Source organism: Thalassophryne amazonica, chromosome 15 (assembly GCF_902500255.1).
Source record: "Thalassophryne amazonica chromosome 15, fThaAma1.1, whole genome shotgun sequence".
NCBI lineage: Eukaryota > Metazoa > Chordata > Actinopteri > Batrachoidiformes > Batrachoididae > Thalassophryne > Thalassophryne amazonica.
The window spans coordinates 77,396,549-77,468,637 of record NC_047117.1 but is presented as its reverse complement, the minus strand read 5'-3'; the positions used below and the strand labels follow the sequence as shown (position 1 = coordinate 77,468,637).

At 42.1% G+C, this 72,089-nt stretch overlaps 2 protein-coding genes across 2 annotated transcripts; one reads left to right on the top strand and one right to left on the bottom strand.

Moving 5' to 3' along the window:
* Positions 1 to 20,896: 20,896 nt before the first annotated feature.
* zdhhc5a (zinc finger DHHC-type palmitoyltransferase 5a) lies at positions 20,897 to 57,950 on the top strand. The gene is made up of 12 exons (XM_034189189.1): positions 20,897 to 21,260; positions 25,025 to 27,450; positions 30,967 to 31,088; positions 32,478 to 32,635; positions 34,988 to 35,160; positions 36,283 to 36,385; positions 37,229 to 37,320; positions 41,203 to 41,329; positions 47,740 to 47,848; positions 47,932 to 48,041; positions 51,346 to 52,451; positions 53,154 to 57,950. Exons 2-12 carry the CDS (start codon positions 27,287 to 27,289, stop codon positions 53,386 to 53,388), a joined length of 2,499 nt encoding a protein of 832 aa, XP_034045080.1. The 5' UTR covers positions 20,897 to 21,260; positions 25,025 to 27,286; the 3' UTR covers positions 53,389 to 57,950.
* Positions 57,951 to 58,913: 963 nt separating this feature from the next.
* Positions 58,914 to 68,128, bottom strand: tmx2b (thioredoxin-related transmembrane protein 2b). Its single transcript, XM_034189191.1, has 8 exons — positions 67,940 to 68,128; positions 65,765 to 65,825; positions 64,242 to 64,355; positions 64,071 to 64,147; positions 63,875 to 63,981; positions 63,027 to 63,092; positions 61,958 to 62,087; positions 58,914 to 59,499 (listed from the first exon to the last, which is right to left on the bottom strand). Exons 1-8 carry the CDS (start codon positions 68,126 to 68,128, stop codon positions 59,317 to 59,319), a joined length of 927 nt encoding a protein of 308 aa, XP_034045082.1. The 3' UTR covers positions 58,914 to 59,316.
* Between the last annotated feature and the right edge of the window lie 3,961 nt (positions 68,129 to 72,089).

The following is a 72,089-nucleotide window of genomic DNA, read 5'->3' as shown; positions in this document are numbered from 1 at the left end:
GAATAAAGGTTTTTCTTTTATTTATACTGACCAATTGGAAATTGAGATTACAAATGATGTATTGATTTAAACAGCCAGGGGGTGCAGACTTTGCTCGGTTTTGCTATAGAATTTAACACCACATATCAGGATATACTTAATTTTTGATGTTCTTTCAATTTCATTCAGATAATTTTATATGCCCCCCCAGTTGCTCCTTGAAAAACATCAAAAGAATATTTTCATATCATATTGTTGTAAAGGACCACGCCCATTTATACTGGTTTGTTTCTTATTTCTTTATTAACAATCTCAAGCTGACATATGTTTTTCAAAGCCTCGCATCGTGATTTCGATTTTACATGTTAAATCTTGCTTGTTTTGAGTATCAAACAAATTTGAATACAAGCAAGTAAAGTAAACAAGTTAACACATGCTGAAATATTGGTATTATTAGTATTATTATCATTATTTATATATTTAGTTATACTATAGTTATATGCAGCAGTATATTATGGAAACATTCTCAGCTATGGTCAGGTCAGTGTTTTGTGGGAAGAGTCAAAAAGGACACATTATTATTATTATTATTGTTATTATTATTATTATTATTATTACTGACCATGGGTATGTTAGAAAATGGATGGATAGATGGATTATTATTATTATTATTATTATTATTATTATTATTACTTGTTTCACAAAGTTACTGAGAAACCTTTTATGCATGTAAACAATTACAAAGTTGGATCCTGGTGCAGTGGATTATGTTTTAGTTCTTGAATGAGCATGCTTATTGTGTCCACTGGATAACCAGAGTGGATTGTGTAGATAAAGCCTTATTTTTGTATGTTATTATAATTCCAATTGAAATATTGGTGGGTCACTGTAGAACACTAAATTTTAGTGAAATTGCACAGGTGGTCTAACAGCTGAAGGTGGAAAATGCTGCAGGATATATGTCGTATCGAGACTGAACTTCTTCAGGTGGGTAGATAGGCCGTTCACCTAGCACGCACTGCAAGGAAGGAAGAAAATTGTGACTGCCTGGATTGCAATGTTCTGTGGAAGGTACTTGCACGGTCATTCTTGGATTCAGTCTTGCAGCTATTTACTGCTCAGTGACCAGAGCGGTCTGGCTTCAAGCCCAAGAAGTCAAACATTGTCCACACCCTAACTTTGCAAGTAAGTCTATATATGAGTCGATGTCTGCAGGGCTTATTTGTGGTCTATGTTGGTTTTCTCAAAGCATATGACTTATTTGATCAGACACTGCAGAGAGGATTTTGAACATATCCAAAACCCAGCTGCATTCGCGATCAGTTGAGTGAATGTGGTGCACACACCTGTAACATTTTGTCGTGGTTGGGTGAATTGGTGTGTGTAAGAGTGTGAATGTTTTTGTCTATATGTGTCAGCCCTGTGATAGGTTGACAGCCTGTGAAGGTGGACCCTGCCTCTCGCCGACTGACTGCTGGGATAGACCCCTGTGACCCTTAATTAGAATAAGCAGGTTCAGAAAATGAATGAATATAACACCAAACGCAGCTGCTTTACATCTATGTTACTTTGAGAAAATAGTGTATTTGTTGGATAGTGTTCATACAACAATGTGAGGTTATTGATTAATGTGTAACTTAATGAAATGTAAAGTATATGAAATGTGTGTCTGTAAGTAAAATAATGCATGTTTTGAAAGGGCTTTGAGCTGACAAAGTGCAATCTCAGGATGTTTATGAATGCAGAAATAAAGAAATTTGTTTTGTCTACCATTCATATTGTTGTGTGGGCCGCTGAAGAGGAGGTACTGCTGGCCCACCACCACCAGATGGCGCCCTGCTTGGAGTGCAGGCTTCAAGCACGAGAGGGCGCCGGAGCCACTGGGAGTGACAGCTGTCACTCATCCTCAGCACCAGCTGTCACTCATTCATCTCATCACCCATCACCATAAAGGCCGGACTGCAACTCCACCTCCTCGCCGAGAAATCAGCTACCATTCAGGTATCTTTCTCTGCTGACTCAAAACATTGAGTATTAATCTGAACTTCTTTGCAGCCGTTTTCCTGGTGTGTCCTTATCTGTGGGATTGGCGTTTGGTGTGATCTGCGACGGCTTCGCCTCACACCCCAAACCAGATAAGTGGTGAAACAGGAGCTGCACGAGTGTGTGATTGGAGGTGGAGGTGCTCCCTCCTAACTAAACACTGACTGTGGGATTACTGAGTGGGATTACACTCATCAGGACTGTCTCTGTTTTCTGACAGCAGTACCGAGTCTGACTGCTGAAGACAGCGGCCACCTGGGGCACAGGGCTTGGCGGCTCCGGTGTTCTTCAGCTCCGTTGGTGGTGGAAGCTGTGTGGGGATCCGGCTCTTCTCTCGCCAGGCGTCTTCTATCGTCGAGCCTGCCCACACGTCACCTGGTGTATGATTGACAGTCACTATATTGTTATTGTCTGTACGTCGTCGTGCGATTCACAACATTAAATTGTTACTTTTGGCTTATCCATTGTCCGTTCATTAACGCCCCCTGTTGTGGGTCCGTGTCACGACACTTTCACAACAGGATTTCTCGGCCAGCGTCATGGATCCTGAGGGGCGTCAACCATCGCTTGAACAGCCAATGGAAGAGCGAGGTGCACAAGCGCCAGCAGGAGGCGTGTTGGGTGTGCTGCAGCACATCTTAACCACCTTTACCGCTCGGTTGGACTTAGTTACTGAGCAGAGCAGTGTTCTCAATCGTAGGATGGAGGCTCTCACCGCCCAGGTGGAAGCGCGTGCTCAGGGCGCTGCTGCAGCACCTCCTCCTGCTGACCGTGTGCCAGAAACAGACATTCCGCTGGTCGTTCAACGAACCCCCCCACCGTCCCCTGAAGCATACATAAGCCCTCCGGAGCCGTACGGAGGCTGTGTGGAGACATGCGCGGACTTCTTGATGCAGTGCTCGCTCGTCTTTTCACAGCGTCCCGTCATGTATGCAGCAGACGCCAGCCGGGTGGCTTATGTGATCAATTTGCTTCGAGGAGAGGCATGCGCCTGGGCTACGGCGCTTTGGGAGCAGAATTCACGGCTCCTAACGGTTTATACTGAGTTTGTGAGGGAGTTCCGACAGGTGTTCGACCACCCTCATAGAGGCGAGACCGCTTCAAGTGTGCTGCTGTCGATACGGCAGGGGCGTCGGAGCGCAGCGAAGTATGCAGTCGACTTCCACATCGCGGCAGCACGAGCCGGCTGGAATGCTGTTGCGCTCCGCGCCGCCTTTGTAAACGGACTGTCTCTGGTCCTTAAGGAGCACCTGGTGGCGAAGGACGAGCCGTGGGATTTAGATGGGCTTATCAACCTGGTTATACAGTTAGACAACCGATTAACGGAACACCGACGGCAGCGAGATGAGGGGCGTGGTCAGGTACAAGCCGTCCCTCTTCCTCCCGGGTCTGAAAGGAAGCCGACTTCCCCACGCTCCACTGCCAGGGCTCTCCACGTGACAACAGCTCCCCCTGCTGACGTTGCTATGGAAACGAGCAGGGCCAAAAAAACGATCAGATCAGAGACAAAGGAGGCTGATCTGTGGAGAGTGTTTTCTCTGCAGCTCTACCGAGCACACACAGAGAGAATGCCCCAAAGGTCAAAACAGCAGCACTCGTCCTTAGAGACTGGGCTAAGGGTGGGTCACAACACCCACGTTCGGAAACCCCGACGATCTGCACGAATCCCAGTCACGATCCTGAGTGGGGATCTAACCCTTCACGCCCCAGCACTGGTGGACACGGGGTCGGAGGGGAATCTGCTGGATAGCAGATGGGCAAAGGAGGTTGGGCTCCCTCTAGTGGCCTTACCGTCACCATTGTCGGTGCGGGCGCTAGATGGCACCCTTCTTCCACTAATCACACACCAGACACAGCCAGTGACGTTGGTGGTGTCTGGGAATCACAGGGAGGAGATTGTGTTTTATGGAACACCTTCTACCTCCCGAGTGATTTTGGGTTTTCCATGGGTGTTAAAACACAATCCCCGGATTGATTGGCCGTCTGGGGTTGTGGTTCAGTGGAGCGAAACCTGCCACCGGGAGTGTTTAGGATCCTCAGTTCCACCCGGTGTGACAGCTAAGGAGGAGGTTTTAGTCCCCCCCAATCTGGCGGCGGTGCCGGCCGAGTACCACGACCTTGCTGACGTCTTCAGCAAGGATCTGGCACTCACGCTGCCCCCGCACCGTCCGTACGATTGTGCCATTGATTTGATACCAGGCGCTGAGTACCCGTCCAGCAGGCTGTACAACCTCTCACGTCCGGAACGCGAATCAATGGAGACCTACATCCGGGACTCGTTAGCTGCCGGGTTGATCTGGAACTCCACCTCCCCGATGGGTGCTGGTTTCTTTTTTGTGGGCAAGAAGGACGGCCGACTCCGTCCATGCATTGATTACAGAGGGCTGAACGAGATCACGGTTCGCAACCGATACCCGTTACCTCTGTTGGATTCAGTGTTCACGCCCCTGCATGGAGCCCAAATTTTCACGAAATTGGATCTTAGGAATGCTTATCACCTGGTTCGGATCCGGGAGGGAGACAAGTGGAAGATGGCATTTAACACCCCGTTAGGTCACTTTGAGTACCTGGTCATGCCGTTCGGCCTCACCAATGCGCCCGCGACGTTCCAAGCATTGGTTAATGACGTCTTGCGGGACTTCCTGCATCGGTTTGTCTGCGTATATCTAGACGATATACTCATCTTTTCTCCGGATCCTGAGACCCATGTCAAGCATGTACGTCAGGTCCTACAGCAGTTGTTGGAGAACCGGCTGTTTGTGAAGGGCGAGAAGTGTGAGTTCCACCGCACTTCTTTGTCCTTCTTGGGGTTCATCATCTCCTCCAACTCCGTCGCCCCTGATCCGGCCAAGGTTGCGGCGGTGAGAGATTGGCCCCAACCAACGAACCGTAGGAAACTACAACAGTTCCTCGGTTTTGCAAATTTCTACCAGAGGTTCATCAAGGGCTACAGTCAGGTAGTTAGCCCCCTGACAGCCCTGACCTCCACAAAAGTCCCCTTCACCTGGTCGGATCGGTGCGAAGCTGCGTTTAGGGAGTTGAAACGCCGGTTCTCGACTGTACCGGTTCTGGTGCAGCCCGATCCCAAGCGCCAGTTTGTTGTTGAAGTGGATGCCTCTGACTCAGGGATAGGAGCCGTGCTGTCCCAGAGCGGGGAGTCTGACAAGGTTCTCCATCCATGTGCCTACTTTTCCCGCAGGTTGACCCCAGCTGAACAGAACTATGACGTCGGCAATCGGGAACTTCTTGCTGTGAAGGAGGCTCTTGAGGAGTGGAGACACCTGTTGGAGGGAGCATCGGTACCATTTACGGTTTTCACGGACCATCGGAACCTGGAGTACATCCGGACCGCGAAGCGTCTGAACCCCAGGCAAGCCCGCTGGTCGCTGTTCTTCGGGCGTTTTGACTTCCAGATCACCTACCGCCCCGGGACAAAGAACCAACGATCTGACGCCCTGTCCCGGGTGCATGAAGAGGAGGTCAAGACCGAGCTGTCAGACCCCCCTGAAACCATCATCCCCGAGTCCACTGTCGTGGCCACCCTTACCTGGGACGTGGAGAAGACCGTCCGGGAGGCCCTGACACGGAGCCCGGACCCGGGGACAGGTCCGAAGGACAAACTGTACGTCCCACCAGAGGCCAGGGCTGCGGTCCTTGACTTCTGTCACGGTTCCAAGCTCTCCTGTCACCCAGGGGTGCGAAGGACCGTGGCAGTGGTCCGGCAGCGCTTCTGGTGGGCGTCTATGGAAGCCGACGTCCGGGAGTATGTCCAGGCCTGCACCACCTGTGCCAGGGGCAAAGCCGACCATCACAAGGCCCAAGGCCTCCTCCAGCCTCTGCCTGTGCCTCGTCGCCCCTGGTCTCATATCGGCCTGGACTTTGTCACGGGCCTCCCGCCGTCCCAGGGCAACACCACCATCTTAACGATAGTGGACCGGTTCTCCAAGGCGGCCCACTTCGTGGCCCTCCCGAAGCTCCCGACGGCCCAGGAGACTGCAGACCTCCTGGTCCACCACGTCGTACGTCTGCATGGGATTCCAGCAGACATTGTCTCAGATCGTGGTCCTCAGTTCTCCTCCCAGGTCTGGAGGAGTTTCTGCAGGGAACTGGGGGCCACCGTCAGTCTCTCGTCTGGGTACCACCCCCAGACGAACGGGCAGGCAGAGCGGACGAACCAGGAACTGGAGCAGGCCCTCCGCTGCGTGACCTCCGCGCACCCGACGGCCTGGAGTGACCATCTGGCCTGGATCGAGTACGCTCATAATAGCCAAGTTTAATCTGCCACCAGCTTCTCCCCGTTTGAGGTGTGTTTGGGGTACCAGCCCCCATTGTTTCCGCTAGTGGAGGGAGAGGTCGGGGTGCCCTCGGTCCAGGCCCATCTGAGGAAGTGCCGTCGGGTGTGGCGTACCGCCCGCTCTGCCCTGCTCAGAGCCCGGACGAGGGCTAAGGCCCATGCAGACCGCCGGCGTTCCCCGGCCCCTGCATAAAAGGCCGGGCAGGCGGTTTGGTTATCCACAAAGGACATACCTCTGCAAACGGAATCCCAGAAGCTGAAGGACAGATTTATAGGACCCTTCACCATCGTGAAGGTCCTCAGTCCAGCCGCAGTGAAGCTGAAGCTGCCAGCTTCACTGCGGATACATCCAGTATTCCATGTCTCCAGACTCAAACCCTGCCACACCTCTCCCCTCTGTGCCCCCGGACCGGCGCCGCCGCCTGCCCGGATCATCGACGGGGAGCCGGCTTGGACTGTGCGCCGACTCCTGGACGTTCGTCAAAAGGGCTGGGGGTTCCAGTATTTGGTGGACTGGGAAGGCTATGGACCCGAAGAACGCTCCTGGGTGAAGAGGAGCTTCATCCTGGACCCGGCCCTCCTGGCCAAATTCTACGCCCGGCACCCGGACAAGCCTGGTCGGGCGCCAGGAGGCGCCCGTTGAGGGGGGGGTCCTGTTGTGTGGGCCGCTGAAGAGGAGGTACTGCTGGCCCACCACCACCAGATGGCGCCCTGCTTGGAGTGCGGGCTTCAAGCACAGAGGGCGCCGGAGCCACTGGGAGTGACAGCTGTCACTCATCCTCAGCACCAGCTGTCACTCATTCATCTCATCACCATCACCATAAAGGCCGGACTGCAACTCCACCTCCTCGCCGAGAAATCAGCTACCATTCAGGTAACTTTCTCTGCTGACTCAAAACATTGAGTATTAATCTGAACTTCTTTGCAGCCGTTTTCCTGTGGTGTGTCGTTATCTGTGGGATTGGCGTTTGGTGTGATCTGCGACGGCTTCGCCTCACACCCCAAACCAGATAAGTGGTGAAACAGGAGCTGCACGAGTGTGTGATTGGAGGTGGAGGTGCTCCCTCCTAACTAAACACTGACTGTGGGATTACTGAGTGTGCGAACTCACACTCATCAGGACTGTCTCTGTTTTCTGCCAGCAGTATCGGGTCTGACTGCTGAAGACAGCGGCCACCTGGGGCGCAGGGCTTGGCGGCTCCGGTGTTCTTCAGCTCCGTTGGTGGTGGAAGCTGTGTGGGGATCCGGCTCTTCTCTCGCCAGGCGTCTTCTATCGTCGAGCTTGCCCACACGTCACCTGGTGTATGATTGACAGTCACTATATTGTTATTGTCTGTACGTCGTTGTGCGATTCACAACATTAAATTGTTACTTTTGGCTTATCCATTGTCCGTTCATTAACGCCCCCTGTTGTGGGTCCGTGTCACGACACTTTCACAACACATATGTTCATTTGATGCCCACTTTACACTTTTAAATGGCAGCACTGATTATTGTAGACCTACACGGGTTAAAGGAAAAGTTTGTCATCAAGTTAAAGCTACAGCGTGTAGGATTTAGGAGTGTTTGTTGGGTATGAATGTATTTCATTTCTATCTGTTCATTGGTGTATAATTGGGCACCACATTCTCGTTTGAGGGTGGGCACTAAAGGGGTAAAATATGACGCATATGACGTAATTTCTCTACTTCCGGGGAAACAACAATGGCATTTTCAATGTATTTTTGGGAAAATTACACGCAAACAAAGTGAAAATGCAAAGAAAAGGTGACGATGCGGTGGGAAAGTGGTCATGTGTTGCGGTTTGTTTATGACCCAGAGCACAAACGCGTTGAGGCGGTTTTGCACGCGAAAGACTGCAGGTACTCTTGTTTGCTGTCTAGGCTAACACTTACTGACACGATGTCTCCCATCTGCCTCGTCTTTTCTTCTCCACTGGGAACCGGAAAAAAAAAATACACTGATCATCCTTGAGATGTTTCTACAGCTTAACTGAAGTCCACCTGGCGTAAATTCAGTTGATTGGACATGATTTGGAAAGGCACACACCTGTCTACATATAAGGTCCCACAGTTGAAAGTACATGTCAGGGCACCAACCAGGCATGTAGACCTCTAAGACAGAATTTTCTCGATGCACAAATCTGGAGAAGGGTACAGAAACATTTCTGCTGCTTTGAAGGTCCCAATGAGCACAGTGGCCTCCATCATCTGTAAATGGAAGAAGCTCAGATCCACAAGAAGTCTCCTTGGGGCTGGCCGCCCGTCTGAACTGAGCGATCAGGGAGCAGGGCCAGATGGTCACTCTGTCAGAGCTCCAGCATTCCTCTGTGGAGATAGATCCACCAATCAGGCCTGTATGGTAGAGTGGCCAGACAGAAGCCACTTCTTAGTAAAAGACACATTGCAGCCCACTTGGAGTTTACGAAAAGGCACCTGAAGGACTCTTAGGGCATGAGAAACAAAATTCTCTGCTTTTATGAGACAAAGATTGAACTCTTTGGACTGAATGCCAGACACCATGTTTGGAGGACATCGGGCACCATCTCTACAGTGAAGCATGGTGGTGGCAGCATCATGCTGTGGGGATGTTTTTCAGCAGCAGGAACTGGGAGACTAGTCAGGATTGAGGGAAAGATGAATGCAGCAATGTAGAGAGACATCCTGGATGAAAACCTGCTCCAGAGCACTCTTCCCCTCAGACTAGGGTGACTGTTCATCTTTCAGCAGGACAATGACCCTAAGTACACAGCCAAAATATCAAAGGAGTGGCTTCAGGTCAGCTCTGTGAATGTCCTTGAGTGGCCCAGCCAGAGCCCAGACCTGAGTCAGATTGAGCATATCTGGAGAGATCTGAAAATGGCTGTGCACCGACGCTCCCGATCCAACCTGATCGAGCTTGAGAGATGCTGCAAAGAGGAATGGGCAAAACTGCCCAAAGATAGGCGTACCAAGCTTGCAGGATCATATTCAAGAAGACTTGAAGCTGCAATTGCTGCCAAAGGTGCATCAACAAAGTACTGAGCAAAGGGTGTGAATACCTATGTACATGTGATTTCTTAGTTTTTTTTATTTTTAATTAATTTGCAAAAATGTAACTTTTTTTCATGTTGTCATTATGGGGTATTGTGTGAGGATTTTTGAGGGAAAAAGATGAATTTACTCCATTTTGGAATGAGGCCCTAAGTAAAAAAAAAAGTGGAAAAAGTGAAGTGCTATGAATACTTTCCAGATGCACTGTATTAGAAATTAACACTGGTTTAGTTTTCTCCTAGGTACAGTTTTGGGTTAGGGTTTGAATGTAAAAATGGAACACGTGTTTTGTCATTACTTAAATATGAACTATGTTGTGGTTTTGTGTGTGTGGGGGGGGGGGGGGGGGGGCTCTGTGCAGCATGTGAAACTGTGTAAATTAAGATGAGTTTTATTATATATATATTGAGTAAAATTGAGTGTAACACTGTGTATAAAATGTTCAACTTCTACCCAATTTATGATTTTACTATCTATATTATAATAGCCAGGTAGCCTCTGTGTGTGTGCATATGTGCGTGTGTGTGCGCATGGCTTTGATCACGCCCAAACCAGGGAGAGGTGACATTTGCCATTTGGTATGCTTATGTATTTTGGGCCAAGGAGGAACTCTGCAAAAACAGAAAGTTGATAGGACAAATGTTTTTTGAGAAATTAGTGATTTTAGCTAACCAGTAAAAAAATTAACATTGTGCTGCAATGCACCATGGGATTTGGGGTTTTAAATGTTATTGTGGTTCATGTTAGTTTAACAGTGTTGTTGATGTTATTGATTTATTGTGTTTTTGTAGTTTAATTAGTTTAGTCAGTTTAGTTAAGTGTTATGTTGCTGTTACCATGAGTGACGGTAACAGCATGACACTTATGTTATGCTCCCGGTACCATAAGTGAAAGTGTTGTGCTTTTAATGTCTTCCAGCACAGTTTCTGTTTCTCAAATTAAAAACACCTGCTTACAGCAGAATGCAGAAAAAACAAAAAGCTCTGCATGCATGCGTGCATGCAATTTTGGTCATGCACAAACTGTGGTGGGGTGAAATTTGTCATTTGGTATGCCAATTCACCCTATTGAGGTTTCAAATCCCGCAAAATCTCACAAAACTCCGGAGAAGTCGCCGCTCAGCGAAATGTCATTAACATTGAGAACTGCATTGATACGATCTGATCAAGCTGCACTTGAAGCGCTACACACGGACAACAGCATTAACCTCACAACATAAAACTCTTTGTATACTGTGCCTAAAACTCTTGTGAATATATGATTTGGGCTTATACGAGCTCTATTAGAAAAGTATCTGACCTTATTATTTTTTTCAAAAACCATATGGATTTGAATCACGTGTGATTGCGTCAGACAAGCTTGAACCCTCGTGCGCATGCGTGAGTTTTTCCATGCCTGTCGATTGCGTCATTCGCCTGTGAGCTTTGAGTGAGGAGTGGTCCAGCCCCCTCGGCGGATTTTCATTGTCAGGAAATGGCGGAATGATTTGGGCTTTTTTTCCATCAGAAGTTTTTCAGAAACTGTTAGAGACTGGCAGCTGGAAACCATTCGAAAAACTGGATCATTTCTAAACGAATGGCTCTGTGGATCAGAGACCGTCGTGTGCACTTTCTCTGGTTATCACAAGAGCTGGACATCAACAATTTTCCGGCAGATTTCACTTTTAACAAGAGATTTTGTCATGGAAAGCCAAGCGGAGGCTTCGCGCATCACGATGGATTCGTTACTGGAGTGAGACAAAGGAACACCTCCGTTCTGGTCTCACAGGACGGCTCTGAGATGGCGTTCAGACAGCTGTCGGTGGTTTTTCCATCGAGTGATTATCCGAGAAATTGTGGATGTGCCTGGACATGCCAGAACATGTCCCGTGAGGCTTCATCACGGTGCTGCTTTGCGCCATGCGGCACCGCCGCGACGCGCGAAGCCTCCGCTCCTCTTTCCATGATAAAAACTCCTGTAACAGTGGAATGTGCCATTCATTTCCAAACTGGACGCTGTGTTTTATCCGGGACGTCGTCTGACTAGCACAGGAATTGTGAAAAGATGTGGACATCAGCACTTTTTCGGCACATTGAGACAGACATGCGGAGGAATTCCGCATGTCGCGGTGGTGCCACATGGCACAAAGCAACGCCGTGATGAAGCCTCACAGGACATGTTCTGGCATGTCCAGGCACATCCACAATTTCTCGGATAATCACTCGATGGAAAAACCACCGACAGCTGTCTGAACGCCATCTCAGAGCTGTCCTGTGAGACCAAAACGGAGGTGTCCTTTGCCTCGCTCCATCAGCAAATTGGTCGTGACGCGCGAAGCCTCCGCTCGGCTTTCCATGACAAAATCTCTTGTTAAAAGTGAAATCTGCCGGAAAATTGTTGATGTCCAGCTATTGTGATAACCAGAAAAAGTGCACACGACAGTCTCGGAGCCACAGAGCCATCCGTTTAGAAATGATCCGGTGGTTTGTGGCTCTCGATGGCAGCACGGAGCGCGGCGCGCCGAGCGTCCTTAAAGCTGTAATAACAGTCCTTATTCTCTGTGAAGCCCGTAAAATTTTCACCAAAAGCCAGATAAATTTTTCGAATGGTTTCCAGCTGCCTGTCTCTAACAGTTTCTGAAAAAAAAAAAGCCCAAATCATTCCACCATTTCCTGACAATGAAAATCCGCTGAGAGAGTGGACCACTCCTCACTCAAAGCCTGCTCACAGGCGAATGACGCAACCGACAGGCGTGGAAAAACTCACGCATGCGCACGAGGGTTCAAGCTTGTCTGACGCAATCACACGTGATTCAAATCCATATGGTATTTGAAAAAAATAATAAGGTCGGATACTTTTCTAATAGACCTCGTAGATGTTATCATTGTGTTTCTTTTATGTAAACATGACAGAAGCTCAGGTTGTTTCTCCATTATTTTCAATGGGAGTTGCTGTGAGCTGCAATCGCTTCCTGTTCATGCCATTCTGGAGGAAAGTGAAGTTTGCTCTTTAACGCACTGCTTATTGTCCTTTACAACACTTTACAACAGCTTTTTGTCCTCTTTGTTCCAGAGTTATATATATATATGAGGTCTATTAGAAAAGTATCCAACCTTATTATTTTTTTCAAAAACCATATGGATTTGAATCACGTGTGATTACATCAGACATGCTTTAAACCTCGTGGGCATGCGAGAGTTTTTTCACGCCTGTCGGTTACGTCATTCGCCTGTGGGTAGTCTTTGAGTGAGGAGTCGCCCACCCTCTCGTCGATTTTTTCATTGTTTAGGAATGGCTCAGAGACTGCTGCCTTGTTTGATCAAAATTTTTTCAAAGCTGTAAGGCACAACTGAGTGGACACCATTCGATAAATTCAGCTGGTTTTCGTTGAAAATTTTAACGGCTGATGAGAGATTTTGGTCTGGTAGTGTTGCCGTAAGGACGGCCCACGGCGCCTGACAGTGATCTGCGCTCTGAGGCGGCATCATCTCGCTGTTTCAAGTTGAAAACTTTCACATTTCAGGCTCTGTTGACCCAGTAAGTCGTCAGAGAACAGAGAACTTTCAGACGAAGTCGGCATGACGAGTTTATGCGGACATTCCACTGTTAAAGGTCATTTTGTAATGAAAGAACGTGCGGGCAGAGTCGCATGTCGAGCCACACCCGACCGCGGGGGGTCGCGACAGGAAAAACAGCTCCATTGGAAAACTTAACGGGCAAGTTGGAACATGCCCAAGCTGTTAAACAATTTCTCAGTTACTCACTTGTTGAAAGCCATCAAAAGCCGCGTGAATTTTACAAATGGTTTTCAACACGGAGGTGTTTTTCCTGTCGCGGCGCACACAGATTTGTGGCGTCTTCACAGAAACGACTCGGCGAATTTGCGCGCACGTTCTTTCATTACAAAATGACCTTTAACAGTGGAATGTCCGCATAAACTCCTCATGCCGGCCTCTTCTGAATCTTCTCTGTTCTCTCACGATGTCCTGGGTCAACAGAGCCTTAAATTAGGATGATTTCAGCTCGAAACAGCCAGACAGCACCTGGAAGCGCTGCGCGACGTCCCGCTCCGTGGGAAGTCCTTAAAGCGACAGAAACACCCCATAATCTCTCATCAGCCGTTAAACTTTTCACCGAAAACTGTTATGTTGGGACGCAGGTTAGAGGAGCGAACCAACGTCTGACAAGGACCCAGCGCTAAAGAAACAGAGAGCAGTTCCAAAGAACATAACAGATTTATTTCAAGTGCAAATATAAACAAAAAGTGAATTAACAGCCTGGCAAGGTGGAGGACGACGCGCTCTTCCTAGCGCCCAAGGGATTGGAGCCCGACAGTTCTGGACCCAGAAATTCCCACCGGCACCCCCCAGGTGGTTAATGAATCGGACAGCGCCTGTTAAGGATGAGAGGCGAGATAAGTCAACACTGTTCACACAAATACTGTTTAGGGTTCACACCATCAGCAAACACATTCAGGTTCTAATTCAGACTCAAATTACAGAAACAGCTGTCACAGCCCGTGGAGGACCATCAATCCGCACGCCACGGCTGTGAAGAGTGAATTTACACAATTATCAGAGTAGCTCAAATATAGCTGCGTACAAAACGCCAAATTACTATTGTTAATTACTCAAAGTCATTCACAGCTTTAGTTACCTCTGAAGTGTGCTGATGGAGCATGTCCCTCACCCATCTCCTTAACAGGCACGGTGCGTCAAACCTGGAGCGATCCTCAGCGTCACAATGTTAGACAAACGATCGTCACACAGCAGCAACAAGGTTGAGTCCCCAGCACCTTACACAGAGCAGTCATGGCTTAAATGTAGTACATCATTAGGATATCTACTTCAGCTGGTAGTCCTTTAACTCTGTACGTGAACTGCTCATCAGGTGCATCCACTTCAGCTGGTAGTCCTTTAGCTCTACACGTGAACTGCTCATCAGGTACATCCTCTTCAGCTGGTAGTCCTCTAGATCTGCACATGAACTGCTCATCAGGTGCATGGGGTTGGCATGATGACAGTGGAGGGTGAGAGATGCTTCATCCATCATCACAGCCTCAGACACGCCCCCCACAAACCACCCGAAGTATACACAAAACACACAAACAGTATCTTGGCCAGCCAACCCCCCCCAATACACAACAGAAAACCAGCTGAATTTCTCAAATAGTGTCCACTCGGATATCCCTCACAGGTCCAGAAAAAAGTTTGATAAAGCAACGCGCGCCGTCTCGAGCAGCGTCTCAAACAAAGGAATTCAGCCGGGAGGGCTGGATCAGGGAAATGACGTCACCGACGCATGAAAAAACTCACGCATGCGCACGAGGGTTCAAGCATGATTGATGTAATCGCATGTCATTCAAATCCATATAGTTTTATTTTTTTTATAAAACTGCCGGTTAGTTTTATAAGATACCTCGTATGTGTGTATATATATCCAGGAGAAGTGCAGAGAACAGAACATGGCCCTTTATGCAGCCTTCATAGACCTAACCAAGGCTTTTGACATGGTCAGTCATGAGGGTTATGGAAGATTCTTGCACGCCTTAGCTGCCCTCCAAAGCTCCTCACCATCATCCGCCAGCTGCATGAAGGCCAGATGGGACAAGTGAAGCACAATGGGACTCTGTCCGGCAGCTTCCCCATCTCAAATGGCGTCAAACAAGGTTGCATCCTCGCGCCCACTCTGTTCTCCATCTTCTTCAGCATGATGCTTCGTGAGGCCAAAGAAGACTTGACAGACGGCATCTATATCCGCTTCAGAACCGACAGAAGTCTGTTTAACTTGCGGCGCCTTCTCTCCCACACTAAGATCACAGAACAGCTAATCATGGAGCTGTTCTTCGCAGATGACTGCGCCCTCGTTGCCCATACGGAGCAAGCCTTGCAGCACATTGTCAACTGTTTTGCTGAAGCAGCAAGAGCCTTCGGCCTCACCATCAGCCTAAGAAAGACAGAAGTGCTATATCAACCGGTCTCCCATACAGCATTTACCCCACCCCAAATCAACATCGAGGGTACCAGCCTGAATGCAGTAGAGCACTTCACGTATCTCGGTAGTGTTTTCTCAAACGACGCATCTGTTGCCAAGGACCTAGACAGTCGCCTTGCCAAGGCCAGCAGTTCTTTTGGTCGACTCTCAAAGAAAGTCTGGCAGAATCATGCACTGCACCTTTCCACAAAAGTGCAGGTCTACAGAGCCATTGTGGTCCCTACCCCCCTGTATGGAGCTGAAACCTGGGTTCTGTATCGCTAGCAGATCAGATTACTGGAATTATTATCAGATTACTGTCAGAAATTATGGCAATACATTGGAAAATCAAATATTTTCATATCCCATAAAATAGTTAACACTAAAACATGAATTGTGAGATGCAGTTCTTCTCCTACATGTATCATGCTCCTACAATACCTACATACTGGGGTAGCGAAGATTTTGTAACAATCAAACATTGCATTTTCATTTTATTGATGAAATACTGTTTCATTATTGATAAATTTAAATAAGTCTATGCTTTATATATTTCCACATATATTTTGATCTAGCTCCAAACAATAATATTCTTTATGCCTTGCAGTACTTAATATTCAAAAATGTATGAATCAGCACAAGAACCAATTATACAGCTGTGTAACATAAGAGAACATCCTTTACATGATAATGATATTTAAGTTGCTTGCATCATGACCAAGACTTGCTGCCGTTTCAGTCAGAATATAGGTGGCACTTCTGTCTGTTGTTTTGGTCCTATCCAATGCTGCTTCAAGTCCTGGTGTTACAACAGCTTTAATTTTACTGGCTTTTTGTGGCACTGGCCAAATTCTTCGTCTGGACTTTCTGTGTTCTCTTCACTCTGGCTGGAGACAGTGTCAGGTAGTGAGACATTAGATGGTCCAGGCTCCTCCAGTTTCTCTTTGTATTTTGCTTCTGCAGCTTTCCTTTTTTCTGCTCTTTGTTCTTTGGCAGTTTGTATTTTATCTATGCCTGTTATGCATCCTCTACCTTTCTCTCGCTGAGCAAGTAGGAACTGTCTGTCATCTTCAAACTTTATCATTGTTAGGACATCCTGATGTGCCATGTCAAACAAGTCCTCCAAAGATTCACAAAACACTGTTTCATCTTTCTTCTGCTTGTTTGTATTGCGATTCTTGGTCTTTTTCAATGTTTTCCATTTTCCGAACACCTTTTCTAACTTTGTGATCGGATGCTGCTTTGCCCTCAGTGGGATTCTAGCTCTCTCCCAAAAAGGAATTGCCATGTCTATAGAGGTCACAGCAGCATCATGGACAGTTTTCTTCAAATCAGTGTGTTTGAAGAAAAATACCTTGAGTATTTGCCCATTTGAGGGCAATTTGTTTCCCTTTATTTCAGTCGGTGGAACCAATAAGGTATACAAATGTTCTACTTCTAGTAGATGACATGTTTTACTGAAGTTTCCAGTTAATGGTTAAGCATATTAACTCAGCAAGTGTCTCTTTTTACATTTATCTCATGTTAGATTCACCATCACCAAAGATCTGAAAGAAAAGAAGCTGTGAATTGAAACAAAATTTTCAGCTTGTAGCCTAAAATAACATTTTTGAAAGTATGTTGTTTGTGAGAAATATTTAAACCCAGGTATAGTTTTAAATTGAATATAAAATTATACTTTAGTTACTCTCAGGTGGTTAACTTCTATCCTCTTTATAAGTGATGTGATTAGATACTGGATAATGGATAACCTATTGCACAGGCACTCGGGCAGCGATAATTGATATATTTACAACCTTCAGCTATGATGTGCTACCTCTAAATATTAATGTATGACAAAAATGTAATGAATTTCCAACTTTTATTTTTTTGAACCACCCTAATATATATATATATATATATATATATATATATATATATATATATATATATATGAGAGACATAATCTAAAAAAAAAAAAAAAAAAAATCTGGAAATCACAATGTATGATTTTTTTTTTTATAATTTATTTGTATGTTACTGCTGCAAATAAGTATTTGAACACCTACCAACCAGCAAGAATTCTGACTCACACAGACCTGTTAATTTTTCTTTAAGAAGCCCTCTGATTCTGCACTCTTTATCTGTATTAATTGCACCTGTTGAACTTGTTACCTGTATAAAAGACACCTGTTCACATACTCAATCAATCACACCCCAACCTGTGCACCATAGCCAAGACCAAAGAGCTGTCTAAGGACACCAGGGACAAAACTGTAGACCTGCACAAGGCTGGGATGGACTACAGGACAACAGGCAAGCAGCTTGGTAGAAGACAACAACTGTTATGGTTATTTATTAGAAAGTGGAAGAAACACAAGATGACTGTCAATCTCCCTCGGTCTGGGATTCCATGCAAGACCTCATGTTGCGGGGTAAGAATAATTCTGAGAAAGCTCAGAACTACACAGGAGGACCTGGTCAATGACCTGAAGAGAGCTGGGACCACAGTCACAAAGATTACATTAGTAACACATGATGCTGTCATGGTTTAAAATCCTGCAGGGCAGCAAGGTCCCCCTGCTCAAGCCAGCACATGTCCAGACCCATTTGAAGTTCACCATCTTCCATCTGGATGATCCAGAGGAGGCATGGGAGAAGGTCACGTGGTCAGATGAGACCAGAATAGAGCTTTTTGGAATCAACTCCACTTACCATGTTTAGAGGATGAGAACAACCCCAAGAAAACCATCCCAACCATGAAACATGGGGGTGGAAACATCATACTCTGGGGTGCTCTTCTGCAAAGGGGACAGGACGACTGCACTGTACTGGAGGGAGGATGGATGGGGTCATGTATTGCGAGATTCTGGCAAACAACCTCCTTCCCTCAGTAAGAGCATTGAAGATGGGTCATGGCTGGGTCTTCCAGCATGACAATGACCCCAAACACACAGCCAGGGCAACTAAGGAGGGGCTCCGTAACAAGCATTTCAAGGTCCTGGAGTGGCCTGGCCAGTCTCCAGACCTGAACTCAATAGAAAATCTTTGGAGGGAGCTGAAACTTAAAACCTGAAAGATCTGGAGAAGATCTGTATGGAGGAGTAGACAAAAATCCCTGCTGCAGTGTGTGCAAACCTGGTGAAAAACTACAGGAAACGTTTGACCTCTGTCATTTCAAACAAAGGCTACTGTACCAAATATTAACCTTGATTTTCACAGGTGTTCAAATACTTATTTGCAGCAGTAACATACAAATAAATTATTAAAAAATCATACGTTGTGATTTCCATATTTTTTTTTTTTTTAGATTGTGTCTCTCACAGTGGACATGCACCTAAGATGAAAATTTCAGACCCCTCCATGATTTCTAAGTGGGAGAACTTGCAAAATCACAGGGTGTTCAAATACTTATTTTCCTCACTGTAAGATGTCTGAAATTCAGTTTGCATTTATTAAATTCCACGCAGATTAAACCTAGCAGACACGGATTATTTGGAATATTTGTTTTAGCAAGTTTTCAAGGTCTCATGCATGCAGCCTCTTATTAACATGATGAAAAGCATGAAAAAGTACATTTTGGTAGTATAATGTTCATTTTCAGTTGTTGTCATGTGGATTCTTTATGTTGTTTAAACTGCAGCAACTCTCTGGTGTGCAAGGGATTATGGGATATCTCAATAAGGCGAATGTATTTTGGGTCAAAGATGAACTGCATCCAAAATGAATGTTGATGGGACTAATATTTTTAGAGAAGCTACTTACATTAGCTAACAACACTGAACAATGGACATTGATATTTACATTCTGGACTCACACGCCAATCCAGCAGGGGGTGATAAATCATCTATATATTAAAAGCATGAGTGAGTGAGTGCATGCGTGATTTTATTTAGTAAGTTCAATGTAAGTACATAATATAATTGTAAATACGTTAAAAATATGATAGTGAAAACACTTATTTCCATTGTGGTCCATTTAAAAATGAAATGACAAAATACAAATAATAATAATAATAATAATAATGATGATGATGATAATCATAATAATAATGCTAGTGTGTATATGACAACAAGAACCTAAACAGTTTATAAATACAAGATGGTAAATTAACATTAAAATATTACATAATCAACAGAAAATGACATTAAATATTTGTATAAAGGCCCTTAACTCTGATTAGCTACACTGTGAAGCCTCCAGACCAGCCTGTTGTGGTCACCGCCTCTTACTGAGGATAATGTGTTGGAATAACAGTTTTCTTTGTAGATCTGCTTATGGGAAATAGGTTATTGATTTTAATGTCATGATGGCCTGTTTGGTCTGTGGTCTTTACATGCTCACATGCCAACTGCCATTCAAATGCACATATAATCTCATTTTATGTTTCGTGTCCAGTGGCAGGGTTTTAGACACATTATTATTTTGGAAAATGTGTGTGTGGGTGTTAATGAGGAGCTGGGCTGTGTGGGTTTATCCTCATTGCCCCTGCTGTCATTTAATCTTCTGTTTGTGTGCGTGTGCATGCACATGTATTGTAAAGTTACCCCCACACACACTCGTAACTATACGGTTAATGTGTCAGTGTGTCACATGAGGAGATTAAAAGCTCATGTTGGAGACAGCTTATGTGCGAATCATAGTGACAGCAAAAATATCTGTTTTATAACTTGTCACAGGCCTGTGTTTTGCTTTTTGGGGAATTCATTTTATTGTTATTTTAAATTTTGTACTTTACAACACAAAATAAAATTTACATGTCATGTCAGGCACACAACACAATACAGAGAGCTGCTCAGCAACAACAAAAATGTCAAATACATACTGTGGAAAATAAATAAATGGCAGAATAACTCAATGTAATAAACTAGGTATTTATATATACAAAAGTTGAAAATTAAATTTAATGAAAAACATAAAATAGAAAACTTTGAATATCAAGACATATTGACACACACTGGGAAAATCAATTAATTTTAGTTCAGGGCGTTTAATCAATTTTATTTTATTTTATTTTTTTTTGCAATACTCGACAAACTTGTTGCTTTTTATTGTTTATAAGAGAGAATTGAGCAGCAATTTAAACTTAATCAAAATAAAAGGAAAACCTACGTTTATGAATAAATTATTTTCCAAATCATGGTTTAGGGGATGTTTTGCCATATTTACATGATAGCAAATGACATTTTAAGTGTAAAATAATAAGCCACATTTGTGAAACAAAACATGAGAATTTAAAATTTCACAGTTTCTTCGGTGAAACAATAAATACAGGTTTCAGCACTAAATCGACAAAAATAACAAAAACTGTTGACATCTACACAATGAGGATTATAGAATTTACAGGTTGTATTTTGGGTAAATGTTTGGAAGTTCTTGTGACCGACTCATACATGAGATTTTAGTGTTAAATTTGAAAAGTTTGGTGATTTTATTTATTCATTTGGGGAATAAATTTAATCCAGATTTTGTGCAATGACGACGTTCTCTGTGGGGAAGGACGTAATACATCAAGAAGCAATAGAATCCGTGAGCAGTTTGATTGACACCGCGCTTCTCCAATCAGCTCCAACTTTGTTTGCGACAATTCCGCTGTTGGACGCTGTGCTGCTGCTGCTCGCAGCGTCTGAGTTTTGTAGTTCTGTCAAGCATGTCGATTATTAGTCTTGCTATTTTTTGTAGATATTTGATGAAACACATGAACGTGTAAGGACTGTACTTATAACTTCCATGTTCGCGACGCGGTCACAGGCACTGACTTAATTAAGTTGCCAAGAAGCTTCCTTCTCCGTTTACGGCTAACGAGCGTTAGCTGAGCACCTATTTGTGAATTAGCTTGCCGCTGGAAGCGCTAGCGATCCTCGTATGGATAATATTTGCTCTTACAGTTTGCTGTAACGCCAAGAAAGATGGACTGGCTCAAGACTGGTACGCCGAATTCTTCAAGTTTTGGATTCAGAGCCACATTAAAACGTTTAAAGGTGAGGTGAATCGCATTAGCCTGCTGCTAGCCACTGCTAACCAATGAAGTGCCGATTAGCTTGATGCTGAATGATCCTGATGTGAAACATAAGCTTTTGTACTCCGCTTTACTGGCTATATTGGCTTACTCTAATTATACAGTAACTCTTCTATGTTTTGGTGTATCTGTGTGGACAAGCCTTTTCTTAATATCCACTTAGCCTAATTCGTTTAATTGTTAGAGCAAGGATTATCGTACCGCTACCGCTATCCCCACCCTGTTTCCATTTGGGAGACACTGACGAAACCAAAAGCTGTCGTAACGGCTGTTTGCAGAGAGATGTGACAGTGTTGCAGTCGATCAAACTGTATTGGTAAAACTTGGTTAATTTTGCTGTCGTTCCACATCCAAACGGTATCGCCCTCGCTGTTCCCACGTTGGCTTTCGTGGTGGCTCAGAAAGGATTGAACGTTATAGTTGTGCACAGAACAATTTGGCTGCCAGTTGCCACTGTCGTTGTAAGGTGTACGTATATTTAAAAAAAGGCAATTAGTGCATTGGTTTGGGAAATATAATTCACGACTATTTGAAGGCTAACTGCTGAATATCGAGGAATTTGTTTTCGAGCATCTCTGGTGGCTACAGTAAATTTAGGATTTTTATGTAGTTAGATGAAAAAGAAAACATATCGACCGAGCTGTCAGCCTCCGCTTGGCCATTTGACAGTCAGCTGGCACCAAGTTCAGCTAGACATCCTCTGTTTGCTGCAGCATAAGATCCATTCCATCCACACCATTAATCATGCTGAAAGAGCACTAAGGAAATTAACGTTATTTACCTACGTATGAGGAAGCCATCGTTTGGCAATCTGGTGCATATGGTTTTGTAATATCAATTGCGACTGGATGGTATGACCTACCATTTATATTATGGTATATTTTTAAAGCACACTTTTTTTTAAAGCATGGACACTCTTGATCAGGCCTCATCTATCTATCGATCGATCGATAGATATAATTGTCCCCTCAAAATACTACACACTATGCCCCATAAAAAATTAAGAAATCACAAATACATGCGTATTCTCAGTCTTTACCGTAAAGCTCAGAATTCAGGGGTCCAATTAGTACGTGCATGTGCTAGTTTGTGCACGTGTTATTCGAGCGGTGCACGTAATTTTATACTGCACATTGGTGCAAGTAACTTTATCCAAGTTTTATCAACTATAAGCATCAGTAAAATGAACCAATAAAGGAATAAATAAGCCAAAAAAAAAAACAAAAAACAATTTCCAGGGGGTTTGTCTTCGTCTTCCCTGCGTTTGATGACTCTCACACACGAAGCGAGTTGCTGTGCTCTATTTGTTGTGTTCGCGCGTGCACATGTAAACAAAGAAAAGAAAAAAAACTGGCTGGCTGCGGTTCCTCTCTCTCTTTCAGCCCTCAAACTCTGTCATCATTGTGTTATAAACCAGTCACCATTTGTTTTATTATACATCTGTGTAGTTAATAAAATTACCTTCACGGACGATTAGTTCACGCGCGCACGTGAAAACAAAACAAAACAAAACTGGCTGCCGCCGCGGTTCCTTTAACGGAACCCCCGGAGAGGTCACTTAAAGTGATTTTTTTTTTCTGGCCATGATAATTTGTGCGCATGTTTACCTTTAATTGAGCCCACGAATTAATAAAACGTGCTCTCAAATTAATAAAACGTGCACGTTTTCCTGGCCATGATAATTCGTGTGCACGTTTTCCTTTAATTGAGCCCTCGAATTAATAAAACGTGCGCACGTTTTCCTTTCATTCAAAATGAACTCCAGAATATGACCTAAATTGTCATCCTCACGACGGGGAGACGCTTCGGCCTCAGCATCCTTTTTAATGTGCTTAAACTCCAGATGATGCCATGCTGGGTAGCCAGAGTTCTCTGTATGTCCTTGTGTGCCCAAACCATGATGATATACCCTGACCAGATCCATTTCTAATGGGGAAATGTATTACACTGTCTCCTGGTTTGTTGGCTAATAGCCAACATTTATGTGTTAAGACAATATTAAATAAATGAGTGCCCGTTTTAAAAATTGTGGCCATGTTTAGACTGTGCCCTTGTTTCACTCAAACGATGCTTAAAACGTGCGCACAATATCATAAAACGTGCGCACGATATAATAAAACGAGCACGCACATTCTCTCCGCATGCAAAACATTTTACGATGACACTTCCAGGGCACCATAGTTAATCGCTCTCTCTCCCCTGAAACTGTCATAATTGTGTTTATAAACCAGTCACCATTTGTTTTTATTATACATCTGTGTAGTTAATAAATAAAATAATCTTCATGGACGATTTGTTCACACGTGCACGTGAAAAAAAAAAACTAACTGCTGCTGCTGCTCTCCCCTCAAACTCTCCCCAGAGAGGAAGAGTCTGACACATCAGAGGAGGAGTTTTAAGGTTGATATAAGACTGACTTTTGGTTGTGCAAGTACTGGTAACTTTTTTTTGTTACTAGCACCAGTGCAAGTAGGTTAAAAAATGTATTTTGATCCCTGCATGCGTTACCCTGTGACATGATAACTAAGCATGATACAGTAATTTGTTAATTTGTCAAGAGGCCTGGGGCTCCACAGTGGGCACCCCTGCTTAAACATGTTGCAGCAATAGAAAGACAGGAGGAAGAAGCTTGTGCTGTGATTTGTCTTGTTTGTAATTTAGAACATAAGTGATGCGAATCACAAGAACGTTTTATTTCTTTGATTTGCTGGTTTCAAGATGGGCGAACTCGCTATTCACACTGTTTAAATCATCCACACTCCATAATTGCACTTTTCTTTGACTCTCTCTGTAACCTTGGTAATCCTGTTTGTATTCATTTGGCCTTACAATAAACACCTCACGTTTCATTTAATTTTTTTTTTTTCATGGTTCTGTCGCAAAGAGTCACTCCTATTTCTGTCCACTTGTTTTTCACTTGTTTTATTGTGGATTTTCAATTTTTAAGGCGTATATCATTTTGAGTTTTCTGTCCAGGCACTTTAATGTTTTACTTGGTCTGCATGTATGTTTTTCTTTTATAACCTTCCTGTGTTATTTAGGCTTGCTCAAAATATTAAATACAACTTTTGCCGCATTCTGTCAGATGTCCTTATGGAAGGAGTTGTGTAATTATTTCTCCTGTTTCCATTAGACTCTTCTAAGATCATTAGAAGTACTTGAATCAGCTTGAATCACTGTCCAAACTGTAGCAGTGGTATTGAGCCAGGCGGAGGTGGAGCTGAAAGAAGAGATGTAGCAAATGGACGTCATGCTTATATACTTATGTTCATCTTGTGAACGAAAATTGTATTGTCGTATCTGTGATTTATTTATTTACTACAGTGAAGGCTGGGTGAACATTCTTTGCATGTGTTGATTCTATAATCTTTTTCCAGGTGTTGTAATTGAAAAATTATTTCATCATAAATGCAATTAACACACTAAACAATGAAAACAAATGTTCTTGACCTTGATCAATGTGCAGAATTTCACATTAAATTTTATGGCAGTTACTTCTACAGCAAGTGTACTGTATATTACACCTAGGCTAAGAAGCAGCATGTTGGGCTGCAGGTTGTAGTATACGCCTGAAAACAATAATTGTGACATTATACAACAATCAAATTCATATAGATATTTTGTATATGATGGTTGTTGAAAAAAGTAGTATCGCCAAACAGTTAAAAAAAAAAAATACAGTAACTCTGATATCCTTGAATAACTGCATTCTCTTTATATCTGCAGGTGCAGTATCTCAGTCACGCCTGAAAGTGAAGTCACTCTCTTTTTGACGCAAAACGACCTGTTGAAGTTGATTTCCAGTACTGCAACCTGCATGCCTGAGCCAATGTACGTTTCCTTCCTTCGTGTGATCTGAAGTGTCCCATGCACAATGAGACAACCTATCAGCATTGGAGTCACAATACTGTGTAAATGCAACAAGAGTGGAGAAATGACGTCAGGGAAGGAAATGTTTTTTATTTGGATCAAGATCCAAAATGAACAGGGTCCAAACCTATCTGTGTAATTTTTTTCTAAGGATATTTTTGTTTGACACTTTCTTTATGGTTCTCCAAGAGGCTATTCTAGTAAGGTGCTTTCCACGTCTTTGTGCTTGCCATTGGAGAAGGAAACAGGGAATACCCCAGAAGTTCTGGCAGAAGAGGACAAACAAGAAACCTGCACTAAACAAAGAGGCCAGCAGTTACATAACCAACAGGCAAGGTCGTTCTTTAAAAAAAACAACAAAAAAACAAACAAAAGCACAACAATGCAGCAAGGAGACCAATGTGACAACTGAGGTCAAGGTTGCTCCGTGTTGCTGGCACTGAATGATATTGCAGCTGTTGTCTTTCTACTTCTTCATACATGTGCACCAGGGCTCCAGCTCAGTCACAACTCAATATTACGTTTAACCACTTCTCTTTTTTTTTGGGTTAAATATTCAGAAACCCTTCAATTTCATCTAGGTGAATGGATGTACGGTTGGATTCCCTCACCCTCCCTCCTTCGGTGCTTTTTGCATTCCATTGACATCCCTCCTGCAGCTCGTAGGTGAGGTGGTTTGAATGAGCCACCTCTGTGGTTGAGGGATGCCCCGACACAGGAAAACCAAGCTACTTCACTGGCCCTCTAACAGACTGTTCTTTCAAATAACATTTCAGGACTGAAAGGGATTTTTTTTTTCCCCCGTAAAGAACTTTTTTTTTTTTTTTTCTTTCTTCCATGTTGGTGTAATTTTGGACTCTCTCCCCAGTCATATCCCCTACAGTCAACTAGTGCAGACCGTACTACAAATGGGACCATTTTCTGTTTTAGCCTTCAGGCTGTCCTTTAAGATGTGGAGTGATTAGAAGCATCTTTGTTTGACTAGGTGAGATTCATTAAAATCAGGAGGCAAGGGAAGATGAACACAAAGTAGTCAGGTCATTATCACAGACAATTCACCTTTCAAGTTCTGCTCTCAAGCTCTTTCTTCTAATTGCTTTTTTCCCTGCATTTTTTTTCTTTTGTGTCCATCTTCTACCCTAAAAAGCCTACCTTTGCTAATTGCTGTACCTCACTTAACCAACTTATTAAACTGTTCCAAGTCACCCTAACCAACCAGTTTACAGATACAAGACATCATCCTGTCAACTGATGGTGTTTGAAGCAGAATATTTGATAGATTAGCTGAGCAAAACCTTTAGTAAAGGTGTTCCATTTTTTTTTAAGACCACTTATTCTAGTTAAGAGTCACGAAGGGCTGGAGCCTGCCTATCCCAGCAGTCACTGGGTGAGAGGTCGGGTACACCCTGAACAGGTCGCCAGTCTGTCACAGGGTCTGACACATATAGGCAGAAAAAACACATTCACACTTCCTGTCACATGTGCAGTTAATTTTAGAATACATTTTGTTTATGAATTTTAAATGGGACCAAATTACATTTTTTTTTATAAGTCTGATTACTTTTTGTAGATGTGAATACAGCTGTTTTAATTACAAATCTATGGATTTCTAAGCTTTTATTTACCTGCTTATAACTAATTCCATTTTAAAAACACAGCAAAGGCAATTTATCATGAAGAATGTTTTCATTGATGTAATTAATTCCTCTACTGACACAAACATACAGACAACCTTTGTTCTTTGCAATCTGCGGTTTGTTTTTGGCAACCTTACGACTTGTTTGATGAGTGAGAGTGAAAGAAAGCTTTGAAGCAGATCAGTTAATTTCTTACTCATACCACCGCACATCAGGAGTAATCTAAGAAAACAATGGCACATTCCTTGCTTTCTTCCTCCGTCTCCCTCAAGTTGACAATATAATGCTTTCATTCTATGTCTTCCTTTCTATTGTACATTCAGGCTCTTGGGTTTTTCCAGTCTGTCATTTCCCAGCTTCCCCAAACACACATGCTCTCTGCCTCACACATGCATGCACGCAAATACCTGAAGAGACACTTATCTCTCAATGACGCCTTCCTTAAAATAACAGTTGGTGAATACACACAACACAGGAAGTGATGCCAGGTGGGAGCAGCAAGGGTGGTGGGCGGGGTCCATCCTCCTCTCCCCTCCCCCACACAGTGGTTCCACCCAGTCGACCCTTGCGGCCGTCACGCTATGTCCCGGTGTCAGCTGCCACTTTCTTCCTTGTTGGGTCCACAACGCTCTTCTTCTGCTTCACGTAAGTGGCTGGTGTACACGACTGTCACTACTACAGGCACACAGAAGTAGTGAGATAAGTAGAGCAAAACAACGAAAAGCAAAGGTAGTGGGGAAAAAACTTAAGTACAGGATCTTCAAGTAGTTTTGCTGTATCATTGAAAGATGTTTACCACAATGCATAGCTCAGCGCTCCAACATGACCTGAAGTGCACCCATCGCATACAGAACATAACTTATGAATCAAACAGGATGTTTGGTTTCCTTTCTAGGAACCTTGAATTAAGAAAATGGCTTAAATCACCATTGTTCAGCCAGACCTTGCGTATGTCTCAGATTGGGTTTTTTGCCTAGTTAAGGACAGAGCCAAGGTAGAAATGACACAGTACCAGGCTGACAATGTATTGAATCCTGGGGTTGTTACATCCGGAATTTATTCAGATGTACAGTAGGAAAGATCAGTGTAGATGCTCCTTTTTCCTCATACACCATAAGCATCTGGGACAACCTGCTTGCTGCGACCAGAGTTTGTTACGCCTGGTTTTACAGCTCATGTGGCAGTTCCGGCACTAGAGCTTTACGTGCTGATGTTAACAGCTGTAAAGTCGTCCTCATGATGTGTTTGTGTGGTGACGTCACTCTTTCAATCCTCAGTGTTTAGTGCCCATAGGTGATTACTGAGTGTCACCATAGATGCGGCTAAGTGAACATCTCAATGTCATATGTATACTGAGGTGCCTAAATTTAACATGAATTCTTTTTTCCATGTTATTTATTGTCTAGTAACGTTAATGTAAGTTTGACTTGACCATGAATTGTGTTTTGTATTGCTCACTGGGTTGAAGACTTTTTGACCAGGGGCGTGTTTTGTTCTGCTGGCCATCAGTCTGACCTCCATTTGCATTGATATTAATTTTCTGTCTTCTTGTAATATCAGACTGTTTAAAATGTATGTATTTATTTATTTATGTTTAGCATTTTTGGATAGATTAGGATGCTTTGAAGTGCCACATCAGTTTTGATCTAGTCCAGTATAAGATGACAAAATAAGAATAACAAAAAATGTGAACGAGGTGTAACCCAGCATCAAATAAATATCAATAAACTCACTTATCAGCAGTCCACAAGCCATATATGCAGGTTAAAATAAATCGCAATGCTTTGTTTGTTTACTGTCATACAAATTTTTCGTAACTGCATCAGCTTTCCCGACTAATTCTGCTGCATTGTTTTGTAGACGGGCAGCACGGTGGCTTAGTGGTTAGCACTTGCCTCACAGCGAGAAGGTCATGGGTTCAATTCCCACCTGTGACCTTTCGGTGTGGAGTTTGCATGTTCTCCCCGTGTTTGCGTGGGTTTCCTCCGGGCCGGTTTCCTCCCACATCCAAAGACATGCGGGTTAGGTGGATTGGAATCTTTAAATTGTTCATAGGTATGCGAGAGGGTGTGAATGTGTTTGCTTGTCTAGTGTGGCCCTGCGGCAGACTGGCGTCCTGTCCTGGGTGTACCCCGCCTCGCGCTCTATGACTGCTGGGATAGGCTCCAGCCCCCCCGCAACCCTTGATTGGACTAAGCGGTTGAAGATGTGTGTGTGTGTGTGTGTGTGTTTGTTTCGTAGACCTTTTAATGAAAGAAATGGCGCTCACAGAAAGGTCAAAGAGACCCTGCACCTTGGGTAAAATAAGGTAATCTTCAATTTGAACAGTTTATTTATTTTTTTAAATAAGTGAACAACTAAGTCTGTTTCAGTTACAAAAGTATTGTCGGCCACATTGCCATAACCATTATTACTACAGTATAATCTAATATTTTTCCTGATGCAGTATGTGCATTTAAAAGTGTACTGCCTTTGTTTTTTTGTTTTGTTTTTTTTAAGTCATAAAAACTATTTTCTTTAGCACCATTATAATTTTATTTTTCAGCTTTTAAATAGGGAATTCTTAATAGGACATTGTGAATATGATCAAAATTTGTATTGTCTAGTAAAATTAATAAATTGTTCCCCTGAAGGGGAAAGTTTCCACAGAACAGATGGCATTGAACTACATATGGTAGCAACCCATACAGTCTCATAGCAATGCCTTAGGTCATGTGTGGCCTTTCCCTGACTTGCATGAGGGATGCTGGGAAGCACACAGCGACAGCCAATCAAAGTAGAGCGACACCATGAAGTCAGCTGGCAGGTCTCCTGAATAAAATTAATGCAGCATAGCGGAAAACACTCCGAAATATTATTTCTCATATATTTTCTAAAAGTTAGCGAGAAATAAACACTTTGTAAAATGCATACATACATATGCAGTTACATGTTAAATACACAACTTGATGGTTGGTCAACTATATTTCACTGTTATGCACTCGATGAGACAAACGTCTTACACATTTAATAGCATCAACTCTGATTTTGGCCTGTTTTGCCCGGGATGATTCATTTGGATTGCAGAACTGTGTGAAATGATAAATGTAAAGTGGTAATTTTGTTAGTATGACTCAGCTGAAAATGGATACTTTTATAAGTAATATTGGGGTGTATGAAGCAATGCAACAGATTTTTAACTTGATATTCTGCCAACTAATCTATGTGTATCTGTTCTTCTGGATGCCAGCAAATGACTGCGCACAATTTAGTTGCCTGCCAAATGAGATAGAAGAGATTTAGTTGTTTTTTGGGGCATTTTACTTTGGATGGACAGTTTCTTTCAAACACAATCAAACAGCAGTAGTGTGGCCGCAGGTCAGTTTGTTTGGTTCCTTGTGGTCATTTTGTCCTTTGAGAGCATGAGACAGAACACAAGTGCAGTGGAGTGGAGTTCCATTGCTAATCTCACTCATGCCTCACGGTAGAGTTTAATTTAGAGATGGTAGTCTTTGATTAGTGTGTGTCTGATGCTCCACATGCAAGTAAGTTGTAGGGGGCTGAAAGAGTCTACATGTGTACTGAGAAAGTGAGAAATTCAGTCTCTCTGTGTGTGTGTCTTCTTGTCTGTGTGTATCTGTGCATATGTGATGAAATCTAATCAGTGTGTGTGTTTGTGGCCAATGTTGTGGGCAGGCAGCGGCGCTGTGCTTTAGATTAGGGAGGAGAAAATAGGCCAACATCTGTCACCCTGACCTACACCCATCATCTGCCATCTCGCTGCTTTATTCTTGTATATTTGGTTTTTTTTTGTTTGTTTTTTTTATCTCTGTAGTCATTCTGAAAATTCTTTTGATATCCTCATCAGTGAATGATTTTTAAAGTACTTAGAAGCAGTCTGGTGGACAAGTATTGGTATACACCTTAACCCTTACATCTTAACCTTTTGTATGTGTAGTCGAACATCAGTTGTTCTGCAATGCTTTGCTGTGCATTTGTATTTTTTTTTTAATAGCAAATATATTCCAGCACTGAGTTCAGTTTGCTGTGCAATATGCCACTATAAGGCAAATGGTTTTTCAGTTGGTATTGTTTACTTAGCTGGAATGACAAATCAGACCTTTTGTTTTTCTTATTTCCTCACTGATTGTGGAGTCAGGCAATGTATTCCATTTGTTCCAGGTGTCCGTGGCTTTCAGAGCGTTTTTCTGTGGCTGTGCCTATTTACAATGGAGTCATCTTCCTGTTTGTTTTGGCAAATTTTTGTATGGCCACATTCATGGATCCTGGAATCTTTCCCAGAGGTAGGTGAACAGACAGAAGTCAATCAATGCATGTTAAATTATGTGTTTGAAATATGGTTGCCCATTTCCCAGGCAGAGGTTACTGAGGTAGTGCAATGGTCGCTACATTGGTGGATGTAATTTGCCTTGAGATGCTGAAACATCATTGTGCTTGTGCATGGGTACAGGTTAAACTTTGCTTGTATGTAGCACTATGAGATGACTCATGTTGTGCTTTGGCACTGTATCACTGAATTGAATGGAATTTACTCGAGTCACATCCTACAGCCAGTCTACTCTGTGTAAGCCTGATTCAGTCAGATTTCAGAATTTGGAACACCAGGGGCTGTGTGTGTTTCTCCAGGTAAAACTGCAGTTGTGTCAGGAAGGGCATCTAGTGTAAAACTTGTGCCAAATATTAATGCGGATCTGGCGGTATCCGACCCCAAACGATCGGGATTAGTCCAAGGGACACAACAACTCTATAAGATCCTGGAGTTTGCCTGGAATTTGCCTGTCCAGTTTGCATTGTTTGGGGAGTTGGAAAAGCATGAGAACTTGTTCCTTGGTGTCTTGGGGATTTTGTAGAATTGTGTAATGTTGCACCTTACTACAGGTTGTCCAGTCCTTGTGACCACAGGTGTAAGTGCCCCTGTCCTTATCAGAAAGTTGAGCACATTCTTGGTGGGCTTTGTTGATTAGGGTTGTGGTTGCTTCTTTAGAACATTATCTCTTCTGTGCTTGGAGACATTTGGCATTAGCATTTGGAGGAAGCAACTGAGATGAACAGTAATTACAAATCTCAGATAGATAGTGGTACTCTGCCAGAAGCTTATAGGGTGCTTCTTGCCCCAGTTGAAGGAGTTTAAGTGTCTTGGAGTCTTGTTTGTGAGTAACTGCAAAGTGGATCATGAGTTGAACTGGTGGATTCAGCAACATCAAGAATAATGAGTCTGTTAGTTGCTTCAGACTGTTATGGTCAAGGAAGCTAAATTGGAAGGCAAAGCAGTTAATTTACCAGTTGATTTACTTTCTAAATTTCACTTATGGCCAAGTTCGGTTGATGACCAAAAGATTGTAGACTAGATACTAGTCAAAGAAAATTTCTTTTGCAGGATGGCTGGAATAACCCTTGGCGATGGGTTACAGAAACAGCTTCTGGCCCTTTATCTAGAAAGGAGGGATTTGATGTAGTTCTATCATCTGATTATGAAGTCTCCTCAACAACTCACTTTTGACTTTATTCAGGGATGTCAGATGGGTGGGTGGAGACTGAGAATAAAGATTACATCGGGTCTGGGAACAATTGACTGGGATAAGTGGTAGAAGATGAATGGATGGGTTTTTTTCTTTATGTCAGTATTCACTTCTTCTTATTGTTTATTTGATGTTAACTGCCTGTCTTTGTAGCGGAGGAAGATGAGGACAAGGAAGATGATTTTCGTGCCCCACTCTACAAGACGGTGGAGATCAGGGGGATCCAGGTCAGAATGAAGTGGTGTTCAACCTGTCGCTTCTACAGACCGCCACGATGCTCCCACTGTTCAGTGTGTGACAACTGTGTGGAGGTATGGCCTCATTCACAAACTACACTAAACGCTTGATTCTTGCTTGACATACAGTTTGTAAATAATTACAGTTGATGTAACCTCTGCTACTGGTGTATTTGTAACATCAAAATATCACTGGATGTTAATTGGGCACCGAAGTCTTGTTTGGGGCGGGCGCTAAAGGGGTAAAATATGACACATGATGTAATTTCTCTCCTTTCGGGGGACCAACCACGGCATTTTCAATGGGTTTTTGGGCAAATTACACGCAATGATAGTGAAAATGCAAAGAAAAAGTGACGATGTGGTGGGAAAGTGGACGTTGCGGTTTGTTTATGGCCTGGAGCACAAATGTGTTGAGGCGGTTTTGCAGGCGAGAGAACAAAGCTACTCTGGTTAGCTGTGTAGGCCAGCACTTACCGACACGACGTCTCCCATCTGCCTCACCTTTTCTTTGCCACTGGGAACCAAAAAAAAAGATACATTTTGCGACTGCTTCGGTGATTGCAGCCAAAAACAAAACAGTACACTATTTATCCGTGTGAATTTATGCTGTGTATACAACCCCTGGCAATAATTATGGAATCACCGGCCTCGGAGGATGTTCATTCAGTTGTTTAATTTTGTAGAAAAAAAGCAGATCACAGACATGACACAAAACTAAAGTAATTTCAAATGGCAACTTTCTGGCTTTAAGAAACACTATAAGAAATCAAGAAAAAAAAAATTGTGGCAGTCAGTAACGGTTACTTTTTTATACCAAGCAGAGGGAAAAAAATATGAACTCATTCAATTCTGAGGAATAAATTATGGAATCACCCTGTAAATTTTTATCCCCAAAACTAACACCTGCATCAAATCAGATCTGCTCGTTAGTCTGCATCTAAAAAGGAGTGATCACACCTTGGAGAGCTGTTGTACCAAGTGGACTGACATGAATCATGGCTCCAACACGAGAGATGTTAATTGAAACAAAGGAGAGGATTATCAAACTCTTAAAAGAGGTAAATCATCATGCAATGTTGCAAAAGATGTTGGTTGTTCACAGTCAGCTGTGTCTAAACTCTGACTGGATCAAAGTCATATTCAGTGATGAATCTCGAATCTGCATTGGGCAAGGTGATGATGCTGGAACGTTTGTTTGGTGCCGTTCCAATGAGATTTATGAAGATGACTGCCTGAAGAGAACATGTAAATTTCCACAGTCATTGATGATATGGGGCTGCATGTCAGGTAAAGGCACTGGGGAGATGGCTGTCATTACATCATCAATAAATGCACAAGTTTACGTTGATATTTTGGACACTTTTCTTATCCCATCAATTGAAAGGATGTTTGGGGATGATATTTTTCAAGATGATAATGCATCTTGCCATAGAGCAAAAACTGAAAACATTCCTTGCAAAAAGACACATAGGGTCAATGTCATGGCCTGCAAATAGTCCTGATCTTAATCCAATTGAAAATCTTTGGAAGTTGAAGAAAATGGTCCATGACAAGGCTCCAACCTGCAAAGCTGATCTGGCAACAGCAATCGGAGAAAGTTGGAGTCAGATTGATGATGAGTACTGTTTGTCACTCATTAACTCCATGCCTCAGAGACTGCAAGCTGTTATAAAAGCCAGAGGTGGTGCAACAAAATACTAGTGATGTGTTGGAGCGTTCTTTTGTTTTTCATGATTCCATAATTTTTTCCTCAGAATTGAGTGATTGCATATTTTTTTTCCCTCTGCTTGGTCTAAAAAAGTAACCATTACTGACTGCCACAATTATTTTTCCTGATTTCTTATAGTGTTTCTTAAAGCCAGAAAGTTGCCATTTGAAATGACTTTAGTTTTGTGTCATGTCTGTGATCTGCTTTTTTTCTACAAATTAAACAACTGAATGAACATCCTCCGAGGCCGGTGATTCCATAATTTTTGCCAGGGGTTGTATATTGCACAATGGAGCGCAGATCCCCATAAGTGGTCAAATCCTGTATATCGCACTGCGTTCAAATGAAACTGTGGTGCCCTATTGATGTGACATAATCTGATAAGTCACAGGTTGACAAAGTCAAATTAACTGGCCTGCTATAGACTGTGGTTAAGTTGAAGTGAAATATTTCATACTTACCCAGATGAAATCATCTTATGATCCTCCTTTTAATGAATTGCTATTTGAACTCAGTTTGTAGTTTAAACCATAAATGGTTAAAAAGTTGAGGTAAAGCAGTGGTAGATGCTTCTTTATAGTCAGTTGTTCTCATGAGGTTTGTGTTGGTAGTAGCTCAACAGCTCTCTTCTTCTTGAGCTAGCATCAATTAAAATTCTGGTGGAGCACATTGTTTATAGCACATAGACTATTTATTAACTTTTTTTTTTTATGTAGGAGTTTGACCACCACTGTCCATGGGTGAATAACTGCATCGGTAGAAGGAACTACCGTTACTTTTTCCTCTTCCTCCTGTCGCTGACAGCCCACATCATGGCTGTGTTTGGCTTCGGCCTGCTTTTCATCCTCTACCACCGCCAGAACATTGATCGCCTGCATGCCATTGTTACGTATCCTTTCATTTAATCAAGGATGACATTTCTATCACTGTCCATGAATGGCTGATGTTCTGGTTTTTGCTAACTCACTATTAAATCAATGTTTAAATGACATGAACTGTCATTTAAAAGAAATCTTGTTACTGTTTGTATATGTCTACGTTCTGGATTTATTATTTTTTTTTCTATGATTTTCCATTGAGATATAAGTTAGTCTCTGAGAAGTTAGGTGTATTACACCTTTTTAAATTTTTTTTAAAGTAACCCACAAGCTAGGATGACACTTTAGCTTCATCCTCCTCTATGACATATATATGACATATATATAACTGGATCTTGTCTGGTGCCATATTGCAGATTTTTTTTTCTGTGATTTTTCTTCTTATTTTTGGAGAGATGAAGCAGTTTTAAACATTTTTCTCATGTGCTATGCCTGTTTGACTTGCAAATATTGCACTCGGTAGGATTTCAGAGTGAGTATGACCTTAATGATCAGTCATATCACAATTCGTATTAATCAGTCAAATTAAGTTTTCTCACTAGCTACAAAAACTGCATGAATTTATGAAGACTGACTTATTAAAGTGGGTGTGAGGCGGACAGAATTACTGTATATTTAACCATTATTGTGTTTTGAAGTAAATACACAATGGAGGAAGCAGGAGTCTGTATTTGTGTACAGTGTGGAGCTGAAGGAGTTTGCTTCAGAGAAATGAACTGCCTCTGTTTTAATTCCTGAAGGATTTCCTCACTTACTTAAGAAGATTTATACAGGCTGAGTTTCAGGTTTTTTTTTTTTTTGTTTTGTTTTTTCCATGTAGTCCAAATGCTGTCTCAAGAGATTTGAGTCTGTCTATACAGAACAAAACATGCCCCCCCCCCAACACACATGCTCACACACACACACACACACACTTTAGATCCATGTGTAACTTATTATTTATAGTCCGGTGATCATTTTGGCATCCTTTGTCATCATTACCTGCTTGCAGAATAGTCTTTTAAACACTCATTGATTGAAATTTGAACTCAGGTTTTTTTTATGATTTGACATTTGTGCTGATGTTGAGATGTTTGAAGGTTATTTGTTGAACCTAAATTTTGCAGGTATTCCTTGACATCCTCTTCTCTCAGGCTGGCTGTAATGTGCGTTGCAGGACTGTTCTTCATCCCGGTTGCTGGCCTCACTGGCTTTCATATAGTACTAGTAGCCAGAGGCAGGACTACCAATGAGCAGGTAGGATAACACCATCCAGCTTTTCATTCACACCAATGGCAGTTTAAAAAGAATGAATAAATCCTGCAGGAGAACAGCTTATCCAGTCAATATCACATATTGTAGTTAAGTAAAGGGAACTGGTTTCGATTACACATTTTTCATAATGGAGGCGTGTGGTTTTTTTTGGGGTTTTTTTTTTTTTGTATTAAAAAAATACATCAATATATCACTCTCCGGTTTGTGTGGGTTTTTTTTGTTTTTTTTTTAATGGCCTCCATCCATGCATACACATTTCAGGTAATTAAACCTGGTTTGACTAAACTGAGATTCAGTGCACTAAGTTAAACTAGTTGACTAGAAACAACAGTATTCTAAGCTTATGCAAATAATGATGCAACTTTGTTAGTTATTGTGGTCAAGAGATTGCAAATTCCTGGAGGAACCAAGTAAGTGGTGGTTGTGGGTGGAGGGGGGTATCTGTACTGTTAATTTGAAGCATCAGAATCACTATTTTACAGTTACATAATGATATGACAAGTAAATAGAAGCACTCATTAAGGATAACTGTTGCCACTGTGTGGTTGGCTGAGTGAACAAAAAGAGACCAAAGCTGAAAAGAACTGAAATTATGGATAGACATTTTTTTTCTTTTTTCCAGAGGTGTCTGTTATTTCTACACTGTCTACCAACAGTGTCTGAAGTAATTTATGCCATCATCTTTCAAATGTATCATTATCAAAATCCAAATATAGCCACTCTGGAGTGCAGTTAGGAAAAGATCAAGTTTTCAGTTGTGGGGGAAAAACACAATAATGTCCATTTTTTTTCTTTCTCTCATTTTTGTTCTCTCTCCCTTTTTAGGTAACAGGCAAGTTCAGAGGAGGTGTTAATCCTTTTACCAATGGCTGTTGGAAGAATGTTTCCCATGTCCTCTGCAGTTCACAGGCACCCAGGTGTGTTTTTTCTTTCTTATTATTTTTAGGGCTGTGGCTGTGTGTCTTGGACACTGGTGAGGAGAGGGGCAGAGCTGTTGACTGATCACCACCTGATGATGAGTAGACTCAGATGGTGGGGTAAGCCACCGAGACAACCTGGAAGACCTAAAGGTGTTGTGATGGTTTTCTGGGAAGGTTTGGTGGAAGAGCCTATCTGGACAGCCTTTGACTCACACCTCCAAAGAAACTTCTCCCAGATCCCGAGGGAGGTCGGGGACATGGAAACAGAGTGGTCCATGTTTAAGGCCTGCATTGCTGAGGCAGCTACTTTGAGATGTGGCAGCAACCCAAGAACCCATTGATGGACTCCAGCGGTAAGGGAAGCCATCAGGCTGAAAAAGGAGGCCTTTTATGCTTGGTTAGCACAGAGGTCTCCGGAATTAGCGAACAGGTACCGGTAGGCCACAAGGACTGCAGCCTCAGGCAAAAACTGGGGCATGGGAGGAGTTTGGAGAGGCCATAGAAAATGACTTTCGGTCAGCCTCAAAGCGGTTCTGGCAAACTGTCAGGTGCCTCAGGAAAGGGAGACATTTCTTGGCCCAGGCTGTGTTTAACAGGAGTGGGAGAGTTGCTAAACTGGACTAAGGATATCGTCAGGCAGTGGGAAAGACACTTTAAGGATCTCCACTACCCTACTGACATCTGTCGAGGAGACGGGGATACAAGACTGGGCCAGATCTGGTGCCATTACCCTCGCGGAAGTCACCGAGGTAGTCAAAAAAATTCCGTAGGGACAAGTTGTCAGGGTTGGACGAAATTCATCCTGAGTTGCTGAAGTCTCTGGATGTTGTTGGGCTTTTATGGCTTACACACTGATACAATGCTGCATTGAAGCTGTGGACGGTATCTCTGGATTGGCAAACTGGCGTTGGTGCTCCCCGTCTTTAAAAAAGAGGGCCGCAGCGTGTGTTTCAGTTATAGAGTAATCACACTTCTCAGCCTCCCTCGGAAAGCCTATGGCAGTTTACTAGAGAGGAGATTTAGACTTAGTCGAAGCTCACATTTAGGAGGAGCAATGAAGGTACTGTCCTTGTCATGGAATAGTGGACCAGCTCTTTACCCTTGCAAGGATGTTAGAGGGGTCTTATGAGTATGACCTACCAGTGTACATGTGTTCTGTGGACCTGGAAAAGGCGCATCACTGGGTCTCTTGGGGTATCCTGTGTGGGATGCTGTGGGAATATGGAGTACTAGATTCGCTACAACATTCAATCCAGTTTCTATGTGACCAAACCTGTTTCCGGTGGGTGTTGGACTCCGCCAGGGCTGACCCTTGTCCCCAGTCCTGTGGACAGGATTTCAAGCTGCAGTCAGGGACCAGAGGGTGTCTAGTTGGGTGTCCTCAGAGTTGCATCTCTCTTTTTTGCAGATGATGTGGTTCTGTTGGGTTCATCAGACAGTGACCTCCATTGCACACTCAGCAGGTCTGAGGCCGAGTGTGAAGGGACTGGGATGACAATCGGCACCTCCAAATCAGAGACCATGGTCCTCTGTCAGAAAAAGGTGGATTGGCCCAGAGGGGAGGATCTTAAGTATCTCGGAGTGTTGTTCATAAATGGGGGTAATTTGAAGCGTGAGCTCAATAGACGGATTGGGGCGGTGTTTGAAATCTTACGGGTGCTGTTTAGACCGTCATGGTGAAAAAGGAGCTGAGCTGGTAGGAAAGGATCTCAATTTACCAGTGGCTTTACGCTCCTGTCCTCACCTATGGTCATGAGCTTTGGGTAATGACTGAAAGAATAAGATTACGGATACAAGCCGCAGAAATGAGATCCCTCTGTCTGGGCTTACACTCCCGGACAGGGTGAGAAGCTTGACTATCCGGGAGGGACTCTGAGTAGAGCTGCTGCTTCTTCATATCAAAATTCGCCAGTTGAGGTCCTCTGGGCACCTGGTGAGGATGACCCCTGGCCGTCTCATTAGGGAGGCCTTCCAGGCACATCCAACTGGGAGAAGGCCCTGGGGAAGACTTAGGACACGCTTTAGAGAATATATTACCCCACTGACTTGGGTACACTTCGGGAAGAGTTACAGGACTTAGCAGAGGAAAGAGAAGTGTGGGAAGAACTGCTTGCTCTGCTGCCACTACAACCTGCACTCGGATAAGTGGTTGAAAATGAATGAATGAAGGTATATCTCACTGCAGTCAACAACAGATTATAAATCTTTTCTTCTAAGTTATCTTGTGTGGGCACTGATATAGCTGATAAAAGTAAAACAAGCCAGAGGGCATCTGAAAAATACATGACACATTCCAAGCCATTTTGAGCCAGAATCATTCTCAGGTTTTTTTTTTTTTTTTTAAAGGAAAATTTATCAAGGGGGTAACACCAGAAACGAGGTAGCGGAGCAACTGAGTGGAGGTAATGCTGCAGAATGGCGGCTCCTCCGTTATGCAGTGCGATGCTTTTGAAAATTTGAGGTCAAAATGGGGCATTCTGAGGCTTCTTGTAGGACCGGTGTCCCAACAAGATGATCTACCCGTCGAGATTATCTCGACCGCGCATTTCCTCACACTGTGCTGGTTTAATTCCTGCAGTCTGTCCAGGAGGCAGTTAAAAAAAAAAACACTCCCACTTTCTTCCTCAAAATCTTAATGACGTCTGCTGTTGCTGCATTCTGCTTAAACACACCTGCTCACCATTTTGACGTATTCACCGTGCAACCACACGAAAAAAAACCCCCACCCAGTTTCAGCTATAAGAAATTACGCGATTCCCGATCAGTTTCAATACGCCAGCCTCTGAGGGCTGTTCCAACGATGACATCACTGAAATCAACAATTATTGCAGGCTGTTTAATCTGACCGTTTAACAATAGGAGGTGAAATCAGGCCAAATTCTCCATGTTTACAGCTTGATATCTCAGGGCACATGGCACCAAAAATGAAAGAGTACACCAATATTTTCATAATTCTTTATTTATTTAGAATAGTCACCTAATTTGATGTTTCATTTGCCAGTGATATGCACTTTAAGCCTCTGGCTTTCTCATGCTGCCTCAGCTTACAAAGACATCTCTGCACCCTGAAATTCCTCTGTGTACATCCAGAACAAGCCACTAGCTGTCCCTCCTAGACATGTATTTCAAAATCAGAAATTTGAGAGTAACTGAGAATACTTTGTGTGTTTGCAAATATTTACATACATGTGAAAAATTTATGGAGAAACATGACTGCAGATGTTACCCCGTTTGTATTGCATGAAACAAAGCATCTTGACATCATCATAGCTGGAGTGGCCACTAGAAGATCATTCTAACCTATTAGTAGTATGTCTGCCCCTTTTAGACAGGTCCCTCCTGCTATTGTGATGTCTCCATCTTTAATGCTTTAATGGCAATGATAATGCCTTTTGCTATAATACAGCCTTCTGCTACAGGAGCTCAGCACAGCGTAACACATGGCAATTTTTTATACCGCCTACAAAAAATGACTGAATAATTTCTGAAAGGATGGCGTTGATCCCTCCAGTACAGTTCACACACTTGTAGAATTGTGGTGGCTAAAGTAAGACAAAAATCTACGTCTTTGTATGTGAATGGCATCAAAGTATATCTGTACAGTGGTGGTTGTCTGTACCGCCAAAAAAGAGGTTGTGTTTTGTTTTTTCCCTGTCTTGTTTCTGTAGTTCTTCAAAAAGTAATGAAAAAAACTTTGACTGGTCTAATCTGGAATTGAAACTACTCAATAATACGAGGAACCTCCAAAAGTGGCAGGTTGAGCTGATTAATTCATAAAAAATATTGTATGATTTAATTTAGGTTTTTGTAGATGTATGCAACGCTTCCCTTCAAGTTCATGACTTGGCTTAAAGGATGGCATGTCTGTACTTTGTGCAGGTATCTGGGCAGAAGGAAGCATGTTCAAAGTGTGTGTGTGCAGCCTCCTTTTCTGCGGCCTCAGTTGACAGAGGCTCAACTGGCTGCAAAGATCTTGGACAACGGCATTCAAGGAGACTTGCACAGGGTAAGAATACCTTTTTCTGAGGCGCCGTAACTCTTAATGCTTTGTTCTGCTCATACTTTTGTTTCTTCTGAAGGAAAGCACACTTGTGTTGGACCTACTGGTAAACAGGAATGTTGACCATGCCGTGGAAATGCTACTGTTTGAATATACATTTGGTAATTTTGAATATAGGAAGGTCCATATGGCTGCAAGCGGTTCAAGAGGTTTTTTCCTCAATACGAGGTCTATTAGAAAAGAAACCGACCTTTTTATTTTTTTCAAAAACCATATGGATTCGAATCACGTGTGATTGCGTCAGACAAGCTTGAACCCCCATGCGCATGCGTGAGTTTTTCCACGCCTGTCGGTTGCATCATTCGCCTGTGAGCAGGCTTTGAGTGAGGAGTGGTTCACCCCCTCGACGAATTTTCACTGTCAGGAAATGGCGGAATGATTTGGGCTTTTTTTTTCCATCAGAATTTTTTCAGAAACTGTTAGAGACTGGCAGCTGGAAACCATTCGAAAAACTTATCTGGCTTTCGGTGAAAATTTTACGGGCTTCACAGAGAATAAGGACTGTTACTACAGCTTTAAGGACACTCGGCGCGCCGCGCTCCGTGCCGCCCTCGAGAGCCACAAACCACTGGATCATTTCTAAACGAATGGCTCTGTGGATCCGAGACCGTCATGTGCACTTTCTCTGGTTATCACAAGAGCTGGAAATCAGCCATTTTCCGGCAGATTTCACTTTTAACAAGAGATTTTGTCATGGAAAGCCGAGCGGAGGCTTCGCGCGTCACGACCGATTTGCTGATGGAGCGAGACAAAGGAACACCTCCGTTTTGGTCTCACAGGACGGCTTTGAGATGGCGTTCAGACAGCTGTCGGTGGTTTTTCCATCGAGTGATTATCCGAGAAATTGTGGATGTGCCTGGACATGCCAGAACATGTCCTGTGAGGCTTCATCAAGGCGTTGCTTTGCGCCATGCGGCACCACCGCGACGCGCGGAATTCCTCCGCACGTCTGTCTCAATGTGCTGAAAAAGTGCTGATGTCCACGTCTTTTCACAATTCCTGTGCTAGTCAGACGACGTCCCAGATAAAACACAACGTCCAGTTTGGAAATGAACGGCACATTCCACTATTACAGGAGTTTTTGTCATGGAAAGAGGAGCGGAGGCTTCGCGCGTCCTTCACTGTGCATATTAAGCAAATATGTAGGACTGCTTTTTTTGCATTTGCGCAGTAACTCTAAAATTAGAAAAGTCTTGTCTCAGAGTGATGCTGAAAAACTAATTCATGCATTTATTTCCTCTAGGCTGGACTATTGTAATTCATTATTATCAGGTTGTCCTAAAAGTTCCCTGAAAAGCCTTCAGTTAATTCAGAATGCTGCAGCAAGAGTACTGACAGGGACTAGAAGGAGAGAGCATATTTCACCCATATTGGCCTCTCTTCATTGGTTTCCTGTTAATTCTAGAATCTTCTTCTTTGTCTTTCGGCTGTTCCCGTTAGGGGTCGCTACAGCAGATCAATTGTTTCCATCTCACCCTGTCCTCTGTATCTTCCTCTGTCACACCAACCACATGCATGTCCTCTCTCAGCACATCCATGAACCTCCTCTTTGGCCTCCCTCTTCTCCTCCTGCCTGGTGGCTCCATCCTCAGCATCCTTCTCCCTATATACGCTGGGTCCCTCCTCTGCACTTGTCCAAACCATCTCAATCTCGCCTCTCTGACTTTGTCTCCAAACCATCCCACCTGAGCTGTCCCTCTGATATGTTCATTCCTAATCTTGTCCATTCTTGTCACTCCCAAAGAGAATCTCAACATCTTCAGCTCTGCCACCTCCAGCTCTGCCTCCTGTCTTTTTGTTAGTGCCACCATCTCTAAACCATACAACATAGCTGGTCTCACTACTGTTTTGTAAACTTTCCCCTTCACTCTTGCTGATATTCTTCGGTCACAAATCACTCCTGCCACCTTTCTCCACCCACTCCACCCTGCCTGCACTCTCTTCTCCACCTCTCTACCACACTCTCCATTACTTTGAACAGTTGACCCCAAATATTTAAACTCATCTACTTTCACCACTTCTACTCCTTGTAACTGCACTATTCCACTGGGCTCCCTCCCATTCACACACATGTACTCAGTCTTGCTTCTACTGACTTTCATTCCCCTTCTCTCCAAAGCATATCTCCACTTCTCCAGACTAGACTCAACTTGCTCTCTACTCTCACTACAGATCACAATGTCATCTGTAAACATCATAGTCCATGGGGACTCCTGTCTGATCTCATTCGTCAACCTGTCCATCACCACTGCAAACAAGAAAGGACTCAGAGCTAATCATTGGTGTAATCCCACCTCCACCTTGAATGAGTCTGTCATTCCGACTGTGCATCTCACCGCTGTCACACTATTCTTGTACATGTCCTGCACTACCCTAACATACTTCTCTGCCACTCCAGACTTCCTCATACAATACCACAGCTCTTCTCTTGGCACCCTATCATAAGCGTTTTCTAAATCCACAAACACACAATGTAACTCTTTCTGTCCTTCTCTGTACTTCTCCAACAGTATTCTCAGAGCATACATTGCATCTGTAGTGCTCTTTCTCGGCATGAAACCATATTGCTGCTCACAGATCTTAGCCTAGCTTCTACTACTCTTTCCCATAACTTCATGCTCTTACTTCCCTTCCACTTGGTCTCTTGCACACACAATATGTCTACCTTTCTCCTCTCCATCATATCAGCCAGCTCTCTCCCTTTACCAGTCATACTACCAACATTCAAAGTCCCCACTCTCATTTCCACCGTTCTAGTTTTCTTCTTCTCCCGCTGTTCGTGGCAACGTTTTCCTCCTCTTCTTCGTCGTCTTTGTTAATTCTAGAATAGAATTTAAAATTCTTCTTCTTACTTATAAGGTTTTGAATAATCAGGTCCCATCTTATCTTAGGGACCTCATAGTACCATATCACCCCAATAGAGTGCTTCGCTCTCAGACTGCAGGCTTACTTGTAGTTCCTAGGGTTTTTAAGAGTAGAATGGGAGGCAGAGCCTTCAGCTTTCAGGCTCCTCTCCTGTGGAACCAGCTCCCAATTCGAATCAGGGAGACAGACACCCTCTCTACTTTTAAGATTAGGCTTAAAATGTTCCTTTTTGCTAAAGCTTATAGTTAGGGCTGGATCAGGTGACCCTGAACCATCCCTTAGTTATGCTGCTATAGACTTAGACTGCTGGGGTTTTCCCATGATGCACTGAGTTTCTTTCTCTTTTTGCTCTGTATGCACCACTCTGCATTTAATCATTAGTGATTGATCTCTGCTCTCTTCCACAGCATGTCTTTTTCCTGATTCTCTCCCCTCAGCCCCAACCAGTCCCAGCAGAAGACTGCCCCTCCCTGAGCCTGGTTCTGCTGGAGGTTTCTTCCTGTTAAAAGGGAGTTTTTCCTTCCCACTGTCGCCAAGTGCTTGCTCACAGGGGGTCGTTTTGACCGTTGGGGGTTTTTCAGTAATTATTGTATGGCTTTTGCCTTACAATATAAAGCGCCTTGGGGCAACTGTTTGTTGTGCTTTGGCGCTATATAAATAAAATTGATTTGATATATATATATATATATATATATATATATATATATATATACACACACACACCTTTTTTATACTTGTGTTTGTTTAAATAAGAATACTGCCAACATAATGAATAAACAACATGGTTTTCCGCCACCACAGCTCAGAGCTGTTGTTCTTTTTAACCATATCCTCTAAGCCGATTGTCCATTCTCCATGTAACGTGGAGTTGGGTCAGGAAGGGCATCCAGCATAAAACCAAATCAACACGCACATCCATCCCTGATCTGCTTTGGTGAGCCCGGAGGAAAAGAGGAGAAGCCGAAAAAACTACATTCCAAATGTATTGGTTTAAAATTGCAGTCCTCTGTGCCATTGTTGTGGTAACTTTTTGGATTTGAGCTGAATGAGAGCAAAGAGCACATTAACATGAACAAGCTGGTATGTTGGATTTGTTTTGTTTTTTTTTTTGTTTTTTTTTTATGTGGCTTTTTAAAGACACTTTAAGTGCAGTGCTCAAGAGTCAGTTTTATTTGTTGTTTCATTTGTTCTTACTTAAGGGGATTTATAGTGCAGCAGCTAAAAGCATATTTAGAGCAAAATTGTGCAAATGGTGATACAAGCACCAAAGTTGGCACAAATACTCCTTAGTCATACCTCTTTTGAACAAACCAACTGGCCACTTGAATTTTCAATAGATGGCCAGGTAGGGGTCAATTGAAGAATTACACAGGGGTCAAAATTGAAAATGCTCAAATCATATTTAAAGCTACATCACATTAGTTTTCTGATCGTAAATATTCCAAAAAGGTATAGTTTAGACTATCTATGACTGAATGTTATGGAGTTATGGGGTAAAACAGCAAAAATGGTGACAAAGGTCAGTGTCAGTTTGTACAGGGGTCAAAAGTTAAAGCTGCTCCAATTTTGGTAAAACATGATGCAAATTATTAGTTGGGTTAACAGGGTTTTAAAAAGGAATAGTTTGGACCATGTATCATGCTTAGTTATCATGTTATGGGGTAACATATGTCACATGTCAAAGAATCCAGTGGACGTTGACATTATTTGACCTTTATTTTGGAGACCAAACATTCAACACAATCAAAACTATTCCATTTATTAATCCTATTAGCTCAACCAATAATTTGCATGACTTTTTACCAAAATTGGAGGAACTTTAACTTTTGACCCCTGTACAAACTGAAACTGACCTTTGTCACCATTTTTGCTGTTTTTACCCCATAACCCCTGATCATTCAGTCATAGATAGTCCTAACTACACCTTTTTAGTGTGTTGGCTGGCCATAAACTATCAAACAGCTGTTTTACAGTATGGTGTCCCGCAAGGTTCTGTTTTGGGGCCACTGCTGTTTCAGTTGTATGTCCTTCCCCTCGGCCAGTTGATTCAGGGCTTCAGGAATATTTCCTACCACCTGTTTGCAGACGACTTACAACTGTACTGTTCCTTTAAGATTTCAGAAGTCCACAAATTGAACTCTTTATTTGACTGCCTGTCACAGGTGAAGAAGTGGCTTAATGGAAACCGTCTGCAACTGAACTCTGAAAAAACTGAGGCACTTATTGTTGCCCCTGACAGTGCTGTTCCTGTTATCAGGAGCCTCCTTGGTGACTTGGGCTTAACAGCAAAAACAAGCCTTAGAAACCTTGGCGTTATTTTCGATGAAGGAATGTCTCTTGCTCAGCACACAAGCAAGCTTGTGAAGAATTGCTTCTTTCAACTGCAAAATATCGCCAAACTTAAACAATTGGTGTCACAGAAAGAATTAGAGGAAATCATCCATGCCTTTGTCTCCACGTGGTTGGACTATTGCAACAGCCTGTTCACTTGCCTGGGTAAGAAGGAGATAAATCGGTTGCAGTATGTCCAGAACTCTGCTGCGAGGCTTCTGACCCGCACCAACAGGAGACCCCACATCACGCCTATCTTGGAATCCCTCCATTGGCTCCCTGTTGCCTCCAGAATTAATTTTAAAATCTTGGTTTTGACTTTCAGAGCACTACATGGTCAGGCTCCTGATTACATTGCTGACTTGATTCAGCCTTACACCTCAGCCCACAGCCTCAGATCTTTAGGTCAGAAACTGTTGATGGTTCCTCGAACCTCCTTTAAAACTCGAGGAGACCGATCTTTTAAAGCCGTAGCGCCTTGTCTCTGGAACGAACTCCCTCTGTCCCTGCGATCCCTGGACTCTGTTGAGATGTTCAAAAAGCAACTAAATACTTTATTTTTTAAACAGGCTTTTCATGGCCAATAATCTTTTAGTACTGAGTGTGTATTTTTACTGTATATTTTTATTGTTTTACCTTGTAAAGCGCTTTGTGACCCCTGTCTGTGAAAAGCGCTATATAAATAAAGTTTACTTACTTACTTTTTGGAATCTATATGATCAGACAAATAAAGTGGTGTAGTTTTCAAAATGATTTGAGCATTTTTAATTTTGACCCCTGTGTAATTCTTCAATTGACCCCTACCTGGCTGCCAAGTGAAAATTCAAGTGGCCAGTCGGTTTGTTCAAAAGAGTAATATCTAAGGAGTATTTGTGCCAACTTTGGTACTTGTATCACCATTTGCACGATTGTTTCAGTTATCTGCTGCACTATTAGTATTTTTCTGCAGTCCAATGTCTCAATATTCTCAAGAATAAAAAAAAAACTGTTACTCTTTGAAAGGGTCTTAAAATTACGATCTGTATTTCAGAATTATGTCTGCGGCAGTATAATGTCCAACTTAAAATCAGACTCTGTTTGCACTTTGTTTTTATTATTATTATTATTATTACTGTGTACTTTTCTTGTTTCTGATCTCATTTGTTATCTTTTCTGTACAGTCCAAGTCCAGTCTGGAGATGATGGAGAGCCAGTCATGTGACGCTGAGCCGCCTCCGCCTCCTAAACCGGAGCTCCGTTACCCTGGAATCACCAGAGGGAACACAGAGGGTGATGCTTTTTACTAATTCTCCTGGACACACAGTTTGGACATGAGATGCTTCCATGTTGATTTCTTTCTTATCTTCCAACAGAGTGTGGCCTTTTGAACAAAGCCCCTCCTACCCCCACCATGTACAAATACAGGCCCACTTACAGCCCTGGCAAGAACCACACAGCTCTCACACATGCTTATGCAAACCAGGTAATGCACAAAACACACTTGGGGTTGTTTATTAACGTGCTGTGGGTTTGTTTACATGAGCACAGGCGTGTGTTTTCATTTGGTTTCCAAGTCATTTATTCCTGCCTTTGTTGCCCATATTTTTTTATTTCAGTCTACTTCACTAATGCATCTCCATTTTTGTTTCCCTTTTTATTTCTTGTTTGTCATCTTTATTTGGTTTCTCAGTGGCTTTCTGTTGATCAGTATCAGTAAGTGAATGTTCTGAAAGCCTTATCCCCTCTTATACCACTTTGTCTTTGTTATCCATCCTTTCTGCTTATTCCAGATGTGGGCAAAATACTGATGTGTTTGAACATTTCTAAATGTTGGCAGTTAATTGCAGGTTTATCTGTCCTACAGTAATTGTTAGTATGTGACACAGACCCAGATGTTGGTTTAAATTTGTCCTTGTGTTTCTGTTCAGTATTTCTGCTCCTGTTTGGACTTCCTACTTGTTCTTGTAGCAGTCCATAAAAGTTCTGTCATGTTGTCTCCATCTCTGTTCTTTTTTCTTTAGTCATCCATCTCTGTTCCTCTTGTTTCCCCAACCTCCTAATCTAGTTACATAATTATTGGTTTGTCCTATCATTAGCAGTTATCTTTGCCACAGATTGTTTCTTGACTAACTTGGTTAACTGCTTTAGCCCCTTGTTCTCTCTCTCTCTCTCTCTCTCTCTCTCTCTCTCTCTCTCTCTCTCTCTCTCTCTCTCTCTCTCTCTCTCTCTCTCTCTCTCTCTCTCTCTCTCTCTCTCTCTCTCTCTCTCTCTCTCTCTCTCTCTCTCTCTCTCTCTCTCTCTCTATATATATATATATATATATATATATATATATATATATATATATATATATATATATATATATATATATATATATATATCATAACAAAATTAAAAAGATGGAATAATATCGTGAAATGTTCAGCATTTGGCTTGACATTTCCAAACGTTTACGTTGCATGTTTATATAATTATTAAAAATAGACAGCTTAACATGAAAACTATAACTCATAATTAATATTGCAGACCACACAAGTTTTATTTTTTCAGTCCACAGCCCACAATTTGGTATGTGTAAAAAGAAAATTTGGAGGTTTCATTATTTTGTTTCATGAAGACGGTGGCAGCATTGGTTATCCTCTGTCTATTAATATTCACAGTTTGAGTCTTGTTCGGGTTGAATTAAAGCATCAGGCAAGTTTGGGTGACTTTTGAATGGACCTGCAGATGTGTGTTAATCTTGAATATAAGTGTTACAAGGAAAAAAAGGAAAACCTTACAGAGGTCATGTGTTTGACAGTTGATGCCATGTTGTAAAAGCATATCCATAGTTGAAGTCAGTTTGGAGATAAATGATTACATGAAACTTTTCAATTTGCAGCAGTTGCTTTTTAACTAAACTCTCTGCACAAACTGAAAATCCAAATATAGTGAAATCACTTCATTCTTTATGTTGAAGCTGTTTATGTTTCACTGGATCCTCCACCCCCACATTCAGCAAAAACAAAAGGAACTTTGATCTGTTAGTGCAGCAGCTAAGAGAATATTTATAGCAAAATCGTGCAAATGGTGATAGAAGCACCAAAGTTGGCACAAATACTCCTTAAACATTACTCTTTTGAAAAAACCGACTGGCCACTTGAATTTTCAATAGGCGGCCAGGTAGGGGTCAATTGAAGAATTACACAGGGGTCAAAATTAAAAATGCTCAAATCATTTTTGAAAACTACACCACATTATTTGTCTGATCGTAAAGATTCCAAAAAGGTATAGTTTGGACTATCTATGACCGAATGATCAGGAGTTATGGGGTAAAAACAACAAAATGGTGACAGCGGTCAGTGTCAGTTTGTACAGGAGTCAAAAGTTAAAGTTGCTCCAAGTTTGGTAAAAAATGATGCAAATTATTAGTTGATTTATCAGGGTTTTAAAAAGGAATAGTTTGGACCATGTATCATGCTTTATCATGTTACAGGGTAACTTATGTCACATGTCATAGAATCCAATGGACGTTGACCTTGTTTTACCTTTAGTTTGGAGACCAAACATTCAACACATCAAAACTATTCCATTTATTAATCCTATTAGCTCACAATAATTTGCATCACTTTTTACCAAAATTGAAGGAACTTTAACTTTTGACCCCTGTACAAACTGAAACTACCCTTTGTCACCATTTTTGCTGTTTTTCCCCCATAACTCCTGATCATTCTGGCATAGATAGTCCAAACTATACCTTTTTGGAATCTTTATGATCAGACAAATAATGTGGTATAGTTTTCAAAATGATTTGAGCATTTTTAATTTTGACCCCTACCTGGCCGCCTATTGAAACTCAAGTGGCCAGTCATTTTTTTCAAAGAGTAATGTCTAAGGAGTATTTGTACCAACTTTGGTGCTTGTATCACCATTTGCATGATTGTTTCAGTTATCTGCTGCACTATGTCAGGTTTACCTGAGTTCGATGGAACTATCCTGCAAGTTAAATTTGAAAGTCTTGAAGATCATAATTATTACTTGCTTTCAAATCAGAATGTGGTTATGAACTCTATATGGCAGTTTGACCTAAAAATCCATTTTAGCAGGAATTGTTGTTGTTGGTATGTTAAAACACCCATGCAATGAAAGTCACTGCTGTATGTTATGTTGTGCTTTTTGTACTTGTTTGGCTGGTCCTATAATTTATATTTCAAAATGACTTATAATGTCAAAAATATACTGCATTATTGCCTATGGCTACAGCATTCATTTGTCACAAGTTTAGACTTGTGACAAATGAACGCTGCTGCCGTACACTGATATGGATGAGTAGAAGGGGTGGGGTCTTCAAGAACAAGCCCCTGCTCAGCACTTGAATTGTTTGCACTTTGTGGGACAACTGCAAGGGAGGAGGACAGCTAGGCTAAGGTGAGGCTGACTGTATAATTGGTCATTTTAAAAAGTTTTACATTTTGTGAGGTAAATCTGAACACGTTTAGCTCCACATTATCTTAAGGAGCCAGTTAGCTTCTGCTTGCAAAAACGATGTTTATATTATAAATAATGTGCCGATTAAATTCATTTTAATTCTTGTTGCATGAAGCGGTGGCGCCATGTTTCAAAAGTAAATGTGCCTTTTAGACTGGTGTGACTTTTATTTTTTCCTCTTCATGACACATTTTTTTGACAGATATTCCAGTACAACATATATTTTGGAAAGTACAGTGCATTTGTTTAGTATATTTGTTTCTCCTCCTTGTGTCCGCTTTCTGTTTAATTTTTCTTCCTCTGTCTATTGCCTCCTCCAGTTAAGTCGAGAGGAGAGTGTGGGCAGTGCCAGGGAATCCTCTTCCTCCACATCCTCTCTCCTGCAAGCCAACCAGCAGCCTGGTTTCCGCTCCCAACCGAGCCTAGACAGGAGGGACACATCATCTGACAGAGTGGGAGGAGGAAGTGGAGAGCGGCGAGACGGTGGAAGAGAGGTGGGAGGAGGAGGAGGCATCCCTGGCTACTCCCTGGGAGGACGGTCGTATCCATCCTTCTCTGACCCCACTGTCCTCTCAGGAGTGACGTCACGATCGTCCAGCTCCACACACACCTCAACAGGCGCCACTCACATCTCTGAATCAACGACCGCCACCGGCAGCTTCAAGAGCTTGGCGAATCAGACGTCGCCAGCCCAAAACCCATCTCGCAACGGAAGCCTGTCATACGACAACTTATTGGCAGGTGGTGATGATTTTAACAAAGGGGCTGCCCATGAGGTTTCATCTGGGAGACCTTGTACTCCAGCAGCAGGCGGATATACTTCCCCTTTCCTTTCATCACAGAGAGATGCTGAGATAAACTCCCAGTCCTCCCAGTCTCCGCATCATCATCACTCCTCCCACCACCATCACCAACACCCCTTTCTGCATCGCTCCTCTTCCTCCACATCCTCCTCTCCACCGCCTCCCCCAGAGATGGAGCGCTTGCTGAATGAGCCTCACCCTGGTGCTCACCCCCCACCTGCTAGTCAGAGCACGGCTCCACCCACTTCCTCTGCTCCGCCTCTCCCACACCATCATCACCACCACCACCATCACCACCACCACTCCCATCACCACCACCACCACTCATCTACTTCAACTTCTCGCCCACCACGATTTGCTGCTCCCCACGCGCCCCCTCATCACGTGTATCCTTACCGAACACGCTCCACCGACACCCCTTTGGGGTCGTCCTCCTCAACCATGCAGCCTCCCCGCTCGCCGCACCCTCCACCGCTGGGCAAGTCGCTCTCCTACTCAAGCGCTGCCGCTGCTGAGATGCAGTACCGGCTGGTTCGGAAGGCCTCTGCCTCAGCGGGTGCAAATGCAGCGGGAGTAGGAGGAGCAAGTGGAGGGATGGGAGGAGGAGGTATACAAGCACCGAAGTGAGTATGAGTTTTGACTTTTGTCAGGACACTTGTTTTGCTGCTGTCCCTGAAAAAAGCCACCTGCTCGCCCGAAAACCTGACTACCTGATTGACTGCTTCTCCTGCTCCTCCTCTTCTCTTCTTTCCTCCTCCTCCTCCTGCCAGATTTCTTGTGAGTTCCGCCTTCTTTTCCCTTTGCTTGTCTTCTGTTGGTCTGTGAGGTTGTCATTGTTTATGAATGTGCCTTAATTCGGGGAATGGTTTGCAGCAGCCCTTAAAGTGTTGACTCTGTTTTTATAACAGTGGATAGTTTTTACTGTAGAATATGATAATGTATGAAAACATATTTAATTTAAAAAATAATAATGGCAGCATTGACCCAAAAGAAAAGCAATCATTTCTGATGCAAGTTCATAAAAATCCATATTTTCTCACAACATTGTAAATATGTTATGAGGGGGTGGTGGCCAAGTGGTTAATGCGCTTGGTTTCAGTTCAGAAGGTTCCGGGTTCAAATCCCACCCCTGCCACATTTCTCCATGTAATGTGGAGTTGTGTCAGGAAGGGCATCCAGCGTAAAACTTGTGCCAATTCAACATGCAGATCCACCTTGGATTTGCTGTGGCGACCCCGAGTGCAAACAAGGGAGCAGCCGAAGGGACTTTATTGTAAATATGTTATGGGATGATGAATTGTTTGTTCTTGTTTATCCAAAACCAGGGATGAACTGATCCAGATGAAATCTTTGAGTCGGACTAATGGGGGCCAGCCCCTCTGCTCCTCCACTTCCTGCTCCGCCCCTACGTCTCCCTCTCACCCTGTCACTGTGTCTGCCCGGCGGGGAGCAGCCTGTCCCAGCTCGGCACTGGTGCAGAGTCCAGCCCATAAGCCCCAGGGTGGTGGGGTGAAGAAGGTGACAGGAGTCGGAGGCACCACCTATGAGATTTCTGTCTGAGTCTGATTGACAGACAGCATCCAGCACAGGGACCAATGGGGTGAAGAAAAGATTTTGCTGGATGTGGTTCTGCCTTGACAAGAGACTTCTCAGGAGCAGAAGCAATTTGCTGTCACACGTCACTCTGATAGTCTGCAGAGTCGAACTCTACTGGACTCACCCAAACACCCGTCGCAATATTTGTGCTGTGAAGCTTGAACTGACGTACACCAGGGCTTTTGTGGTGTAAAAGGCAGAATTATTTTCTTAATCAGTCTTCATTGTGCACCCTTGCAGAGTTTGGATTGACCACCCAAATCCAGGATCATGATTTGGCTCAAGCAGGGTGACTGTTTATGGGTTCATACCTTTTAGTTCAGCAGGTAGCATGTGCTAATGGTATCACCAGATTTGGGGGTTTCCAAGGATGGCAACCCATTAATGGAGCAAGGCATTAACACTGCCAGGGTTAAGAGTTTGAGTCTAGCTGGGGCCACTCATAAGAAAGAATGGGTTTTCAGTGGAACACATCAGAACTAGAGTAAATTTGTTAGTTTGGTGTGAATTCTTAAAACATAAAGTTTGACCATTTTTGTGCCGATGATAAGATGATCAGTCCCAATCCCTATTATATCAGAAAAATCCTGATCAAAACCAAATTAGAATCTGTTTAAGGGCTTTGCACGGACCACCAGGTAGCGTTAACGAGCATATCAACAGCAGATGATGACTGGAGTGGACCTCTTGTAATACTGGTTTTTAGTGTGAGTCAAACCCGTCTTTAATAATCTCATCCACCAAGTGGAGTGGGGCGTGATCACCTCGACTTCATCAGGACTAAGAAAAGACAAAGGACTGGTTTCCTTCTCCCAGGTGTTGTCATGCATGGAGTTAGTAACACAATTCAGCGAGTGTCCCTCTTAGCACCGTATTCCTGGAGTCACAGAAATGCCAAACCCCGCCTGCCAGGAGTTCATTAATCCAGTAATAAAGGGACGTGCAAGATCTGTCACATCAGCCGCCATTACAGACAAAGCGCTGTCTGTGAACTGCTTGTGCTGCAGTGTGAATGGACTTTTTTTTTTTTTTGTTAAACAAAGGGAACAAAATGACAGAAAACAAGAAAAAGAATTCCCCCCCCCCCACACACACACACACACTTTTTGATGAATTTGATTTATTCCTAGATGTGAATATGTTTCCATGTTTGTACAGGATGATGCGACCTTAGTGTTTTTCTTTAAAACAAAAAAAGTGGCGTTCACCGTGGACTGCAGCATGCCCTATTCCGACTAGCCACTGGATGCCGCCCTTAGGCTGTAGGCCGTGCCGTCTGTTGACCAAACACAAAATAAGGAAACTAAATTGAATGAACAAGTGAACAAGAAAATTGTGTTTTGGCATTTGTTGTTGTGGAGGCTCCTTATGACCAAGGCAGAGTTTTCTGCAAAGCCTTGGAAAATTAGTTTTTTTTTTAATGTCACTTATTTAATTTCAAATTGTTTTATATGAATTTATATTGAAGTATAGCTGTTGATAAATGGAGCATTTTTAATACTGATTCAGAGGGGGTCGTGTCATCAGTTTTGAGAAATCATGAAAAGCAGCTTTTGTGATTGGATTTGAAGCTCTGCATCTCATCTACATTTTTATTTAAAGAACCAGAGTTGTCTTAACTGTCCATTTCCATGGCATTTCTCTCACCAGTTATTTTAAATTCCGTCTCTGCGAATGACGAGCAGAAGTCTGTTATCAATACAGTCCATTAGAACTTAAATGCAATGTGAAAATTATGTTTTCCACAAAATTTGTTCCTCACTCTGTTGGGTGTCTAGAACCAGGATGCCATCTGAGGAACCATTTTGTGGTGGAACCAATACAGCACCTTCTGAACTTACATCAGGTCAGTAATAACAAACTGCTCACTTTCCTGTGGCACATCTGCAAGCTCTTCATGAGATGGAGCTGTTTAAATTTATCAAAACCATTCCTTCATAGGCTGCAAGACGTGCAGTGTAGTAAACGCTACAGTTTCTATTTGTGTGTAACACCAGTGAGGGCAACTAAAATTGTAGTGGTTTTGTAGAATATGTGTCCCTGACCAAGAACGTCAGTGTCTCCAAGCACAGGGTGGAGGGTTTGGGGGCAGTGCTCATAAATTTATAACAGCATTTAATGAAAATTAAAGACTTGTTTTACATTTTTATTTCCAATTTTCACCTGTATACACATATTTAATGCTACTTTATTCTACACTGTGTAAGGTATAATCTTACATACTTCCATATTGTACAGTTGATATGTACTTGACAGTTGGCATTATTTTGTGTAGGGACATGCGTTTGTTGCCTTTTGCATTTATGAAAACGATATGTAGCATGTCGGTAATTTTTGTGTTTTGTAAAATCATACTGTCACAAGGGTCATCCAAGGTCCTGGGGATGACCCCAGCCTCTCATACTTGGGGTCTTGACAGCTTTAACAGAAGTCAAGCGATAATGATTTTTTTTTTTAAATGAATACCATTTGTTGTGCGTTTCCTACATACTGGATCATCCCCCCCCAAAAAAATGCACCACATGGCCAAAATGTCAAAACTGACACTCCCACAAGATGCAAGTGTTACTTCTTATGAGTCTCCTCATTTGACACAAAGTAATTCCAGCTGTATTTATCTGATTAAACCTAGCACCAAAGGCATCTAATCACCTTAGATCATTGATTAGTGTCCAATTTTGGTAAGTCTGCAGAAGGACCTGGGAGGAGTTGGTCAATAAACAGGCAGACGTGACCCTGACCCAATGATTGACCTTTGGAAAAATTTGACTTTGCTGGGCAGTTCAGAACCCACCTCTATATCTGTGCCAAGATTGGTGTAAGTTTTGATCCCAGTGACCTTGACTTCAATGATTTGACCCTTAGTGAATTGGATATTGGCTGGGAAGTTCCAGAACCCACCTACATATTTATGCGAAGTATGGATGACATCTGAGTGAAAATAGAAAGTTTGACCCTAATAAGTTTTGCCGAAGCCCTTTAAGGTCCGTTCTGGAGTTGAACGTCGACGTACCACGTTTGATGGAAATTGATGCAAGAACCTGGGATAAATTCATGAGCACCCCCCCCTCTGTGGGGGCATTGATCAGGGACACTTTCTATAACATCGTAATCATTACTGGTGTTCAGAAATCCATGCAGTACACTTTGACTTGCTGTTTGCATGCACAGACACAGAATAATAAAGGTCCACTTATGAGTTCTTCCAGTATCACTTGAGGAGTTGATCAGCTTTTAGGTTCAAAACCACAGTGGAGTACAATATGTCCTGACACGATGGTGGTTTGACTAATGCACTAACCCATCCCCCCCTTCGTATCCAAAAAAAAAAAAAGTTTAAATGCAAGGTAGTTTAAGAGTGAAATTGGTGCTAAAAATAAAATTTATTTCGAGTTTCCACAGCTTTTAATATATCAAATATAAGGTCAGAAGATTGCTTTTAGCTTGAGTCCTAAACATAAAAAAATACATCTGCTTTGGAAAAATGTAGCTACGTAGCTAAAATTTCTGTAGTGCAGTCTTCCTCCCCCCCAACTGATTGCTAGATTTCATGGCTGTGGTCCACTTCAGAGCAGGGCTGGATTTTCTGGAATCAACATTTTTATGTGGAACCCTAAAGTTAGCAAAAATAAATCTGTAATTTGTTGCAGCAGTTGAACTTTAATTCAGTTAAAACAGTAGGTCTACATACTACCTCTAACCTGCTTACAGCTCCGAGTAGTCGACACTGCAGCCTTCTGTTTGACCGACGTAATTTATTCCAACAGCTTGGAAACTGATGTAGTGCTGTCGTCTATTGATTGGATTCTCTTCTCCATATCGACATTTATGCTCCCATATGTGGCCGTGAAGTCGTTTCAATCTGGGATACAAATTGCACTGGGGAGGGGAAGAAATTACTCAAATTGTGAAGATGGCATGAGCAGCTCTGACAAAATTAATTAAGTACATGTGCAGTATTTTAAATGTCTTACTTTTTTTTTTTTTTAATACAGCATGGCAACACCAGCAGGCAAGCAATTGATAGAAATTCAGGGGCATTTGATTTGTGACATCACAGTTTAATTTTACATTGTGCTGCTTAAAGTCTTGCAATGAAGCAGGAGTTTTAGGGGAAAGGAAGATCTTAATTAAAAAGCAATTATGCCTTTAATTTAAGATGGTTTGCACTGCAAGCTCATCTATGTTTTCATCTCTAATATTCAGTGATACAGTTGCTAAAGATGCACCGTATGTGTATATGTCAGTGCCCAAATATTTATGGACATAATGGGGAGCTAGGTGGTGAGAGGTGTGGGGAAGTTGCACACCCTTGGCTTGCGTTTTTGTGTCAGGAATAATTGCAGCATAATCATAATTTAAAAACAGGATTTGTGTGCATAGTTTTATTGTCAAATAAAGGCATACTGAGCAAACATGCACATACCTTGACATGGAAAGATTTAACATGATTGGTCAAAATTCAAGTAAGTACAATTAACAGTTTTAGTAAGATGTGGCGATTAAAAACTTGACAGTATCAAAAATAAAAGCAAATGGTCAGGTTGCAAGTTAAAGAATCAGATACACTCTGGTTGGCGGGAATGCATCGTAAGTGAGCAGCGTAACTCTAACTACTGATTATTCATCTGTGGTGATTAGAGATTATGACGGGTACAGGTGTACAGGTAGTGGGGCGGAGAGTCTTGGTTTGGAATGTGTTGGTCTTTAAATACACAGTGGCCAATAAAATGAGGCCTACAGTGACTGCATGGTGTGTAAATACTGACATCTAGTGGTGAACCTGTAGCACTAATTGAACGGTCCTAGTGGCTGTTTGCTGCAAGTAAAAATACAAAATCGAACTACTGGTGCAAGGAATCTGGACTCGCCCCAAAAAGCAAGTCTGCAGTGTACTGGAGGGGGGGGGGGGGGGTTCTGCAAATCAGAGTCCTCTTCATCTTGGTGTTAAATATCCTGTAAGTGGTTTAAGGTCACACTAAAGCACAAGCATCTCAGACCAAAATACTCATCCACCAGTGTAGTTCACATGAAAACTGAACAGAAGCATTCATTTAGGAGAAAGATGCTGAACAAATTAGTCCAAAAAAAAATTAAATAAAAGGAGAGTGAGGGAGACCCTGGCATGTGAGGATAGAAAAAGTCCTGTATGAGGATGACTGACGGCGCCTGACTCATGCAGCAGTGCTTTTTCAACAAATACTCCCCAAAATCATATCGTTCAAAAAATCTTATTTGTGCCACAATTATAAATTAATTTATATAAATTAATAATCTTAAAATCTACTCAAACTGGCTACATTAAAATAAAAAAAATTAAACACAAAATGCGTTAAGTAGAAAACAAAAACTGCTCTATTGTTAAGCGAATCAGTAGCTCCTAACAAATGTTGCAGCGTTCACAATCAAACGTGCAGCGTGGACTCACATTTTCAGGGTTACACTGCTTCTAGAGTTAACATCCACCTTTCAATGCTGCATCCGTTTTGCTACTTAAGTAACACATTGGCTTTGTTCAGTAAAGGTCACAGAGGTCACTGTACGGATGAAGCAGGCGATCATCACGTGTCGACTTAGTTTTAAAGAAATGTGTTAAATGATGTTGGGAATAAGAGAAGGAAAATATTTTAACCTCTAATAACGTGAAAAACATCAGTGTCTATGAAATGTTAATATAGGTGGAGCACATCTCGATCAGGAGTGTCCCAGCTTTCTGTGGACTGAACTCTCTGAAGCTGGTCTGAGGGCTGTTTTAGGTTTGACCTGCCATCGTTCCACTGGGGAAAAGCTCTAAATACTGTGGAATCTGAGTGACACCCATCCTGTTCACAAGGCTGAAGAGGAGTGGCCAACACGGAGCCAAACATTACATCCACGCGTCCAATCTGACAGCTATTTGTCCTTCTTGGATTCAGATTCCTCCTCCTGGGTGACTCCTCCTTGTGGCTCCGGCTCCTCTGGGACTGCTGGGAACTGCCGCGTACCAACCTGGTCGTTGAGATCATTTTTCATCTTGTTGAGCTTCTTGGATTTCTGGTACAGTTCGTTCAGGTTGAACTCACGGATTATATTTTCCTGTAAAGACACGTGTGCGATTGACATCTTTGAATGTGGATAATATTGCAAAAAAATAAATAAAATAATAATTACTATTCATTCAGAAAACAAAAAGGTAAGGAACATCAGTGCTCTGGTGAAGGATCTCAGCATCTCATTTTCACCTGTAAAGGTGGAAACTGCTGCAAAAGCTTCAGCTGTTAATGATTTTAAAATGGACTTCTTGTTCTACAGGTGCTACATCTAGATTCTTACGACTACTTTTTAATCCACGGACACAAAAAACGCAAAAGGGTGATTCTTTAACTACGGGCACTATTGGCCTTGTAAATGTAATTTCCACCACACCATTGCCTTACAATATAAAGCGCCTTGGGGCAACTGTTTGTTGTGATTTGGCGCTATATACATGTGCTCTGATGTCACTGTTTATCTCCATAGAAACTACCCAAACAATCTTTCATACAAACTGTTTAAAGGGACATTACAGTGTTGTGGAAATTACGGCAATAGTGTGGGACAACTACATTTTGTTTAAAAAAATCACAACAGTTGTATGACACTGAATACCCCAATTATGTTTTGATTATTTTACTGATATTTTATTCAGAGATATTTTAAAACATTAGAAAAAACGTTTCTTTACCATTTTTATCATTGAAGATCAAATGTCTGGGTGTGGGACAAGCACAAAACGGCAATATTTGCATATAATGATGCTGAAAAAATCAGACTACTAGAACAAATTTCTTAACACACTTTCATTGTAAAGATAACTATAAAAGTGTGAAATTTCCCCTTTTTTCTGTTTGTCATACAATATGATCAAAGGACATAAGTACCCGTAGTCTAAGAATCACCCAAAAGTTTTGTACAGTATAAGCATTTCGTCCGCATGGAATCGACATTTTCAGCGGCTGAAAACACTACTTTTTGATAACTGGTACCAGAGTGAATAAATCTGGAAACGCTGCCTTGGTGTTTTGTCTGGACAAGCAATATGTAAATTTAAACTATGTCATAGCCCCGCCTCTAACCTCTGCCAGCCGCAATAAGTCACTTAACAAGAAAAAGTTTTTATAATTAATTTTCTCACTGAACATAGCAGTGTCTCCCGCTCATAATGGATGATATGTTGTTAACAGGGTAACTTTTTTGGTCTGTGCATCCTGAATAGGATTTTTTCATCATTACCAGAATGCTGAAGAGACAAAACTGGTGCGAATCAACGGGCCATTGTGACACTAATAAAAATAATTTCAAAAAAGTCTTACAGCACAAGTTAATTTCCTAGTCTTATTGGTGGCAGGACAAGTTGTCTTTACGTTCAGCTCAGGCTGTGTCAGAGGTTTAGTCTGTCCAGCTCCAGTCTGTGCATTCACAACAAAAACTGAGCGGAAAAACACAGAGGGACTTCTTTAAAAACATCTCAAATCTGTGTTTATTCACAAGCAATATCCACAATAAGGAATTAAAGTATTTCCAGACATCTTATAAAACAAGGATGTCTTACGTGGATAACACCTTTTGTTAGGCTGTGTTAGGATGCAACAATGATGCTCTAAATCATAACCATTTAATGAAAGAAGACAATTTACACTGGCTGACGGCAGGTCTGTGCTTTTCACAGATTAAAACTTCTGTACCCAACCATGAAGTATAAAACACGTGAACTGAACTGTGACTTTTATGTACCTTAATAAATACGGTATGTTTTTATGTACAATTCGCACATCATTTTTCATTCTTCAGCCTAAAATTCAACTGGTGATTGGCTAAATTTTGATGTCATATGACTGTTGGCCTCAGCCAAGTCAATCAAGGCTGCACAGTTTTGCCGAGTGTGCATCCTTAAAAAACAAACGGTATTTATAGAGCACAAAAGGTGTTTTTATTTTTACCCAAATTTAACACAAGATGTAGAATAAAATGATTATGATTAAATATCACCATTTTAAGTTTATATTTGGCTGTTCTTCCTACCAGAGCATTTAGTGCACACAGTTAATTCAAGGACTGCTAGAAATGAGACAATCCAATCAATTTCTGACTACAGCGTATTTTTTAGTTTTTGGCTATGGAAAATGTGGCATTTCAATGTTTTTTTAAGAAAACCTTGTTCTCAAAAGCTAATAAATACCCATCATAAAGCTGGTATGCTATGTTGAAAATACATAAGCTAAGACTTAAACTGACCATAGCCACATATGAATAACAGAGTAGCACATTCTATACTGATATAGTTAGTTTATAATATTCTCTTGTTTTTTTATGTAAACAGAAGAAATCTCTCAACTGCTGCACTTCAAAAGCCTTTTAAAAAAAAAAAAACTTTGCACAGCAACATAAAGCAAATATACTGTAAAATCCATTTTATGTTGAAAAAGTGGAGTGAGGCGACAGTCACATTCACTTCTTGACAAAATGCCAGTCATTATTTCATAAGTTCCAGCTGAAGTTTAAAGTCTGTGCTGACCTCGGTGAAGCTCCAGGACACAGCTCTGCCCTTTTTGTCCACTTGAGGGCGCCGCATCACCTCTTTCCCACCTTGGAATAAGACTAATGAGGGGAGCTGCTTGGACAGTGGAGATGCAGACACTTTGTACCTGCAAAACACACAAGATTGCAGTAGTTTTTATTTTTCTCCACCTCCTAATCTGTGATCTGGATTTCAGATGGTTTCATTTTTCTCTCGATACAGCTGCACCATTCAGAGTCACGTTCATTTTTATACTCTCAGCTGGGACCAATTTAAAATGTGCTTTCTCAAAGACAAATTATGCTTATGAAGATAATGCAAAGGCCCATAGAAAGTTTGTGTGGTCACAAAGTTTTTCTAGTGCTTGGATGAACATCTTGCTTGGTCTGGGCTCATCCCATTAACAAACACAGCTGTCACTGGGAACATTTTGTATAATCAGGGAGCTAAGCAGTAGTGGTTTTTCTGACACTAGGTCAGACTTATGCAACACTTCAGAATGTAAAGAAAACTTCTCCTCAGCCACTCCTCCTCAAAACTCCTTCAACACACCTAAGCAGAATGAACGGCAGTTGAAGTCTGAGTGGGTCTAACATGTCTCTGTGGTGAAAACCCAGATTTATGTGAAAGACCACGTCCTGTGTTCAAGGCAAATTTTAGCCCTAAATGTGATTCTTTGATATAAAAATCGCTAACCTCCACCACCATGAAATAAATTATACAGTAAATAGTGAGTACTGCTGCCTCTTTACAAACGGGAAGGACAAGTTTCACAGGGCAAGATGACTGAACGGGCACAAGTGGAAGTCTCATGCACTTAACATGCATGTGAATGTAAATGAGAATGAAAGCTTGGAGCACAGATGCAGCGTTGCAACATTCTTTGCACAGGACGCCATTAATTAAGCAAATATTTACAAAGAAAATAATTATTGGCTGCTATATTAATGCTTAAAATGGCACTCATAACACCTTTAATGTGGCCCTAATACTCCATCACAGCATAACGCAAACAGATGAAGGCAAACCATCAGTGCTGTGGGCAGAGGCAAAAAAAACAACTTACTTCTTGGAAACCTCTCCATAGCGTCCAATGTCCACCTTTCCAAACTTAAGAGCAGCACAGTTATACCTAAAACACAAGCACAGAAGAACCTCATGTACCCTCGGTAGAGTGACTGACACTTCTGCTAATGCAAATTTTGACCAACATAACACATGTGCATCTGCATGTCAAAGAGGCCATTTATAAAAATGCATATGACTGAACCGATCAGTTATATGTGGTCAAAAAAAGTTGAATGCTGTCAGGAAACATGACTTAGAAGAACAAGTTAAAAATACATACATATGCTTAATAATAATAACAATAATTCAACCCTGATACATGTGTACTCTAGACAGTTCATTACAGTTCTAACAAACAGGATTGTGATGTGATTTATGTTGCCTCAGCTCACCATTAATTAATTTTTTTTAAACTGATTTTGTGATTTCACTGATGCCATCACAAATCTGATACATGTTAGTCCCAGGAAAATAGATGTCTATGCATAAAACTGTATTTTAATATCTCATGTAGTTCCTGAGATATGGTCATTAATATCTCAGATCATTTTAGATGATAACCTCTGATTTGACCTTGATCTTAGTTCTATGTCCTTGACATGAACTATGTTGCAAGAGGGCGATGCATTAAGTTTATCCACCAACTGTGACTGACTAACTGCTCTATCTTTTGAAGCCATCACGGGAGACAGACAGATGTAGACCAGACAATGGCTTAGAATCACAGTGATGGTAAAAATATGTTAAAATAAGTTCAAGTTTACATATTAGTGGTCAAAAGCTAGACGTCTGACAAACATGAGCAGAAAAATAGTCAGGGCAAAATCAGAGTGGGTGGAGTCTTACTTGAGTGAGAGGTCAGCGTAGATAGAAGCAAAGGACTGGCACTCTGGGGACCAATTGGCAAAAAATTCCACAATCCATGTCACACGACTGTCTCTCTCCAGCTCATCCTGCACGATCAGACAAACATTTGCCCCAAGAATTAAAATCAGAGATTTTTCCATCATCTGCTGCTGCAAATTCTCACAGTTTTACTTACGTCAATGGTTTTGTCGCTGAAGTATTTGATGTACTCTGGTCCCATATAAAGAGGCGGCTTGCAGGTCATTAAAAACACTGAAATGCACAAAAATAAACAGTTTACGTGCACGTGTTGTGGTGCAACATCTCTTCTGCCACAGTGACGGGTCAGTGCGTTAGAACAGGTTACCTATGCAGAGAACCAGGTAGAGCAGTCCCAGCCTGAAGTCCAGTCTGAAGAACAGGATGACGTTGGCCACTTTACTGAATAGGATGATGTTGCCGACATGCTGCTCCACCGTAACTGACACGCGGGGGGAAAGACCGTTAACATGCAGCAAGAAACACTTCAGCAAGGAAAAAATAATGCTTACTTGTTGGTGATGTGGCCAATGGCATTATGAATATTTACTCGTATGGGGTTTTGAGGACAAACATATTTTTACCCCAGGACAAAATATGGCCATCAGGCATGACGAAGGCTTCGTGTCTGTCTGCCTGTCTGTCTGTCCGTGCTGTCCTCAGCATTCCTATTACTGCCAGGGTCTTCAAATTCAGTGACCATTCTTCAGACACAGACCTTGGACAAGTTCAAACATGGCTAACCTTGACATATTTTAAGAGGTCAAATGGTCACATTCTGTTTCCTATTTTTACGCTCATGCAGCTGAGGGTATTTTAGCATTGCATTATATTTTAAGTATTGATCTTTTAATGGGCGTAAAGGTCATCAATTTAGCTAAAAGTCAGCGATCAAGAAATTTTGGGTCTAGGTTCAGTGCCCTGAGTCAAAAACCTGGAACATGATGAAAAGATGAGTGATTACACTCAAATCTGATGAGTAAAAAGTATCAAAGATCAGTACTCATGATCCAAGTTGAGCAACCAGATTTCAATACCAGGATCAAAGTTCATCAACTAGAATCAAATGTCAGCAATCAGGTTCAAAGTTTTACAACTAGGATCAAACATCGGGATTACATCAGTAATCAGAAATGAAGCTAAATCAAGATCAAATGAGAGAAACTGTAATACCGCCATGATGATCATGTCTAAAAACTTCTTAGTAGGACTAGCTGTTAAAAGATCCCAAATAGTCAGCAAATCAATTGCTGGAGGTACCCTCTTAAATGAGAATGGGATCAATGAGCACAAGGTGCCACCACCACGCCACATCTTCAGTTGTTTGCCCCAGCGTCATTGAGTGTTTCGGCCACTTACAACAAGACACCCTCTGCTGAGGTTGGCCCATCCCAGGCTGATCAGACCCGGGTGTGCAGCATATGGGGGGGGGGGCACCCGACGGTCACTTGAAAGCCCACGTTGTCTCTTTACGTTTCAGCCATAACCAGTAACTGCTCCGTTCTGCTACAGTGGCAAGTTCTTTAATTAACTTCCTTTGGGCCTGCCTTCCTTTGGGCCTGCCCTAAGATGACTATATGAACCTTCTTGATCACAAGTGCAGGACTTTATACAGTGACTCCTGAGGAAATACTCGAGTCCAATTCACCAGCTCTGGTTCCAGAGTCCATGTTTTGTCAAGGAATCTGGTTCAAAGATGCTTGTATCACTGGATGACCTGTGGCGCCATGTCAGCCACGGATCAAGGGCTTTATCATAACCGTACATGTGAAATTACAACACGAACATCATGTCACTCGGCCCAAGACTAGAAATAAATACAGATTAAAACAGAACAGCGGCTTTACTCACTTGCTCGTCTGTTCTTCATCATGACAATAGCACTCAGGAACATGAGGATCTCCACCTCTCTCTGAGAACAGAAACATGATCACATTCTTTTTACATGTCTTATGACCAAGTTGTTGACCATAGTTCCATTCTTTAAGGCCCCTTCACACATAACACGAAAGACGCAGACCCGGAAGAAAATCCACGAACCAAACATGAAATAGGGAAGCTCGAACCATCATGTGTGTGCACAAACACAGTGCGAGCAGCTGCACCACATTGTGCCACTGATGTGGAGAAAAATAAAATAAAAACCAGCTGTATAATTCATGAATATCACTGGGTTGTTACAAATAATACACAAAAGGGGATGCAATACAGAACCATGTGGTTAAATAACCCTGGTTAAATAAAAAATAAATGCCACTCAGGGGATTCAAACCCGCAATTTACAAAAGCTCAGATTACCAGACGGAACCTTTACCACTGCGCTACAATCACGGTCTTGTGTTCTGCATGTTCACATGAACTGACGGTTCATTTCAGCTGGGACAGCCTGTCACTGTCGCACTGTGCGTGCTCTTCAACCCGGCGCAGAAGTGATGTTTTTATGTATTTCCATGTGAGGACAGCAAGCACACACACACGCGTCACAGTTGACAGTAAGGTCCTGTCCATCAAAACACGGCATGAGTTCTGCAGCTGTGACGTCTAGGACCAGAGGTGTCTCAACAGCTGCTGCTGTTGGCAGCCAGCCACGCCCCCTGCCCCTTCAATGCACAGACCAAGGGATGGTGGGAAACGTAATTTCGATTGCTTTGTATGTGTGGTACATGTGAAGAATTGACAATAAAGCTGACTTTGACTTGAAAGCGTCACCAAGTTGCGCCTCATTTCTTCTTAAAACTGCCTTTAAAATGATTTAAGAGGTTTTACCTTGTCATCGGATGGTTAATAATCCCATTAATCCATTTACTCGCTTTGGGTGAAGTGACTGTTTTAGACAAGCAGCTGAGCTTTGAAATGATGCATGCGCAGTGAAGGCACAGTGGACCAATTTTTAGGGGGGACCATTCAGTCTGCGACACTGTTATGATTCAAATCCTATTCTGAATATTTGTACTATCATGTACACACATACATACACACGCACACATCGAGGGCTACGTCTGTCTGTCTGTCCGGGATAAACTCCCAAACTGTAATATGTAGCTCTAAAAACTATATATATTCTGAATCTTCATGACGTAGGGAACAAACTGGTACCATTTTTTTAAAAGTTGAACTGAAAATTACCCCCAAAATAGTCATTTATGTAAGACCATACAGTGTTGTACCATGTGCTTTTCATGCTGCCACTTCTGTCTTTCTGTCTGTCCATGATAAACTCACAAACTATAATACATGGCCCTAAAACTATACATATTCTGAATCCTCATGACATGGGGAACAAACTGGTACCATTTTTTTAAAAGTTGAACTGAAAATTACCCCCAAAATAGCCGGCTGTGGGTATGACCAGGCAGATTCAAATTTCCAGCCCTGTATATGTGTTGGCCATCTGTTTATTTAATCCCTTTCTACAGCACAATCAGCAAAACAACAACATGCTTAGGCTGAGGCTGTGGGTATGACCAGGCAGATTCAAATTTCCAGCCCTGTATATGTGTTGGCCATCTGTTTATTTAATCCCTTCCTTCAGCTACTTTATGTTCTCACCTGTTAAGCACCTGACTGTCCTGTACAACCCAGTTTGCCTTACTGTCTGAATACATTCATTTTATGTTTGTAAAATTGCAATGTAAAAACAGTGAAATACACCACTACCTGATATTTACATTTACTGTTACCTACCTTTTGTGCGTAATTTTGTTATAAATTTGATTGCAAAACAAAGTCTGCATGAAGGACTTCAAATGTTTGTCTTTTAACCAAGTATTTCCACTTAGTTTGGGGAGTCCACCTCTTATAGTTCTGCTGGACGAACTTTAGCCCATTAACTTATTAATTTATAAGACATCAGCATTACAAAAACAAATGTTGGACAATTGTTTTGATTAAAATGATTGGCATTTGGCTTATGTCTAAAACAGGTTAACCCGGGCAGCGCCGGGTACCGGCTATATATATATATATATAGTTAATTGATTAGGTTATTCATCAGATTTTTATGACTTTGTGGCATTCAGCACCGACCCAGTCGAAGTCGCAGGGGTTGCCGTCCTCTCGCTGTGAGGACAGATGGTCGCAGATTCCAGGCGTCTTGCGGACAGCTAAAAAGGCTACACACATGAAGAGAGAAGCCACATAATAAGGCTTCAGCAGCCACTTATACACCTGCGGCAGGTGGTACAGGAAAGCCAAGAGCGGCGTTAACAGCGCCATATTCTTTATTTTTTAAATCCCAGCATAAAACCGAAGCTGCACCTCGAAAAGACAAAGTCGCAGGTTTAGCAGCTAGCTTGTATGAATGGCGATGGCCGACGCCAGCGGTCTGCTGATAAAGTCATCCGACGCGTATATACAACTTCCGCTCCAGATATTAAAAATAAAGATTTTTCACACTGGCATTACCGTGCAACACCTTCAGTATTAATACATTGTATTATATCAGTCAATATAGTTTACTCAGAATGCATTGTTTAATTTAAAAATCACATTTTATACCCTTAAAGGCAACCCTGTTTTTTCTTGCTTTTATATTGAAGGCGAGTCCATTTTCCTGTATTTGTTTAGATACTCTGACTAACTTGGTTAAGCTTTGTAATTTGCTGTTGGCAAAATAGTAAAGAATCATGGGAAGAAGTGCAGAGGTCAAACAGGACGAATTGCTTCAGTGCACCCACATACAGACTATTAGCGCACCACAAGGCTGAGATTTTGCATCAAAGTGTAATATGCAAGACAGAAGTACAGAACTGCACCAGGAAAAAAAAACACATGCATGACTGTACTGAAAAAAGTTACTGAAGGAGCATTTCCACACAGAATGAAAATAGATAAAATACCTCTGTACAAATCAGGAAGAATAATTTAAGCTCCTGAGACTTGAGGAAAAAAGTATCTCTCAGTTAACTTCTTTTGTCCACTACAGAGGACATAATGAATGAGCTGGATCTCAGGAGGATATAATAATACTACTGTAGATGGTATTACATATTCATCATCAGATATAATGTATTTGGATTATGTATATATATTACATATGCATTGTTATACATAGATATTGTCATATATGGAAAGACAACTAATATAATGAAAATCAACATATATGTAAGTAATGAATTTGTATTAAGATACATTAATGAGTAACAAATTTGTAATTCTGTTTGATAATTTTATATATTTGATGAGGATAATTACAAAAACTTTATATATTTGATGTGCCAATATAAAACATAATACCTATTATATTAATTCAATTCAATTTTATTTATATAGCGCCAAATCACAACAAACAGTTGCCCCAAGGCGCTTTATATTGTAAGGCAAGGCCATACAATAATTACATAAAAACCCCAAAGGTCAAAACGACCCCCTGTGAGCAAGCACTTGGCGACAGTGGGAAGGAAAAACTCCCTTTTAACAGGAAGAAACCTCCAGCAGAACCAGGCTCAGGGAGGGGCAGTCTTCTGCTGGGACTGGTTGGGGCTGAGGGAGAGAACCAGGAAAAAGACATGCTGTGGAGGGGAGCAGAGATCAATCACTAATGATTAAATGCAGAGTGGTGCATACAGAGCAAAAAGAGAAAGAAACACTCAGTGCATTATGGGAACCCCCCAGCAGTCTAAGTCTATAGCAGCATAACTAAGGGATGGTTCAGGGTCACCTGATCCAGCCCTAACTATAAGCTTTAGCAAAAAGGAAAGTTTTAAGCCTAATCTTAAAAGTAGAGAGGGTGTCTGTCTCCCTGATCTGAATTGGGAGCTGGTTCCACAGGAGAGGAGCCTGAAAGCTGAAGGCTCTGCCTCCCATTCTACTCTTACAAACCCTAGGAACTACAAGTAAGCCTGCAGTCTGAGAGCGAAGCACTCTATTGGGGTGATATGGTACTATGAGGTCCCTAAGATAAGAAGGGACCTGATTATTCAAAACCTTATAAGTAAGAAGAAGAATTTTAAATTCTATTCTAGAATTAACAGGAAGCCAATGAAGAGAGGCCAATATGGGTGAGATATGCTCGCTCCTTCTAGTCCCCGTCAGTACTCTAGCTGCAGCATTTTGAATTAACTGAAGGCTTTTCAGGGAACTTTTAGGACAACCTGATAATAATGAATTACAGTAGTCCAGCCTAGAGGAAATAAATGCATGAATTAGTTTTTCAGCATCACTCTGAGACAAGACCTTTCTAATTTTAGAGATATTGCGTAAATGCAAAAAAGCAGTCTTACATATTTGTTTAATATGCGCTTTGAATGACATATCCTGATCAAAAATGACTCCAAGATTTCTCACAGTATTACTAGAGGTCAGGGTAATGCCATCCAGAGTAAGGATCTGGTTAGACACCATGTTTCTAAGATTTGTGGGGCCAAGTACAATAACTTCAGTTTTATCTGAGTTTAAAAGCAGGAAATTAGAGGTCATCCATGTCCTTATGTCTGTAAGACAATCCTGCAGTTTAGCTAATTGGTGTGTGTCCTCTGGCTTCATGGATAGATAAAGCTGGGTATCATCTGCGTAACAATGAAAATTTAAGCAATGCGGTCTAATAATACTGCCTAAGGGAAGCATGTATAAAGTGAATAAAATTGGTCCTAGCACAGAACCTTGTGGAACTCCATAATTAACCTTAGTCTGTGAAGAAGATTCCCCATTTACATGAACAAATTGTAATCTATTAGATAAATATGATTCAAACCACCGCAGCGCAGTGCCTTTAATACCTATGGCATGCTCTAATCTCTGTAATAAAATTTTATGGTCAACAGTATCAAAAGCAGCACTAAGGTCTAACAGAACAAGCACAGAGATGAGTCCACTGTCTGAGGCCATAAGAAGATCATTTGTAACCTTCACTAATGCTGTTTCTGTACTATGATGAATTCTAAAACCTGACTGAAACTCTTCGAATAGACTATTCCTCTGCAGATGATCAGTTAGCTGTTTTACAACTACCCTTTCAAGAATTTTTGAGAGAAAAGGAAGGTTGGAGATTGGCCTATAATTAGCTAAGATAGCTGGGTCAAGTGATGGCTTTTTAAGTAATGGTTTAATTACTGCCACCTTAAAAGCCTGTGGTACATAGCCAACTAATAAAGATAGATTGATCATATTTAAGATTGAAGCATTAAATAATGGTAGGGCTTCCTTGAGCAGCCTGGTAGGAATGGGGTCCAATAGACATGTTGATGGTTTGGATGAAGTAACTAATGAAAATAACTCAGACAGAACAATCTGAGAGAAAGAGTCTAACCAAATACCGGCATCACTGAAAGCAGCCAAAGATAACGATACGTCTTTGGGATGGTTATGAGTAATTTTTTCTCTAATAGTTAAAATTTTATTAGCAAAGAAAGTCATGAAGTCATTACTAGTTAAAGTTAAAGGAATACTCGGCTCAATAGAGCTCTGACTCTTTGTCAGCCTGGCTACAGTGCTGAAAAGAAACCTGGGGTTGTTTTTATTTTCTTCAATTAGTGATCAGTAGTAAGATGTCCTAGCTTTACGGAGGGCTTTTTTATAGAGCAACAGACTCTTTTTCCAGGCTAAGTGAAGATCTTCTAAATTAGTGAGACGCCATTTCCTCTCCAACTTACGGGTTATCTGCTTTAAGCTGCGAGTTTGTGAGTTATACCACAGAGTCAGGCACTTCTGATTTAAAGCTCTCTCCTTCAGAGGAGCTACAGCATCCAAAGTTGTCTTCAATGAGGATGTAAAACTATTGACGAGATACTCTATCTCACTTACAGAGTTTAGGTAGCTACTCTGCACTGTGTTGGTATATGGCATTAGAGAACATAAAGAAGGAATCATATCCTTAAACCTAGTTACAGCGCTTTCTGAAAGACTTCTAGTGTAATGAAACTTATTCCCCACTGCTGGGTAGTCCATCAGAGTAAATGTAAATGTTATTAAGAAATGATCAGACAGAAGGGAGTTTTCAGGGAATACTGTTAAGTCTTCAATTTCCATACCATAAGTCAGAACAAGATCTAAGATATGATTAAAGTGGTGGGTGGACTCATTTACATTTTGAGCAAAGCCAATTGAGTCTAATAATAGATTAAATGCAGTGTTGAGGCTGTCATTCTCAGCATCTGTGTGGATGTTAAAATCGCCCACTATAATTATCTTATCTGAGCTAAGCACTAAGTCAGACAAAAGTTCTGAAAATTCACAGAGA

Coding starts and splice junctions, on each gene's coding strand:
- tmx2b (XM_034189191.1), bottom strand. CDS start 68,128: ATGGCGCTGTTAACGCCGCTCTTGGCTTTCCTGTACCACCTGCCGCAG. Junction 65,826..67,939: donor ACCCCTGCGACTTCGACTGG/GTCGGTGCTGAA, acceptor TTCTGTTCTCAG/AGAGAGGTGGAGATCCTCAT. Junction 64,356..65,764: donor GATGAAGAACAGACGAGCAA/GTGAGTAAAGCC, acceptor CCCGCGTGTCAG/TTACGGTGGAGCAGCATGTC.
- zdhhc5a (XM_034189189.1), top strand. CDS start 27,287: ATGCCAGGTGGGAGCAGCAAGGGTGGTGGGCGGGGTCCATCCTCCTCT. Junction 32,636..34,987: donor TGTGTGACAACTGTGTGGAG/GTATGGCCTCAT, acceptor TTTTTTATGTAG/GAGTTTGACCACCACTGTCC. Junction 47,849..47,931: donor CACCAGAGGGAACACAGAGG/GTGATGCTTTTT, acceptor ATCTTCCAACAG/AGTGTGGCCTTTTGAACAAA.